Genomic DNA, 62,586 nt, shown 5'->3' with positions numbered 1-62,586 from the left:
GAACCGTGCCTGGATAATATTATATTCAGCAACGTGGTGATTGTGACGCAACTATGCGATAGCGTCTTCCAGTGTTTCAACGATGGTTCAGTTCATTGTTGACGGCTGTTTAGCCATGAGTGACCGTAGAAAACCAAAAGGCGACTGCAGACATCAAAGGGTAGGCTTATATCATCAAAGGATGTCTACATGATTGACATGGCCATGTGGGGAACTCATTATCTACTCCCCCATAAAGAATCTGAACACGAGAGGGTTAAATACGATGGCGGCGATTAGCCACTAAAAAGTGGCTGTTGTCGGGTCTGCTCCTAGTAGTCTGTGGTCTTACCCCGACACGTTGGTTCCGTTTGTGACGCGCTCGTATTTCCTTCTTTCTTTTTGTCTTTCTTTCTGTCTTTATCTATTTATTTTTTAAATTATTTATCTGTATTTCCATGAATATTTAATATTTTCTAATGTGAGTGTTTGTATGTTGGGAAGTGTGAGGGAGTCCGGGAGAGGAGGGGGGGGGGGGGGGGGGGCGCACATACGCGTGCGTACGGTTGTGGGAGTATGTGTGTCACAATAGTGTCCCAGCTTGTCAGAGCCAGCAGGAAGTTTCCGCGACGGATCCTTAATTCAATTCTCAACAATTCTTACAACACCAGGTCCTCTGAACAATTTGTTGTTTTATTTTAAAATTGTATATTTATTTTTCGACCCTTTAGTTAGTCTAATTCCTCATCTACTATACAGAATGATGATGATGATGAAGATGATCATGATGATGAAGAAGTAGAAGTTGATGATATAGAGATTTTTATTATGTCCGTTAAACACTGCGCCGAGTGAGTGGAATGTATTTCGCCTCGTGTATTATTCATAAGGCTTAGGTTTTGTCTGCCCATATGATATTACATAGAAAATGAAAGACGATATATTAGACTTTTCCATTGCACAATGACAAAACACTTGTTGTCAATTTGACCTGGTTGTTTTTGTTTTTTCTTACTTTAAACACCAAGAGATTAAGATGGTCGTCAACTTGTCTAAAAGTCTTGAATCTGAAAAAAAAATTAATTCAAAGAAGTTTGAGATTTTAGAATATCTGACAAGTTGAGTCTCACCTAAATGTTGATATCTAAAGTAAATCATCTTGGGTGAGGCCTTTCCGGCCGTGCTCTGAAAAAAAGAAAACGTTAAAAAATTTCTCCATAAAACTCTGCCTTCAAAGATTGATCGATTAGAATTACCCTTTAATACATCAATAGCTGAAAGGCGAGTTATCTGGTCAAAATTTTAAACACTTGTGTTTTTTTGTTTGTTTGTTTTTGTTTTCAGAATACAGAAATTTTGACCTCCCACGATTTGCGGAGAGGCCACTTGCTGTGTCTTCTACTTCTATTCCCAATATCTGTTTTCCATTTCCATGTTGCTCTCTGCCGTCGTTCTGGATTGAGATTGCTCTGGCGGGATCCTTAGCGGTATGGTTTGTTATTTTAATAATTTTATTGGGGTTTTGTGTGTATATATGTGTGTGTGTGTGTGTGTGTGTGTGTGTGTGTGTGCGGGGGGGGGGGGGTTAAGATGATATTTTTTTAACCCCTTGTTCATCATCTCTCCGTTACATACTATTATATTAATTAGTTTTGAATATATTATACTTTTACTCTCTCCAATGCTCTTCAACGTGTTCCTAGAGAAAATTATGAGCAAAGCTCTTGAAAATCATCAAGCCTCTGTATCAATTGGTGGACGGAAACTGTGTAAGTTGCGTTTTGCTGACGACAAAGATCTCATGGCTGAAAGCGAACAAGAACTACAAGATATAACTAACGGACTCACTGACTCGAGTCCGAATAGCCGCAGCTTTCTTTTGGTGCTTATTATTATTATTATTATTATTATTATTATTATTATATTATTATTATTATTATTATTATTATTATTATTATTATTATTATCATTATTATTATTATTATTATTATTATTATTATTATCATTATTATTATTATTATTATTATTATTATTATTATTATTATTATTATTATTATTATTATTATTATTATTATTATTATTATAACAAAATATGAATGAGGCGTCAATTATCACTATAACAAATCTATTTGATGTCAATATTGTTGTCAGAAGTGTGATATCTTGTGTTTTTGTCTTATTTGAAGATGATAATGATGCTAATACTGACAGTGTATCGCTATTCTGGATGGAATATAAAATAATGGTAATTGAAATAACTATAATCATTGTAATAATAATGATGATTACAGATAATAATGTGTGAAGGATGTCATGAGTTTAAAATTATTCTTTGTCTCTGGCCGCGAGATGTATCTCAAAGTAAACGTATGCCTCTGGCCCTTCACAAATTTGTCTTCAGTGTCAGCATTTATTTCACCCCTTAAAATCAGAAAAAAAGATAATTCTCGATTAACCTGCTCAGTTTTACATTGACAAAAATGCAATTTTACATTTTGGCCATTGGATGGAATCTTTTGACCTCCCATGGTGGGTGACGAGGTCACTTGCTATGTCTTCTACCCCCCCCCCCCCCCCCCCCTCTGTACCGTGTTTTCCATTTCCAATTTACTTTCTGTCTTTGCCTTTAAATGAGATAATTCGGTTTTGTTTTGGTCATTGCTGGAGTCCTTAGCTAAGATGGAAACAGTCAAATTATCAATTTTAAGAAATGATAAATGGTATTTCTCTTTCCCTTGTAAATCATCACTCTGTTATGTGCTGTTATGTTTTTCGTTGGTTTTTTTTTATTTTTATTTTTTATTTATTTTTGGTTGTTGTTTTTTTTTTTTTGTTTTTTTTTTTGTTTGATTGTTTTTTTTTTATGTTTTTTTTTTTTTAATTTTGATATAATGTTTTGTAAGCATTTGAGTGTATTCCTTTTAGTCGGAAATTGTGAAAAGACGGCGACTTTCAATGCTATCATCCAAAATTGGCACTAAATAACGGATAAACATGTCTTTTTTTTACTCACTTACTTACTATGGCTATTATTATTATATTATTATTTCAAACCATTCAAAATGTAAATACCTTCATGTTGACTTGTTGTGACATCAATATTCTACAAAATGCCCTATTTGTGTTAATTTTTTACCGTACATGTTGTTTTAATTGTTTGATTTTTGTAAAACTAGCGGCAAATTTTTGGCAAATTTTGTTATTTTGGTGGCAAATTTTACCATTTATTTTTATGGCAAATTTGGGCAAATTTTGGCGTTTGAAATGGCAAAAAACCGCGGGGACAGTATAGTCGGTAATTTTTTCTTAAAGCAAAGAAACAGAAAAAATAATCAAGCGGGGATTTAGAAAACAATTCTGTTATAACCGGGTCCCTGTTATATCTGGACCTGATGTCCGCGAGTTCTAATGTAATGATAGCACTTTACAGATTAAATGGTTCGCCTTGCATATAATTCCCTGTTACCGTCGAGGGAACCTCTTGTAAAGCGCATTGAACACACTTTGTGGAAATTGCGATCTGTAAACGATCGCTTTTGTTTTACGCGTACCATTTAGAAACGTCACTGGCTGCTTGGGAAAACGTAATAAGTTCAAAACTGTTGCACATCTTCGGGTGTCGTGAGGCTACTTACATCTGGACAGTATATGACACCCGTGGGGTCACTCTGACAAGACTTGCCGCCCTCATGCTGATCGATATTTATTTATTTATTTAATTATTTACATCGTTTTGTCTACAGATCCATAGTTTGAAATTTTCGCCCTGAATAAGGGAGTTAGCGAGTCGTCATTTCTGTTTTAAATGCGTCTACCGGCGTGCGCTTATCTGAAGGTCTGATTACCCAATTTATTGTGGGCTCGTTGTATGATGAAAATCTTTTAAAAATTACGCAAAGTATTGTCCATCACAGCCATGTTAAACTGGCTCCATAATTGGGTTCGGATGTCAGACACATCGGGGTTTACCCTTTCCCCTTTCACTGAAGCCAGAGTCGTATTGCTGTACCAGCTCGCTTTGTGTTAATATTTCGGTCAGCAGTTATAAACAAATAGAGGATGAAAGAAATTACCATTTAAGTTGAAAAAAACCCCCAAACAACAAAACATTCAGGCAAGCCTTTAGAATTCAAATAAATAATAATAATAATAATAATAATAATAATAATAATAATAATAATAATAATAATAATAATAATAATAATAATAATAATAAATAAATAAATAAATAAAAACGGTTCAACAGATTATATGACACCAGTGACTTATTTGAATTTGATGTGTGTCAATTAACACCATTGTTTTTTTAGTTCTCGTGTCAACGATTATCTGTGTGTCGACGTCACACAGTTGTTATGACTTACACAGGCAACCATCTTCCACACAAAGACAAAACATCAGTTCTCATTTTGGATTGAAAAGTTTCTTCAAATATTCATCTTTACGGATAGATATTTGGAGTGACAGTTCTTAAGTCAAAATTTAAAAAAAAAATGATTTGTCATTATACGGTGAATTTCCAATAACTTAGTTGCTAGAACACTCGCTTCTCAAGCAAAGGGAATTGAATTGATCTCGAGTGAAGTCGAGATTTGGTATCTGGGTCTATTAGATCTGGTGGAAAGAACTTTGTGAAAAGATTTGACGGTGAAAGGGAAGTACAAGTCTTTTTTCAAAATATTCCGGTGATAATGATTTGACATGTAAGCTGTGAAAATCATTTGGCCCGGTGGTGATAATCCCGTGTAAAACACGGGAAAACATTCTATTCATAACTAAAATACAATCCTCCCCCCCCCCCCCAAACATTAAATATTTTACCACAGATAGGATTATTCAAATGAGTTGAACGGTTAGTGCTGAAAATATTACTTCTTCTTCTTCTTCTTCTTCTTCTTCTTCTTCTTCTTCTTCTTCTTCTTCTTCTTCTTCTTCTTCTTCTTCTTCTCTTCTCTCTCAGTCATCATCATCATCATCATCATCATCATCATCTTCTTCTTCTTCTTCTTCTTCTTCTACTTCTTTGTGTGTGTGTGTGTGTGTGTGTGTGTGTGTGTGTGTGTGCGTGTGTGTGTTTTGTGATTTTTTTAAAAAAGTAAAACAATTAAGGATAATCACCGTGTAAAGGCATCGACCAAATGGTCGAGAGTATTTTTGTTTTTGCCTACTTTTAAGTTTTCTTTCTTTCCCTCTTTGTTGTTGTTTTTTTGTTGTTGTTTTATTTCAGTTGTTTTTGTTGTTTTCTTTTGTCTTTTCTTGTTTGTGTGCTGTTACATTATATCTGGCTCGTGGATGCTGTCCTTTTATTCACTAAACGCATAGCATCAATTCAATAGCAACAGGAATTTTAACACTATAAAAACCGAGATCATTCCAGATCCTTTTTCTTAATACAGTGCATCATGTTAGTGAGCTAAACCCGTGTAAGGTAAATAACTGTATTATTTGACAAAAATTGAGGCGAAAAAGAATCGTTGCCCCTGATCAAATATGCTCTTGGGGAATAAAAGATTTGTTGACCACTAATTGGACTACATGACACGTTTAAGTTAAATGTCTTGTCAACAAATGTTAACGTTTTCATCGGGATTCGAACCAGTTACCTTCCGAGCCGAAGACGGGTTACTGATCTCTATACCACTGGACAACCCAAAGTTAGATAATAAAGGTTAGAAAAGTGAGTGGAGCAGGCACTTATGTTGATAATAGCAAGAAATTATGATGAAGTGAGTAGAAAAGTGCCAGAAGACAACAGAGAATAAAAACTACGCGGCGATGGGGGCTTGAACCCACGACCTTACTCTTTCAACAACTCCGCCTGGCCGCGAGAGGGTAGCGCACAGTCGAAGATATACACCATGCTTGATACCACTTTCTTTTGGAGTGCTGGATGGCTTCGAGTGTAATTGTAGAGCTACCCTCTCACGACCAGGCGTAGTTGTCGTACCAGTAAGGTCGTGGGTTCGAGACTCATCGCCGCGAAATTTGTTTTTCTCTTTTGGCACTTTCCTACTCACTATATCTTTTTCTTTTATATTAAAGGTTATCGTATCTTTAGGTACATCACCCGCTTCAGTCACAATTCATAGACAACCTACCCCCCCCCCCCCGCGCCCTCAACCAAAATCCAAACTTCTGTGGGCGCCAGTCTCTGGCCAATGACAAAAAGTGGTTGAGGAAAATGCACCAACAACAAACAAGCAAAACCTAAATACATACATACATAAATGAATAAATAAATAAATAAATAAATAAATAAATAAATAAATAAATAAATAAATAAATAAATAAATCAATCAATCAAAAATCAAAAACAAAATGCTAAAACTTAAAAAAAACCCAACAGCAACCCCTCCTCCCCCCAAAAATACAAAAACAAAAACAAACAAAAACATAAAAAATAACAATAGTTATATAATGATTAATAGAATTACAATGGTGATTAATAACAAATTACTAGATAAACTATTAAACGTATAAAAGAATAATACGATAATTTCTAGATCTGTTGAATTATTTTTACCTCATCTATTTACACCTACTTATTTGTACAAGTTGAATTGTACGCATCTCAATCATTATTAGATACCATGCAAACCCATGCTTATGCTTCTTTTTTTTTTTTATCGGGTTAGTTATAGTTGCCGCTTCTTTACTAAACACCTAATTTAGAATGTTTTATTTATTCAAATTCAATCCTTGGTGTTAGTCAAATGAATTTATTTAAAAATTGTTTGATTAAACATGGTGGTTCATGAAAATATGTGTTAATCATACGATCTACGTAATTATACTTATCGTTTTTCATGTTATGTAAATATTACACAAATAAAAAAAACAGTCTTGTTACAAGACCTTATCATTTATATTCTCATTGGCTACGTGAATACATTTTTGTAGGTCTGATAACTGAACTTGAACGTGTTATCAGACTTGTAAATCTCCATGTACATTTAATTTCATAAAACTCTTAACCGTATGCTTAATCAAAAATTGTTGTAAAGACTTTATTTTGCATTGGTTATTTAATTGCGATAATGTAATACAATTAGGATTATTAAACTCAGATGTTTTAGATAGATGTTTTCAGACATCAAAAGGGAAGGAACCGTTTAGCGAGAACTTACCGAAATAAATAAATAAAAACTTCGGCAAATTGTGCGAAATTTATCTTGTACTTGGTCATGTGAGCAGTTAACTTCCTTTGTCGATTGTAAACATCGTCTTCGCTTAGCGTCCAATCTTGGACTAACTCAACTTCTGAATCTCTGGGAATACGATGCTCTGGGAATATGAATATGATTACATTGGCGACATAACTTTTAGCATGGACCAAACAGATCCACGAATGCATCTAGCAACAGCAGATTCAAGTTTTACAGAGTCAAACTTTATGAATTTGTGATATTGCTGTCAAACTTAAGACAGAAGGAAAATTCCACTTGGAGTTGGACTTGGACCATTCTCATTCATTTGTTTATTCTTGACAATTGATATTGATGAATCGTCCATTCATTCATGCAATGGTGACAGTGACAATAGTGTGCTTTGTCAGTGTCATTGTCCAGTCAATCTTTCAATTACATTGAAGATAGAAATATTACCCTGGCCTCGGTAGGTAACAATAACAAGTATCAAGTTTGTGTTGAAAAAGACTTAAATTTAAATATATAAGTATAAGTAGGTACTTTGGTAAAAAATTCAAATTGGATTGAGCTCAATGAAACCTATATCGTTTTTAAATGCTTTTCAACACGATTCTAATGATACAAAAATTGTGAAAATCAGATAATTAATTAAAAGAAAAGTTATGTAATTTTAAAGTTAAAATTAAAGGCTGAAAAATGGTCTTCTATTTGCCTTTGTTATTTACTGACGGACTTTGTGACCTGAGAATTGTTGCATTTCCGGTAGTAACCACCATTTGGATTTCAAAACTGGTCTAAAATGGCCGCTAAGATTTGAGTAAGGATTTTGCTGGAACGAATTTCATGGATGCGGTGGCGGTATACAACTTAACCCTGAATTTAATTTTATGGGGAAGTGTCTAGGGAGACCAAGATTTTGGTCTCCCGGCGTAAAACTGTATTTATAGAACTATTTCTTTATGTTGAAGAGGCGAGTTTTTACTTCTATTTATTTATTGCTTGCCTGTTTGTCTTTGTTGCTGTTTTTGCTTAAAAATTTTTTTTCTTTTCTTTTTTTTTTTTGGTTGGGGGGGGGGGGGGGGGGGGGGGGGGTATAATCACGCCAACAAATGTCAGAAAAGAGATGCAAGTTATCGGCCTGTCGCCCACACAATTTATTTTTTAAATATAAATTTCTATAAAAATAATAATAATTTAAAAAATCGAAATATAAAACCAGAAAATAGAAGTTGCATTGAAGGTAAAATAATGTTTTAGGTGGCTCCGTAGCGCAGTGGACAAGCTGTCAGACTCCAACCTTGAAAGTACCGGGTTCGATTCCCATTGTTGACATTTTAAAAATTTATTTACTTTGTTTTTGTTTGCTTTTTTTTTTTTTCCAAAACTTTTTATCATGTTTTTAAAAAACTTCGATTTTAATTTTCTAAAATTATTTATTTATTTGAGATCAGTATTTGTGTGCCATGTGTCTTTTTACTTTAGATTTTTTAAATTATTGTTATTATTCTTTAATTTATTATCATTGTACATCGGTAATCACTAAGCAGCGTGCTAAACTACAATCTAAAACTATTTAAACCTCATGGACGTATGCAGCAACATTTTCATTAATTTACCATCACCGCCAACGGAGGTGCATAAAAACGGTGCGTTTTGTACACCTCCAATAGAGGTGTATAAAAACGGTGCGTTTTTGTACACCTCCAACGGAGGTGTATAACAACGCCACCTATTATTTTCTCTCCGTGTCCAAAGAGGGCTCAGCATGCATTGTTATCTAATAAAAAACAAACTTACAGTAATTATCTCAAGGTTTTGTTCTTGTTTCTTGTACATATCTTTGATTTCCATTTCGTATTAAAATAGCGTCATGATTTTTTCCGTTTTTACATAATTCTCCCACCATATCTGGCCCCGCGGTTTTAAGCATTTAAAAAATGAAAGAACAACAACAAAAACATACAGGCAAGCAATGAATAATAGAAGAAAAAACTCGCCTCTTTAACATAAAGAAACAGTTCCATAAACGAAAATCTTGGTCTCCCTAGCCAAAACAGGCCATTTTTGGAGTTAAGATGTTAAGTAAACGTGTCATCATGAAATTTTGATTTACTAAGCTCTAATCTTTTAATTATCCAAAGGTAAATTATACCCTATTTTATCCACAATCAAAAGATATACTAAATTGTCATTGATAAACTACACCAAATGATAGAGTAATTTCTCCTGAAGAAAATAAGACATAAATCATTAAAATCTATCCATAAACAAAAAATCTATGGAACTTTTTCTGAGACCCATCACTCAAAAGTCCAAGATTTTGGTCTCTCTAGCCTCTAGCTCTAGCCAAAATGGCCCGTTTTCTTTTGGCTAGGGAGATCAAAATTTTATTTCCCCAGGGTAAAACCGTATTTTCGTTTACGTTTATGGAACTGTTTCTTTATGCTGAAGAGGCGAGTTTTTTTCCTTCTATTTTTTATTTATTGCTTGCCTGTCTGGGGATAATAACAACCTTTTGTTGCTGTTCTTGCTTTTTATTTTGGGTGGGTGGCGGGGTTCTTTTTTAGGTAATAATCACACTTCCCCTCCCCACCCCACGAAAAAAAAAAATGTTATTATTATGTTATATCATGTTGAGGAGGCCATTTAAAAAAAAAATTGTTTGTTTTTGTTGTTGTTGGGGCCTTTTTAGGGGCCTTGTAAAAATATCATGCCCAACCCCCCACACACAGAGAGAGAGAGACAGAGAGAGAGAGAGATATTGTAAGTTATCAGCGGCCCAACACAAAAATTATTTGAATTTTCTCATTTTCTTTTTTGTTCTTCAATTTTCTCTTATGTAGTTCCAAAAAATCCTTTTACTTTTCTTGGGGGGGGGGGGGGGGGGGGGGGGGTACCTACTGTTGAGTACAATGCAGTACAATGACGAATACAAAACCTTTGCCTTTGTTTATAAAGGGTTTTAATGCGCTTAAAACACATTTAGCTCATATAAGTGCTGGTAAAAAGGAAGAAAAGTAGGATAGTTTTAAAAAACAAACCATCCAAGTGCCCTCTGCTTTTTCTCTTTGATCTTGTCTCCCCTGTGCCCAACACCTGGTCATTTGTGGGTTCCCCACCACTACCTTCCCCCGTCATCAGTTTATAATTTTCTCTCCGTATCTAGGGGCCGCATGCACTATTATCTAATATTAAATGACACTGACCTTGCCTCACCCCTAACACATGGTAGGATGAGGACTGAGGTAGTCTCCATTCTATCGTTGTTCTCCATTTCTTGTTAGCTGACGCCGACAGCAGACCTTTGGTTTTTTTAAGTTCAACTGAATCTCTGAGTATAAAATACTGCGAATAATGATTTCCTCTATTCGCAGTAGTATTGGGAATAGTAGATAGCGTTCGTATTCATTATTCGCAGTAGTACTGCAACTTGTAGATATCATTCATTTCAAATTATAAATAAACTACATTATTATTAGTATTATTATTATTATTATTATTATTATTTTGCGTTTCGTTGACGATGTTCATGTGTCTGTTGTTGTGTAGTGATGGTGGTATTGATGTGGTGGTTGTGATTGTAGTGGTGGTGTTGATGATGTAGTAGAGGTAGTGATGATGACTAAAAGGATAATGATGATGATATAATGGTGGTGGTGGTTGCTCTAGTTTTGATAATGATGTGGTAGCTGTGGTAGTGGTAGTAATGATGAAGATGTGATGGTTTTGATTGTTGTAGTGGCGGTGGTAGCGATGATGATGAGGAGGAGGATGGTGATGTAAAGGTGGTGATGGTTGCTATTGTTTTGATAACAATGTGGAGGTTGCTGTGGTAGTAGTAGTAATGATGATGTGGTGGTGGCTGTAGTAGTAGAGGTAGTTTATTGATGGCAACTTCTATTATTTGCAGGAGCACTGAGATATGAGTCATGAGCACTGGTTAGAGTGTGTGTGTGTGCGAGAGAGAGATTGAGATTCCTGGAACTTTATAAAATATATTTAATAACTGTAAATCATACAATAAACGGGGATGGAATTATTCTCATTAAAGTAATCTGACGATAAGCTGATAGATGTCAAGATGTGAATGAATGATCAAGTTGGAGAGGTGGGGACGGGGAAATTTTCACGGATTGGATTGGGGTAACAAAAACAAAACAAAACACGATCTTGTCAAGTTTCAGACTTAAAGGAAAAGTTGAAACTTCAAAATCTTAATTCTAAGTCACACAAAATATTTTAATCATCCCTCCTTTTCTTTTTTTCTCAAACTAACACATTCTCATTCAACTTCAAGCCATTTGAGAACACGTCATTTTGAACAGAAAATACAGTGAAGGGACAAAGACTAATTTTCAGAGATGGGAGAGCGCTTCTACTAGTGCAAATAGTGATTTCACTGTGAAATCACTATTTGCAGTACTACTGCGAATAAGCACTTCGACTTCAAATATTGATTTTTACGGTAAAATTACTAGGCGTAGTAGCAGCACTCTCTTGACCTGAAAATCAGTGCTTTCTGCTCACTGAACACGACACTGTGTTTTCTGTTCACAATGCGGGGTTGTCGAATGGCTTGAAGTGTGAAGTTGAAGGAGAGTGAGAGTGTGTTAGTTTGAGCAGGAAAGAAAAGGAGGGATGATTGTAACATTTTGTGTGACTGAGAATTAAGAGTTTAAACATTTCAATTGTTCCTTCAAGTCTGAAACTTGACTAGATCATGTTTTGTTTTATTTTTGTTACTCCAATCTAATCCATGAAAATTTCCCCACTTCTCCAACGCTCATTCGTTCACATCTTGAAATCTATCAGAACTTTTCTTCTAGATTACTGTAAGGAATAGTTCTGTCCCCATTTATTGTTTTATTTACAGTTAGTTACATATATTTTATAAGGGTTCCAGAAACTCTCTCTCTCTCTCTCTCTCTCTATCTCTCTCTCTCTCTCTCTCTCTCTCTCTCTCTCTCTCTCTCTCTCTCTCTCTCTCTGCGTTGTTCATGACTCATATCTCAGTGCTCTTGCAAATAATAGAAGTTACCATCAATAAACTACAACTACTGCTATTTCACCACGACATCATCATTACTACCACTACCACAGCAACCACCACCACCACCTGTACATCGTCATCATCGCTACCACTACTACTACAACCACAACCACTATATCATCATCATTTACCACTACCACAGCTACCACCACATCATTATCAATACTATAACAACCACTACCACTGTATCATCATTATTGTTACCACCACCACAGCTACCTCCACATCGTTACCATAACTATGGTAACTACCACCACCATTACATTGTCATCATAATCCTTATCGTCATCATCAATACCACCACTACAACCACAACCATCACATCATCACCACCACTACCATTACATCCTCATTACAGCAACCTCAATCACAAATACTACAAAGACATCACCCTCATCATCATGCATCACACTCAATACATTTTTAAATTTTTTTATTATGAACACTCTAATTGAAGTACTACAGCAATTATCGATGTTGAACTATTACTATTAAATTGCAAACGATAAGACAAAGGCACAATGAACCACTACTGCAAATATGAAACAACAAACTTATCAGTTTGCAAATACTACTGCAAATATAATGAAAAGGAACAGAAACGCAAACTACTGCTACTACTACTACTACTACTACTACTACTACTACTACTACTACTACTACTACTACTACTACTGCTACTACTATGACTATTGCTACTACTACTACTACTATTACTACTTCTACTACTACTACTACTACTACTACTAAAAATAATGAAGTTTATTTATATCGCACCCAATCATCTTTACAATAAAGCTCTAGGCGTAAAATAACAAAACATTTGTTGTAGGCTACTTCTGCAAATACTGAATGAACCTGAACAGAGCATTTACAGTACTTCTGCAAATAACAGACCAGAACTTAACAATATCCACAATTGCAAGTAACAAAAACGAATGACGTCTACTATTTGCAGTACTACTGCAATTAGAGATAGCCTTGTGTTATATCACTAGTTTCGTTATCCTGCTGATGTTGGTGTCATTATCATCATTATTACAATTATATTTTAAATCATGTATATAATTAGAGTTGGAGACCTGATTTGTGATTTGTTGCCTCATTAAAATATCAAAGTCCAATTAGTCTTATATACAATTGGGCATTGTAAAATGTAATTTTAAAAATTGGTTAAATAAACTTTGACGTTTTTTAAACAACTGCCACTTTTTAATTGCAATACAAAAATTTGAAAGAGTGCTTTTCATTTCCATTCAATTCAAGGGATGATGCTTTACTGAAAGAATTCACCAATTTCCTGTTTCATCATGGCATCTGTGAAATACGATGAAGATGTATATGAGAATCCTTTCTTCACAGGAATCATGTCCACCTATCCCCAAGTTCTGGAGAAGATTGTCAAATACAAAGGCACAGTATGTTAATATTTTTAGAATTCCATTCTGTCTATCAGAATGGTCATCATTTTAATGTTTGATTATTATTTAGTGTCGCGTCTATGTAGGAGAAGTGGCAAGTCGATGGTGCCTCTTTTACCCTGTTATAATTGTGTTAAACTTCCTGACAACTCGACAGATAGTAATAAATTTAAGCTTAAAGAAATAGGTAGTAGAGTGGTGGTAGATTGTGGCACATTATATATATAGCTTAGGGATAAATTAGGTTCAGAAGATAAGTATTAATCCCTGTTAAATCAGAAATACTTTAATATAAATGAGTAGAATAGCCTCACACAATTACACTTTAACACATAATTAAACAAAAGAATGATAGGACATTTTTAATTAATTAAAGTTAGGCTATGGTGGGTAAGTTAATTTTTTCATCCCTTCGTGGTCTGTTTCTAAACTTATTATTATTTGTGCCTTATCTGTTTTATAGAGGTTGGCTGTGACGGGTGGCGACCTTTCTATGACTGGTAGCGGTGCCTGTTTAATTCATGGATAGGCCTCTTGGTCATTCTTTGGTTATCCCTGTGGGTCACTTGATAAGTAGTTTACCACGAATATCTAGCTTCAGCTCCAGGTCTAGCTTCAACTCTAGATCAATGTGTAACCAGATCTGTGTATATACAGGAGCTGATTTTAAAGCACCTTGAACTTCCATAGAGGATAATGTGATGTGTAAATGCTTTTTTAAAAAAGAACCCTTTTTTTTTTAAAGGCTAAAGATTGCTTTCCATTTTCTCCTCAGCTTTGTGTGCCAAGATTTGCAGCTGCATCAGAATTCAAGCTGTCTAAATCAGATGCCATGGACCATGTTTTACTTCCTCGTGACAGCGAAGAGGGAGAGATTGAAGAGTATATCACAGCATCTGGAAAGGTGAGTCCAATCTTTGATTTAATATAATAATATTATATAATATGTTTACAATAATGATGATGATGATAATAAATAATGAAAATAATATTTTTAATGAAAATGATATTTAATGATAATAATAATAGTAATGATGAAGATGATGATGATATTAATAATAATTATAATGAGAATAATAAAAATAGTACTAATAGTAATGATAATTAATATTATTAATAATAATAATATTAAAGCTGATTAACATAAATCGAATAATAATGATATTAATAATTTTGTTTCACATTAATGTTCTTTTTGTTATTATTATCATTAATATTATTATTATTATTATTATTATTATTATTATTATTATTATTATTATTATTATTATATTATTATTATTATTATCATTATTATTATTATTATTATTATTATTATCATCATTATTATTATTATTATTATTATTATTATTATTATTATTATCATTATTATTATTATTGTTATTAATTGTTAAAAACTAGAGCGTTATATTGGGCAATATCCACTAAATGTGCTCAAAGAGCTTTGCAAGGGTGGACAGGAGGCCACTTGCTGTGTCTTCTATCCCTCCTTAGCTTAGTTTTGTCCCAGCCCTTTCCGGAGTCCTTGACTGGGAGGGAAACAGTCAAATGTATAGCTATAGATTTGGGAGATGATCTTTTTTTCTTTGTAAATTATTTCTCTTTTATGGTCTGTTACATGTTTTGTTTGAAATATATAATGGTTTGTAAACATTTGAGTGTGTTCCTCTTAGTGAGGATCTGTGCTTGTGTCTGGATGAGACTTTTAGGTGATCTCAAACTAAGTACATTGATGGTGAGCTCTGGAATGTACAACTTTTCCCTATTTGAACCAATTCCCTGTTGTCTTACTTTTTCTTGTATGCTTTCAATTATAAATCTATAACTTTTTTGACTCTCCTATTGTCTTCTTTTTTACTGGCACTGAAATGACATAAATAGTCGCAAGTGCCATGAAACCTTAAAAACAAACACAAACAAACAAGGGCTCCCTAGCCAACAGCAACACTTAACGTGTTGGACGAAACATGATGCCTGTATGGCAATATTACAATTTTTTTTCGGGCAGAGACAATGCTGTTAACTCTCCTTACCGTATCAGTCAGCCATTTTCAGGATTTTCCCCAAAAACTTCACATCCAACTAACACAAAAATAGATTTGTTATCATTCAAACACAACATCAGTAAGTTCTTACGATACATAATTCCCTTAGAAAAACAAGATCAACTATAGTGTTCATTTTCTTTAAAATTTGTGATGTACAAAAGAAATCTGAATGAGATATATATTGTCTGTATCGTAACAAATGTGATGATTTTCCTATACTTGGTAAGGAGGGGGTTAATGGCCAGGTACTCATTTACACCTGAGTATGGTGAGAGAAGGTGAGTTAAGAGCTTTTTCTAAGGACTATTATTATTATTCTTCTTCTTCTTTTTCTTCTTCTTCTTCTTCTTCTTCTTCTTCTTCTTCTTCTTCTTCTTCTTCTTCTTCTTCTTCTTCTTCTTCTTCTTCATTTCTTATTGTTGTTGTTATCATCATCATCATCATCATCTTTATTATTATTATTGTTATTATTATTATTATTATTATTATTATTATTATTATTATTATTATTATTATTATTATTATTATTATTACTATCATTATTAGTATGTGCGGCTATGTGGTCTAGCGGTATGACACTCGCTTTCGGATCGGAAGGTCCTGGGTTCGAGCCTCGCTCGGCGCATAGTTGAGTCCTTGGAAAAGGCTCTTTACTCACATTCTCTCACCGTACTCAGGTGTAAAATGAGTACCTGGCCGTTAACAGCGTTGTCTTTGTCCGAAAAATTGTAATATCGCCTAACAGGCGTCATGTCTCGTCCTACATGTTAAATGTTGCTGTTGACCAGGGACCCCTTGTAAAGCGCATTGAGCACGTTAAGTGGATATTGCGCTATATAAATGCTCAATTTAATTTAATTATTATTCATATTATTATTTGAAGTTCTCATTCTAAGTTTTGTTCTTGGCAAAGGCAGTCATCTTTATGTTCCTTGTGAGATTATCCAAACTAACTATTTATCACCTTGCTCTTGTGCAGATGGCTCAAATTCATGGGGGAAAGATATCAACAGGAAACGGATTTGAATTTCTGTTGGAGGTGAGATTCAGTTGTGTTTCGAAATTATTGTTTCTAGTGAAGACTATCATTTAAAGGACAGAAACATTTTAATTGTAGAATTTTGAATCATTATTGTCATCACTATCATCCTCATCATCATCTTTATGGTGCAATCACAATCTTTACTCTGAGTGAATTACCATTTAGGTTTAAGGTAGAATATAAGAGTTTCTAATAAAAATATAAATTACAAATTAAGCATTTTTGTGATTCAAACATTTACTTAGCAGACAGTAAAAGTCAGAAACAAGTTCAACTAATTTTACAATAAGATAGAAATATATAATCAGTTATATGGCGCATTGAGATGAGTATTCCGTTTTCTGTAACTTTAAATGAATCAATTGCTTTTTACCTAGTAAAGAAATGCTTCTTAATTGTTGAGTAATTTCCAAATCTGATAATTGACCTCGTTATCCGGTCACTAATGCTTTATGGGTGGACAGGGAGAATCCAAAGCTGTCAGGAGCAATTACTGACACGATGCAGAGATCAACTAGGTGTAATGTGTGTGCTTATCCTGAGGAATCCAGCCTGTAACACAACCAGGCAGACACTGAAATAGTAATAGTACCCCCAAGGAAAACGCAAAAGAGGGAGACCAAGAAATACCTGGAGACTGAACCTTGATACAGATTCAAAGAAGACAGTAACGACAACCACCTCGAAAGACAGTCCAGGATAGAGGACATTGGCGTGCTGTGGTCGATGTCCTATGCTCTATGGAGAGTAATGGTCACAAGTAAAAAGAAATTGTGTATGTTTGTGTGTGTGTGTGTGTGTGTGTGCCAATTCTCTGCTTCATTTTGTCTCATAGGGAAATTAGTCTTTTAGTGTACAATTCAAGGGAAGACTTCAATGACTTGGGTGTTAGTGTTAGTGATTGTGCATTTCCAGAAAGAGAGCTATAACTAGGGATAGCACAGCAGTCGATGTAGAACCTATTTCATCCAGGTTGTGAAAAATAAAAGTAGTCCTTCTGAGCAATTTTTCTCCAGATCTAACAGACCCAGCTACCCAATCCCTGCAGGGTGGGCAAAGGGGTCTGAGAAAAATCTCAACTTCACCCTAGATCGATCTCTATCCCTTTGCAGGTGCTCTACCTACTGAGCTTTTGGGACTGAAGTCCTGGCAGTGAAGTGAGGGTTAAACCACTTGTCTTCATGAATTTGAAACACCATTTGTAAATGGTGATTGGACAATGAGGGAATTTGGTTCTCATCATATTTTTATTGCTTACCTCCAGGTTGCCATCTTATTTTCTGAGACATTTCATACGGATGCTGGTGGGAGTTACAAAGTTTTGTGTCTGGATGGATATCTGAACAAAGAGAGAGGTAGGTCATTAGCTAAGTGTTTTTTAAAAATGTTTGTAATGTGGTCTCGTGGTATGACACTTGCCTTTGGATTGGAAGGTTCTGGGTTTGAGTCCTGCTCTGAGCAGCGTATAGTTAAGTCCTTGGAAAAGCCTCTTTACTCACATCCTCTCACTGTACTCAGGTGTCAAATTAGTACCTGACCTTTAACAGTGTTGTCTCTGTAACCTAACAGGTGTCATGTCTCGTCCTACATGTTAAGTGTTGCTGTTGGCTAGGGACTCCATGTAAAGCCTTTTGAACACGTTAAGTATATAAAAAAGCTCAAGTTTTAAAAACATTCAAACTGGAAGCTCTATATATTTTTGGCAAAGTTTACTGAAATGATACGAGGACTTTAAAATCAAAAGTCATTCTCTCTTTTTACCTCAGTCTATCTGCATTTATTGTATAATGTCAACCTTCATTGTGAATAAGACCTCGTTTTTGGACACACTAGAACAAAAATGTGTTTGAAAAGGAGCTGAAAAGATGTCTTTGCTGAATGAAGTCATTAACTAAAGTGGGAAAGTTAAGGTTTCTGAGTTTGGAGCTGATGCTATGATGTCTTCAGGAAATTTGTTCCAGTCTGCATTATTTTGTAGGAAAGAAAGAGAATTTCCAGTATAATGCACTGCTAGATGGTGCTATGAAACTCTTTTCATGAATTGTTCTAGTGAGACGTGTTGGTGGTTTAAGGTCTGTTTAGCATTGATTGGATGACTGGGTCTATTAGATCTGACAGAGAGTGCTGTAATTTACAATAGAGTAGCGCCCTGTCCATAGGGTATTAAGCAATTATAAATGCCCATTCGGTGCTACAGGAAGCAGGATAAACACCGGCACCAAAGGTCTTGTGGGTTCTGAAGGACTACTTACATAGCTTTTCCTTACATTATCTATACCAATTCTCTCCCATTTCCTTTCTATCTCTCTTCATCTGCTACCTTCAACATCTACATCATTGGTGTTACTTTTGTGACTGGTTGACTTTGTTAAGACCATTTCTCCAAGAGCATGTGTGTATGTGTTCATTTGGGAGGAGTATGTGTAGATAGTGTGTTTTTTTCATGAGTGAGAGAGAGAGAGAGAGTGAGAGAGAGAGAGAGAGAGAGAGAGAGAGAGAGAGAGAGAGAGAGAGAGAGAGAGAGAGAGAGAGAGAGAGAGAGTATTATGTTGGAAGTATCGTTGTACCACTTGAAGAGACAAAATTATTGGAGCGTGACTCACTCATGTTCTACACTTCTTTTCTTTTTATCTTTTAGTATCTTTTCACGTTACCATTTTTGCATAATTGACATTCCCCAGTTTTTGGTATTTTTATGTGTGGTTAATGTATGCTATTAGACTTTGGTGTTTGGTTGTACATTAGTGATGCTTTTCGTTTGTATTTATCTTTCTGATACCTGTGTCTTACAAGAGTTTCTGATTCCTTTTGAATTTCATGTTCGACAATGTGCTTCGATTTAAAAATTATAATCACTTCTCATTTGGATAATAGGAAAAATAAACAAACATGTACGATGTCTCTTTTTCTTCTTCTTCCTCTTTGTTTTTTTGTTTTTTTTTCTTCTTCTTCTTTTTTTAAATTTATTTTTTCTTCTTCTTCTTCTTCTTCTTCTTCTTCTTCTTCTTCTTCTTCTTCTTCTTCTTCTTCTTCTTCTTCTTCTTCTTCTTCTTCTTCTTCTTCTTCTTCTTCTTCTTCTTCTTCTTCTTCTTCTTGTTAATGTAGATATGTTAGTTACTGCTAGTGTTTTTTTTTTTGAAAGATAGTGTAAATAAATCTATCTCGCTATCTATCTATCTATCTGTCTATCTATCTATCTATCTATCTATCTATCTATCTATCTATCTATCTATCTATCTATCTATCTATCTATCTATCTATCTATCTATCTATCTATCTATCTATCAATAATTCTATCTATCTATCTGTTTATCTATCTTACTTATTTATCCTCTTGGTGCTTGATCAGCGCATAGGGCCGATATCCCCCTGCCTGTCCACCCCTTCTCTCAATTATTGATTTCAATTATTGATTGTTATTTTTTGTTTCCTTAGCCAAGACAGTGGACATCACCTCAAATAAAACATCATCTCCCACAAGTTACCAGCAATGCATGGATCTGTTGTGGTCTCATTCTGGTATGGGTTTGGATCAATATAATGATTTCGTTCATGATAATGATATTAATTAGGATGACAATAATAATAATAATAAAAATAATAATAATAATAATAAAAATAATAATAATAATAATAATTATAACAATAATGATAATAATAGTAACAGTAATGATAACAATATTAACAATAATGAGAACAATATTAACAGTAATAATAATTCTATCACGACAACCAATTGGGTGTGTGGTTGAACCGTTCATCATTCTAGAATTTACCTGTGTCCCTTGTCAGTGTTATCGACTGCAATTGCCATGTTCATGATCATAGGTCAATGACCACAATTCTAGGTTCGCTGGTAAACTGGGCAATGATGCGACAGTAATTTGGTAATGAGTGATGGCTTTGTTTGTTCAATGAGATGACTGGGTAGACAATGCATTCTTAATTCGTTGCTTACTTATGTAACCGTTACGAGTTGCATATTTGTTAATTGTTTTGTGCTGTTAGATTTGTCTCTCATTGTTAGAGGTAGATTAAGGTGTCGTTTGTTTTTCATTAAGACGTGAAATGTCACTGATAAACATTGTTGTAATAAATGCAGAGTGGACTATGGTAAGTCTGAAAAATTGCTCAATTTCAGGGTCGCTGCTTAATTGTGGTGATTTTTCGGGAACCAGGCTGTCCCAATAAACCGTCTTGGACTGTAATAATGATAATAATTATAGTAGTAATAATATTAAAATATTAATAATATTGAAAATGATAATGGTAGTAATAATAATAATAATAATAATAATAATAATAATAATAATAATAATAATAATAATAATAATAATAATAATAATAATAATAATAATAATAATAATGATGATACTGATAATGATAGTAACAATAATAATAAAATGTTCTCAGGTGGTCAGAAGACAAGGGACACACTGGACAGGCTTCTCCAGACTTACTCCAAGGTGTATGAAAGGCTAGAAGGAGAAAACCTCCGGAGTATTGTGGTGAGTTTACCTTGTATTTCATATCTATTACAGTTACTGTCATTAGGGAATTTGCATGTTGTTTCATATCGATTACAGTTACTGTCAATAGGGAATTTGCATGGTGTTTCATATCTATTACAGTTACTGTCAATAGGGAATTTGCATGGTGTTTCATATCTATTACAGTTACTGTCAATAGGGAATTTGCATGGTGTTTCATATCTATTACAGTTACTATCAATAGGGAATTTGCATGGTGTTTCATATCTATTACAGTTACTGTCAATAGGGAATTTGCATGGTGTTTCATATCTATTACAGTTACTGTCAATAGGGAATTTGCATGGTGTTTCATATCGATTACAGTTACTGTCAATAGGGAATTTGCATGGTGTTTTATATCTATTACAGTTACTGTCAATAGGGAATTTGCATGGTGTTTCATATCTATTACAGTTACTGTCAATAGGGAATTTGCATGGTGTTTCATATCGATTACAGTTACTGTCAATAGGGAATTTGCATGGTGTTTCATATCTATTACAGTTACTGTCAATAGGGAATTTGCATGGTGTTTCATATATATTACAGTAACTATCAATAGGGAATTTGCATGGTGTTTCATATCTATTACAGTTACTGTCAATAGGGAATTTGCATGGTGTTTCATATCTATTACAGTAACTATCAATAGGGAATTTGCATGGTGTTTCATATCTATTACAGTTACTGTCAATAGGGAATTTGCATGGTGTTTCATATCGATTACAGTTACTGTCAATAGGGAATTTGCATGGTGTTTCATATCTATTACAGTTACTGTCAATAGGGAATTTGCATGGTGTTTCATATCTATTACAGTTACTGTCAATAGGGAATTTGCATGGTGTTTCATATCTATTATAGTTACTGTCAATAGGGAATTTGCATGGTGTTTCATATCTATTACAGTTACTGTCAATAGGGAATTTGCATGGTGTTTCATATCTATTACAGTTACTGTCAATAGGGAATTTGCATGGTGGTGCTGATTTAGAAAGCCATAAGAAGCTGCCTGAAGTCTAGAATTGAAAAAACAAAATACTAACAAAAGGTGAAAGCCTTTGAATTTGAACTATTTAAGTTGTTTTGTTTTATTCTGAATACTTTCCATTTTTATCTTTTCTCGAATATTTTGGTGATTTTCCATTTTTTATATCGACGTCTTGGGGAACAATTACCCTATTATTATTTAGACTACTGCAATTCTCTTCTTCTGCATCAACAGACTCTATCTAATGCATAATAAATATAGTTGCAAATTAAATAAAAACTTGTATTTCTATTTATAACCCCCAAAACATGCTTTAATCCTATATTGAATTTTATATAAAGTTTAATCCATTCTCATTCCTAACCTCTCCAATTTTCAGGATGCAGCAAGTGCACATTTTGCCAAGGCAATGCAGCTTCTCCTGAAAGACTCTGTTGTGGTAAGACACTGTTACTGGTTTAAGTTTCTTAAAATTATAAATCAGGGTAAAAAGGGGGTGAAAAGTGAGATTATGTAGTTCTGATATTAAACGGAAAAATCAAAAGTCACGGATTGAAAAGTTGTTTTTATACTAATATACTGAAATAGTTTTATGATGCAAATGCTGCTACTTCAAACAATGAATATATAATATAGAAGCTCCCTTTTAGGTCACAAATAATACCGATTCAGGTTTCCTATTTGTCAACTAAACACACTGAATAAGACACTAAAGATAACTGAGACAAGAGAGTGACGTTGATAATTCTATTTTTCAATGCTATTATTTATAGCACATTTTTATAACTCATTTTAATGTTTTTAATACAAGGCTTTTTTAACAGGTTAAAATAACTGATTAGCCATCTTGACTGTTATTATGCCATTTTATCATGTAAATATAATTCGTAAATATCTATGCTTTCTGTGACTAGATGTTCTGATTAGGTGACAATGTTTGTTCTCATAAAAGTTTCGCAGAATACCATACAATTTTTGACATGTTTCTGAGGAATCATTTATTCTTGATGTTCTTTATCCTCCTCCTCATCCTTAACATCATCATCATCTGTATCTCATCATATTTTCCAGAGGAAATCAGCCCGTCACAATCCAAACTACATGGATAGTCTCAAGCTTGCTGTAGAGGTTATTGTTATTATTATTATTTTTATTATTATTATTTTTATTATTATTATTATTATTATTATTATTATTATTATTATTATTATTATTATTATTATTATTATTTATTATTATTATTATTATTATTATTGTTATTATTATTATTATTGTTGTTATTTAATTTACAATTAATATGGAGTCATCTGTCTTCCTTAATTAAAGTTAAGCTTCCATTCCATTGACTATTGCTATATACTTCAGAATATAAGCAACAATAGGAAAACCGTGAAATTAGAATTGACATTCATGATATCACCATGCATACGGTCTGACATGGAATTCATCAACTGCTATGATAGATTTTGTTACCGAAATTACAGACCAGAGCTGCCAACCTACTGCAAAAAATACGGAATTGTACGCATTTTCAGTGATTGTACGCTTGTACACATTTCCCCCAACATTGTACCCATTTTCAGTGTGCAGAGTCACTTCAGTTTTCTTTAGTTGTAATTCATATTATTACTAGCCTATTGAGAAACCTTGGTGACCAAGTGGATATTCATATATTTTTTGACCAATTATGATCTTCATGCTGGGAGGTAGAATTCTGAAAGGATTTGATTATAGTCTTGGGAACCTCATTGTTGCTGCAATTGAGCTTGTGCGGTGTGACTTTATGTAATTATACCTTCCTCTTACTTTCACAATGGTTAGTTTCCATCGATTTCAGGATTGTACCCATTTTTATGAAATCTCCCCCATTTTGAGGTCCCATTGTACACATTCTCATCAGATGGGGTTGGCAGCTCTGACAGACATTCATAAACAATTTGACAACTCATATTTCAGTAAAAAAAACAACTATCTGGCATCTTCCATAAAAAAGGGATGAATTTCTGCAGGTATTAATGCAAGCTTGCCAAAGAAGTGAATTAAAGTCGTCTTTTAGAGCCTTAAGGAATTTATCCTGATTTCTGGCTACCATTTTGATAGGATGGTAGTCCATCAAACAGCATTTTAACGAGATATAATAGACCCAGCTATCCAATTACTGATGGTGGATTAGGGTTGAGGAAGCATCCACTCTACTTGGTTTCACAATTAGCCTTGAGTCAAGCAGACGTATTGGGATATTTGGACCTTGCACCCTGCCACGCTAAAAGATTAAAAAAATAAATTAAATTGAATAAATTGTTTATTGTTGGGATTAAAAAACAAACAAACATTAATTAATTTTTTTTTCCATAAAAACAATAATTTGAACAGAAGGAATAGGGGCTGGGGTAATGGATTTAATAGGATGGTCATGTTGTGTTTCTTTCAAGTTTTTATTGTCAGTCAAGTCGATGACTGCTAACACAGACTGCAGGTGCTTGGATTGTTTTTATTTTTGTCTGTAGCCGATGTGAGCAGTGATTTGCCTTTGTTCCACTTTCAGAAATTAAGGAGCAGGCACCAGTGTAAGATAAAGATCTGAACAAGTGTGTATGAAAGCTGCCAGAGGTAGAGGTAGACTGATTTTTTGAGATGTTTTTTTTCTTCCATTTTTCTTTCTTACTTTGTCTGGCACCTTTCATACAAACTTGTTCAGATCTTTGTTCCTATTTGAATGTATTCTATTATACAGAACCTGTTTGTATTTCCACCATCCAGACCTACCTGATGAATGCAGTTCACAAACGTTTGTTCCGTGTCATCACAGCGGCCATGTCATCTCAAGACTCAGAAATCAACAAAATCACCCGAAACGTTATAGATCTACAATTGTCCGACTTGGGGATCAGGAAAATTTTTATGTAAGTTGAATCCCAATGTGGGTGGTGCTAAGATTCTCTGGAATTGTCTCGCTACTCATAATTCTCAGCATACTCAAGTGTAAAATGAGTACCTGGCTGGTATTTGCAATGTCTGTATCTGTATGGTTGGCGCTGAAGAAACCAATGGTCTGGTTATATTTCAGCGGCGTCCTCATTGGACGAGGGCCCATGTCAGTCGGGCCTTGAAATGGTTTAGGTGTGGTGCCATGATGACCAGTTCATCCAGCCCATTCCACTACAAGATAGTTCTAATGAAGAAAGAATTTCTGTAGTTTTGTGTTCTTGTCTGTGGGATTTTGAAGCAGTTCGAATTGTTTGTGGCGTATCTCTCAATGGGGTTTTCGGTTATGTGGTTGGCAAAAGTGAGTGCTCTGATTTTTCTTTTGTTTGGTTGTGGCGTGAAAAGGAGTCTGCCTTTATTGATGGTATTTGATCTGTTATAATCTTGAACATGAATGACAGACGGGTTTCTTTTCTTCTTTGTTGGAGGCTGATGAGATTTCTTTCTTCTAACATTTTTGTCATGCATCCTGGGGTTCTGCTCTTATAGTTCCCCGTTATGAACCGGGCGCCTTGTCTCTGGACTCTCTCAAGTTTTTGAATATCCTCTTTCAGGTAGGGGTCCCAAGCAACTGCTCCGTATTCCAATTGTGATCTCACAAGTGCGAGGTAGGCGCTTTGTTTGCATGACGTTGGGGCGTGGCTAAGATTTCGGCGGAGAAACGCGAGGGTGCAGTTTGCCTTTTGGGTTATTTTGTTAATGTGTTTCCCCCATTTCAAGTCTTTTGAGAAGATGATGCCAAGGTATGGGTTATCGTCGACTTGTTTCAGGACGGTGTTATTTAACTTGTAGGTCTCATTGTACTTTTTAGCTGTGCTGAGGATGTAGCATTTGTTTGCATTAAATTTCATTCCCCAATCATTAGCCCACTGTTCGAGACTATTCAAGTCCTCTTGTAGCAATTTTTGATCATTTGCAGATTTTATTGGTCGGTATATTAGACAGTCATCGATCATTGATGAAACAAAGAAATAGTATGGGTCCTAGCACCGTTCCCTGTGGTACTCCTGATATGACTGGACATTCATCCAATGACGTGCCGTCTAGGACTACTTTCATGGTACGTTTTGTGAGGAAATTACAAAGCCATGTGTGTACAGAGCCACAAATTCCGTAATTTTCTAGTTTCTGCAGGAGTTTTTGGTGGGGCACAGTATCAAATGCTTTGGAAAAGTCGAGGATGCCGATGTCTGCCTGAGTGTTGGCATTCTGGAGTCTCAACAGGTTGTTTACAGTTATTAGGAGTTGGCTTTCACATGAGTATCCTTTGCGAAACCCTCGGTTCAGGTCAGTTTGGATGTCATTGCTCTCAAAGTGGTTCATCATGTTTACAGATTATATGCTCTAATAGTTTGGATATTACAGACGTCAGTGAGATTGGACGGTAGTTCTCTGCTTTATTTTTGTTGCCTTTTTTAAATACAGGTGCGATGTTTGCCTTCAGCCAGTCATTAGGGAGCATCCCGGTGTCAACTGATTTTTGGAAAATTATGCATAATGAGGGGGCCAAACTCTCAGCACACTCCTTTAGTACTGTGTTGGGGATGTTATCTGGACCTGACGCTTTAGATGGGTCGACGTTTTTCAGCAACTTTTCAACTCCTGAGATGTTTATGTTGATATTAGTAAGAGATTGGTCACACCTTTGTGATGTCAGTGGGGTGGTTGTATCGTGTGGATCATGGGGGGTAAAGACAGATTAAAATTGATCCAAGAGGATCGATGCTTTATCCTTCCCCTCAATGTACAGGGTTTCATTTTCTTTCAATGGGGCTACACTAATGGAATCGTTTTTCTTGCTTTTTATGTAGTTCCAAAATGGCTTAGTATTGTTTGTTTCAAGTCCTTTTTCTATAACATTGTTAATGTGCGTCCATTCTGCTTGCCTTATTTCACGCCTACTTTGATGCTGCAACGATTTGTATGTTTCCCAGGTTCCGCTCAGTTTAGCCCGCTTGAATGCTTTTGCTTTGCGTCTTAGTAGTGCTCGTATTTTCCTGTTCATCCACGGCGGCGTTCTTGTATTTTTATGTACTTTTTGGGGAATTGACTCCTTGATTGCACTGAGTAGGCAGGAGTGAAAATGGCTCCACATTTCATTTACATCCATACTGCTTTTGTGTTGTTCTGTGGTCTCTGATGACAGTCCCTTGATTCGTTTTCGTAGTGCGGCCCAGTTGGCCTTTTTGAAAAGGTATCGTGTTTTGGGGGGTTGGTTCATATAATTGGGGTTTAGTGTAGTTTCAGTAACAACGCAGGCATGATCTGATATTTCTGGTTGTGATGTTGTTGAATGGATCAGTGATGGATTGGATACGAAAACAAGATCTAAAATATTGTCACTGCGTGTGCATTCTTCGTGAATTTGTGTGAGGTACGCTCCTGCTGTAATGTCGATGAGGCTTTGTTGTATTGCACGTTGTGGGCAGACAGATAACGTTTTTGAACCGTCCCAGTTTATATCAGGACAGTTAAAGTCTCCTGTTAGAATCATTTGATTTGGAGTTTTTCTGAGTTGATTATTTCAAGCGATTTTTGCAGTTCTACGATGTCAGTTTCGTTTCGATGGGGCATGTAGAACGATCCAACAAGGATGTTTTTATGGCCTTGGATTTTAACGCTTACCCAAATCATCTCACAGTCAGTTTTGAACTTTGTTTGCTCACAGCCTGTGAGATTTCTATCAACGAGTATGAATACTCCACCTCCCGGTCGCCTGGTCTCATCATCTTCATTTTCACTTCCTTCATCTTCTGCTTCTTCTCTAGGTAGTTTTCTGTCATTTCGGAATACCTCGTATTCTTTGGGGAAGATTTCACATGACTTAATATTGTCATTTAGCCACGACTCTTGTCCACAGACAATGTCTGGTTCGTGTTTGTCAATGAGTGCACAGAATTCAGCTCTTTTGTGTACAATGCTGCGACAGTTCACTGTTAGAATTTTTAGATTGTTATTAGTAGAATTTAAATTATTGCATTTTAATTTGACTGAGTTGTTTTTGATGTTTTCTTTGGCTTCTATTTGTTTTTGTTTTTGTTTCATTCCACCTTTATTTCCTCTTTTTGTTATTTTTCTGTATGCCTTGTATAATTTAATAGATCTCAAAAGGTTCACTATTTCTAAATTCGGTGTATTATTAATTGTGTGTCGTATTGTACATAGGTGTTGGGGTGAATAGTTATAACAATAATTAGGTGTTGTCATTTTCGGTGTTCATCGTCGACCGTTGTAATAAGATTAAAATAGCTCACTGTTTATTTTCCTTAAAATCGTAAAACGTAAACAAAAATGGTCTTAATAGATGATAAAATCCTTGCAAAAATTTGATAAAACTTTAAAGTATTGCTAAATTAATTGTTTAAAATCCACGAATTTTCGTCAAAAGCAGCACAAAGTCATACGAAATCCTCTGAATATGAAATAAAATTCGTCCTGTATAGAAATAACACTTAAAACAGCCGTAAAATGAAATAATTTTAAGAGCTCTGTGAAAAGCAGCCCTCCAGCGCTGAACACATTACACACTTTTGTTTGAAAAGAAATTTTAATGGCACCTTAGAGGAAGCATGTTTTGTCCCACAGTTCAGTGTAGCTTTTAGCTCGGGACCTCCTGAGAAGCACATAACTCTCCTCTTACTGGCCACTTTCAGGAGTTTTTCCAAAAACTAAGTTCATGCTATATCTACATTATTTTTTATCAGTAAAATGAGCTCTACAACGCAGTGTTGAATTGTTCATAACTATAACAAACATTAAAAAAGAAAAGGCTTGTGATATACAACACAAATCAAAATGAGAATAATGTTGGGTGTATTGTAATGAATGTGATGATTTTCCTGTGGTTGGCAAGGAAAGGGTTAAAGTGCTATTAGTGGATATTGCACTATACAAAAATTCATTAAGACGAAAAAATGGTTTTCATTTATTGAGCCACTTGTACTTATTTGCCGTAGATAATAATTCCACTTGTAAAAGACTTGCCAATCCCTTTCATGTCAAAAATCAAATCCTTTGAAAATGGGAATCTGAGGCAATCTGTCAAAATTTGAGCTGATACAAACATTCCAGATCTGATACAATGAATGCAATTCAGTTATTTCCCTTTCCCTTTCATTATATTTTGCATTTTGTTTTTGACCCAAATTATCCCCTCCTCCCCTCCCCATCCCCAGTCAAAACATTCCTCCTGCCAAGAAAGAGCTCAGTGTTCTGAACCGGTACAGCACTCCAATGGGAAGGTTGTTTTGTATCAAGAGAATAGTCACCGTTCTCTCCAAACCACCAAGAAGAACTTCTATGGAGGAAAATGGTAACTAGTTATAAATAATGAACAAAAATGAATATAACAGCATCATAAAAGAAAACACTTCCAAACATGGAACATTTCAGGCAACAAAAAAGACAATAAAAACATAATACACCACTTAATCATCATCATCCATCATTATCATCGTCATCATCATCGCCACCACCACTATCATCATCATCATCATCATCATCACCACCACCACTATCATCAATATCGCCATCTTCATCATCATCATCATCATCATCATCATCATCATCATCATCATCATCACCACCACCACCACCATCATCATCACCACCACCATTATCATCATCACCACCATCATTACAGACTGTGGTTCCACCATGATGTCCTCTGACGACCTCCTCCCTATCCTCATCTTCCTCGTCATCAAATCAGACATTCCAAACTGGTAAGTTGTCGTTGATGATTTCACTTCAGACCTGCCAAATAGTTTTAAATTTCCTTCAATTACCCATTTTAATCATCAACGATTTAGTCCAGAATTTACAAAGATTTACAAAGTTTCTAAGACTGTACTAAAACTTATCAATACTTATCAATGAATGACAATGACACATACATGAATAGGAACCCTTTCAAGCACATCTTTTCTTTTCACCTGAGTACGGTGAGAGAATGTGTGTAAAGAGCCTTTTCCAAGGGCTAAACTATGAGCCAACTGAGGCTCAAACTCAGGACCCTCCGATCTGAAAGCGAGTGTCATACCACACAGAGAATGGTTTTTATAGAGTTTGTGAGATAAATAGTATGAATTTAAAAAGTCCTACAAAGTCATGTGTCATGAGGTCTGTGAAATAGGACTTTATCTCCATTGACTGAGACTTAGAATTGTTTGCCACCCTTTGGATAGGGTGACAGGCTTTACCATATCTAATTGACCCAGTTACCCAATCACTCCTGGGTGGACAGAGAGGATATGTAACAACGATCGTAATACTTTGACTGTCATTTTGTATGGAGAAAAGGAAGAAGAGAGTCAGAAAAATAACACAACTCTATTAGATCTGTCCCATATAAGGATCTAATTGGTGGATACGGATCAAGTGATAGTTCATCCAAATAACAATAACATTTTTTTTTTTGGATAAATGTTGATATTTATTTTCATCACATTTGGAAACAAATTTTTAAAATTTTTTTATGGACTTTGGCAGCTCTGATCTACCCACGTATCAAATCACAGACTGGCTCATTGCCACATTAGACTCATTGCCACAATAACACCTACTGCTTTGATTAGGATTTAACAGATGTTATTCCATATTTATTTGTGGCACCTTGATTTCGTTGTTTATTTATTTTTATTATAACCATGCATTTTTTCCCCTCTGTTTTTCAGGTATGCCAATTTGGTTTACATGCGACATTTCCACTTTGCCAAGTCATCTGACGATGATGAATTTGGGTAATTAGATATTGTTTGTGTTCTATGCATGGAATATTAGGATAGTCAGCACCAATTAAGTTTCATTTAAGAACAGAGATTATTTTGCATTTCGCAAAATAAGATATTTCTTTCAACTAAAGAAGTGTTTTCACTTGTTTTTTGTTTGTTTGTTTTTTAAAAACTGAAGCTGTCATTATTCATTCTTTGGTTTTATTGTCATGGTTTCAGTTGAACAAAAAATGAATTAGGTGTTGTTTATATTTTATTGTTTTTTTTTTCTTCTTCTTTTGATGCTGTTGTCATATTTTTAAATAGTCATCTTTTAAAGTGCATTTTAAAATCAAAGCCTGTTTTGAAATTCTTATGATTTGAGTTTATCTAACTGGAAACCACTGACAATTCATCACAGGTTCTACCTGGCAACAGTGGAGGCTGCCCTAGAACATATTAGGACTGGCAATATCCAGGATGAAATACAGCCATTTTCCAATAAGGTGAAGCATTTATCTCTTCTTCTGTGTGGGGTCCTAAACCTCCCATAGTGATGTCACCAATGCTCTGTCTTCTATCCCCCTATATTTGTTTTTCAACTTGATTTCTGTCATTGTCTTGGAGTGAAATTACTTAGTTTTGTCCTGACCTTGGCCGGAGTTCTTGGCTGGGAGGGAAACAGTCAAATGTATAGATATAGTTTTGGGAGATGATATCTTTATCCTTGTAAACATCTCTCTGTTGTTATGTACTGTTATATTTTTTTTCGAATATATAATCATCTGTTAGTGTAAGCATTGGAGTCTATTAATGGGATCCTGGACTTATGTCTTGATGAGAGTTTTAGGTGATCTTAAACTAAATACAATGATAGTTGCTTTTGGAATCTACAGCTGTTCCCTTTTTGAACCATTCCCATTTGTCTTACTTTTTCTCGTCTGTTTTTAAACCTAAATAATTTTTTTTGACTATTTATTTTACTTCTTTTTACTGGCGCTGAAATGACCTAAATGTGTTGCTGCAAGTGCCGTAAAACCCTTCTTTGAACATTATTTTTGATAAGAAGTTTTTCACACTCAGGTATGAATGATATGCAACTGCTATTAATAGTGACGGATTTTGTGTGATTGTTAGTACAAGAAGCTTGTACTGTAAGATATGGAAATTTGATTCTGTATGGCCCTCTATGGAGTGACAAATAAAGCATTTGAAAGCAGATTGAGCATGGTGAATCTGTGGGAATGCTCTATATAAATGTTCAAGTTTATTTATTTATATTTACATTGTTATTTTTTTTTAATGGTGAATTTGTTGAGTATATTGTATAGTTTTGGATTTAAATCTAGTTATATATTTTTTTTATCAGAGAGAGAGGTGGAATAGTTTTACACTGAGTGATTCAAATGACCTCTCACCTACAACCTCAAGACAGTCATCAAGTAGTGAACCTTCTGTCATTGAAGAATTCTTTAAGGTAAGTGAGTTTTCTCTCTTGATGAATGATGATAATGTGATGATGATATTAATGATGACGATGATGATTTACTTATGTTATGAAACAGAAATTTGATTCCATATGACTTGCTGAGGGAATGAATCACAATTGTGACTCACATTGAAAACTCATTGTGTTTCCATGGTAAATGTTCATATTTATTTACCTAAATTAAGTCTTGTTGTTAAAGAGTTAAAGATGTAACAGCAAGTATTAGAAAGTACAGACCTGATAGCTCAGTTGGTAGAGCACTTGCTTCACAGTCGAAGGGCCCAAGAACAATCTCAGGTGTAATCCAGATTTTTTTTTCTAAACTCTCTGTCCACCCAGCAATCGTTGAGTAGCTGGGTCTGTTAGATCTGGTGGAAAGTACGCTGCGATAGACTAGCATCCTATCCAAAGGGGGTTGCAGGTGGTTGGATGGGAGCATCACCCTTGAATCATATACCTATGATGTTCGCATGGGTGTACGATCTGATAGTGATGTCGTTTCTTCTTCTCTTTACTAGCCTATCCTGCTTCTTTGGTTTGTGATTGTATTTTTGACAGGGGATATTTTTTTTCTGTAAATCTTCTGCCTGTTTGTTCTTGGTTATTTATAATTTAGCTTATGATATCTTTAGGTTATGATTTTGATTTACATTTGTACTATTTTTGTTAGATTGCTTGTTTTTTTTGTTTCAGCGGTCTCTCATATAACCTCAATTGTGTTGGAAGAGACCTAAAGCAACAAACAAACAAATATCCAAAGGGTAGCAAGCAATTGCTATTGTCAGTTTCACGCTATAGAAATATGAACATTTATACAAGGATTTCAACAGATTAGCCATGCTCAATGCCCTTCGCAATGTTTCATTTATTCCCTCAGCTGGCCATATGCAACCATCTTTAGTTGAATGAAATATTTTTGTTTAGGAGAGTGAATGCACTTTGTAGAACAGCTAAAATAAAAATTTCAATTTTTAAATTCTAACAGCTCTGATTATTTAATCTTTATTTTGACATCTAGTTTATCTCAACCTAATACCTGCTCGACAAAGAGGGTTACATATGAAATTTTTTATTTTGCCCTCTTCCCCCCCCCCCCCCCCAGTTTGTACAAGAAGGGAATGAGAAAGCCGTCCAGGCATTGCTAGAGAAGCCTTACAAAGCCTCAGAAGAAATCCAACTCATGCTATGTCACCCACTGTGTTCATGTGACCGCTGTGACAAGATGTTGTCTGTGCTTAGAACCAAGTCTGATTTGGTGACAGCCTACACACGAGACAACAGGGGATATACAGGTAGGTAGGAATGGAGTCACATGAGTTGATCAGGCCTTTTTCTTCCTCTTTTTCAACAGAATGCAGTAACAGCACGAGTCGAATGAGGAGCCTTCGTGTGTCATGATAATCCATCACAGTTGTACATATTGAGAAGACAGCTGCATTATGACATGTTTCAATGACAAAATGTTCATCATATTAGTTATGATAGTTGTAGCAAGATTTCATTTTGTCAGTAATTTGTTTTAATCCCTTCACTCTAAAGCAACTGAAAATACTTTTTTTTCTCCTTTTTTTAATGATTTGAGTATTTCAAAACAACTAGCAATGTCACATCTCAGCAATGCTTTGAGATCCAATTTATCAATGGAAATTACAGTGCATTAATATCAAACATGCTTCCCTTCTCATCTCTCCCCTAGCCCATTACTATGGCCAGGGTATATTCTAAAAAAAAAAGAAGAGCTTTTATATAGTGCAATATCCACTAAACGTGCTCAAAGCGCTTTGCAAGGGGTTCCTGACCAACAGCAACATTTAACGTGTAGGACGGGACATGACGCCTGTTAGGCGATATTACAGTTTTTTTTTTGGACAGAGACAACGCTGTTAATGGGCAGGTACTCATTTTATACCTGAGTATGGTGAGAGAATGTGAGTAAAGAGCCTTTTCCAAGGACTCAACTATGTGCTGAGCGAGGCTTGAACCCAGGACCCTCCGATCCGAAAGCGGGTGTCATACCACTAGACCGCATAGCTGCACATTGATAGACTTACCGGTGAAGAACAATTACATTGCATTAGTAACAAACATTGTTACCTTCCCATCCCTCCCTTAGCCCTCCACATGGCAGCATACTATGGCCAGGGTATATTGATAGACTTACCGGTGAAGAACAATTACATTGCATTAGTAACAAACATTGTTACCTTCCCATCCCTCCCTTAGCCCTCCACATGGCAGCATACTATGGCCAGGGTATATTGATAGACTTACCGGTGAAGAACAATTACATTGCATTAGTAACAAACATTGTTACCTTCCCATCCCTCCCTTAGCCCTCCACATGGCAGCATACTATGGCCAGGGTATATTGATAGACTTACCGGTGAAGAACAATTACATTGCATTAGTAACAAACATTGTTACCTTCCCATCCCTCCCTTAGCCCTCCACATGGCAGCATACTATGGCCAGGGTATATTGATAGACTTGCTTGTGAAGAGCAACGCCGTGGTTGATGCCACGGATTATCTGGGATTGACACCACTTCATCTGGCCTGTCAGAGGGGCTACCAGAATGTCATGGTAGGTTCTGATCTGTCATTGTTTCCTGATTTTTGTCTGTATTTAATTAGATTTGAAAAAAAAACAAACTTTTTCTTAAAATTCTCAAGTCACCTATGCTTTGTAAACAACAAGATATGAAGTGAATAGAAAAGTGCCAGAAGACAATAGAGAATAAAAATTTTTCGCGGCGGTGGTGGGGTTCGAACCTGCGACCTTATTGGTACGACAACTCCGCCTGGCAGGTGAGAGCGTGGCTCTACCGTGTGAGCTATCAACGAACACAAAAATATTCGTTTCAAACTCAAAGTCATTACTAGATCCCTCTCTCACCCACTTCTTGAGACCGCCGATTCGTTCGTACACCACCATCGCGAATAATTTTGACCAGCAGTTAAGCTTAATAGCCAATATTCTCAACACAAACATATAACATAGAAACGATTGAGACATTGAGTATGCTCCGGTGTATGGGGTGAATTTTTAATTCAGAAAAGTGAGTGGAGCAGGCACTTATGTTGGTAACAACAAGATATGAAGTGAATAGAAAAGTGCCAGAAGACAATAGAGAATAAAAATTTTTCGCGGCGGTGGTGGGGTTCGAACCTGCGACCTTATTGGTACGACAACTCCGCCTGGCAGGTGAGAGCGTGGCTCTACCGTGTGAGCTATCAACGAACACAAAAATATTCGTTTCAAACTCAAAGTCATTACTAGATCCCTCTCTCACCACTTCTTGAGACCGCCGATTCGTTCGTACACCACCATCGCGAATAATTTTGACCAGCAGTTAAGCTTAATAGCCAATATTCTCAACACAAACATATAACATAGAAACGATTGAGACATTGAGTATGCTCCGGTGTATGGGGTGAATTTTTAATTCAGAAAAGTGAGTGGAGCAGGCACTTATGTTGGTAACAACAAGATATGAAGTGAATAGAAAAGTGCCAGAAGACAATAGAGAATAAAAATTTTTCGCGGCGGTGGTGGGGTTCGAACCTGCGACCTTATTGGTACGACAACTCCGCCTGGCAGGTGAGAGCGTGGCTCTACCGTGTGAGCTATCAACGAACACAAAAATATTCGTTTCAAACTCAAAGTCATTACTAGATCCCTCTCTCACCCACTTCTTGAGACCGCCGATTCGTTCGTACACCACCATCGCGAATAATTTTGACCAGCAGTTAAGCTTAATAGCCAATATTCTCAACACAAACATATAACATAGAAACGATTGAGACATTGAGTATGCTCCGGTGTATGGGGTGAATTTTTAATTCAGAAAAGTGAGTGGAGCAGGCACTTATGTTGGTAACAACAAGATATGAAGTGAATAGAAAAGTGCCAGAAGACAATAGAGAATAAAAATTTTTTCGCGGCGGTGGTGGGGTTCGAACCTGCGACCTTATTGGTACGACAACTCCGCCTGGCAGGTGAGAGCGTGGCTCTACCGTGTGAGCTATCAACGAACACAAAAATATTCGTTTCAAACTCAAAGTCATTACTAGATCCCTCTTCACCCACTTCTTGAGACCGCCGATTCGTTCGTACACCACCATCGCGAATAATTTTGACCAGCAGTTAAGCTTAATAGCCAATATTCTCAACACAAACATATAACATAGAAACGATTGAGACATTGAGTATGCTCCGGTGTATGGGGTGAATTTTTAATTCAGAAAAGTGAGTGGAGCAGGCACTTATGTTGGTAACAACAAGATATGAAGTGAATAGAAAAGTGCCAGAAGACAATAGAGAATAAAAATTTTTCGCGGCGGTGGTGGGGTTCGAACCTGCGACCTTATTGGTACGACAACTCCGCCTGGCAGGTGAGAGCGTGGCTCTACCGTGTGAGCTATCAACGAACACAAAAATATTCGTTTCAAACTCAAAGTCATTACTAGATCCCTCTCTCACCCACTTCTTGAGACCGCCGATTCGTTCGTACACCACCATCGCGAATAATTTTGACCAGCAGTTAAGCTTAATAGCCAATATTCTCAACACAAACATATAACATAGAAACGATTGAGACATTGAGTATGCTCCGGTGTATGGGGTGAATTTTTAATTCAGAAAAGTGAGTGGAGCAGGCACTTATGTTGGTAACAACAAGATATGAAGTGAATAGAAAAGTGCCAGAAGACAATAGAGAATAAAAATTTTTCGCGGCGGTGGTGGGGTTCGAACCTGCGACCTTATTGGTACGACAACTCCGCCTGGCAGGTGAGAGCGTGGCTCTACCGTGTGAGCTATCAACGAACACAAAAATATTCGTTTCAAACTCAAAGTCATTACTAGATCCCTCTCTCACCCACTTCTTGAGACCGCCGATTCGTTCGTACACCACCATCGCGAATAATTTTGACCAGCAGTTAAGCTTAATAGCCAATATTCTCAACACAAACATATAACATAGAAACGATTGAGACATTGAGTATGCTCCGGTGTATGGGGTGAATTTTTAATTCAGAAAAGTGAGTGGAGCAGGCACTTATGTTGGTAACAACAAGATATGAAGTGAATAGAAAAGTGCCAGAAGACAATAGAGAATAAAAATTTTTCGCGGCGGTGGTGGGGTTCGAACCTGCGACCTTATTGGTACGACAACTCCGCCTGGCAGGTGAGAGCGTGGCTCTACCGTGTGAGCTATCAACGAACACAAAAATATTCGTTTCAAACTCAAAGTCATTACTAGATCCCTCTCTCACCCACTTCTTGAGACCGCCGATTCGTTCGTACACCACCATCGCGAATAATTTTGACAGCAGTTAAGCTTAATAGCCAATATTCTCAACACAAACATATAACATAGAAACGATTGAGACATTGAGTATGCTCCGGTGTATGGGGTGAATTTTTAATTCAGAAAAGTGAGTGGAGCAGGCACTTATGTTGGTAACAACAAGATATGAAGTGAATAGAAAAGTGCCAGAAGACAATAGAGAATAAAAATTTTTCGCGGCGGTGGGGGGTTCGAACCTGCGACCTTATTGGTACGACAACTCCGCCTGGCAGGTGAGAGCGTGGCTCTACCGTGTGAGCTATCAACGAACACAAAAATATTCGTTTCAAACTCAAAGTCATTACTAGATCCCTCTCTCACCCACTTCTTGAGACCGCCGATTCGTTCGTACACCACCATCGCGAATAATTTTGACCAGCAGTTAAGCTTAATAGCCAATATTCTCAACACAAACATATAACATAGAAACGATTGAGACATTGAGTATGCTCCGGTGTATGGGGTGAATTTTTAATTCAGAAAAGTGAGTGGAGCAGGCACTTATGTTGGTAACAACAAGATATGAAGTGAATAGAAAAGTGCCAGAAGACAATAGAGAATAAAAATTTTTCGCGGCGGTGGTGGGGTTCGAACCTGCGACCTTATTGGTACGACAACTCCGCCTGGCAGGTGAGAGCGTGGCTCTACCGTGTGAGCTATCAACGAACACAAAAATATTCGTTTCAAACTCAAAGTCATTACTAGATCCCTCTCTCACCCACTTCTTGAGACCGCCGATTCGTTCGTACACCACCATCGCGAATAATTTTGACCAGCAGTTAAGCTTAATAGCCAATATTCTCAACACAAACATATAACATAGAAACGATTGAGACATTGAGTATGCTCCGGTGTATGGGGTGAATTTTTAATTCAGAAAAGTGAGTGGAGCAGGCACTTATGTTGGTAACAACAAGATATGAAGTGAATAGAAAAGTGCCAGAAGACAATAGAGAATAAAAATTTTTCGCGGCGGTGGTGGGGTTCGAACCTGCGACCTTATTGGTACGACAACTCCGCCTGGCAGGTGAGAGCGTGGCTCTACCGTGTGAGCTATCAACGAACACAAAAATATTCGTTTCAAACTCAAAGTCATTACTAGATCCCTCTCTCACCCACTTCTTGAGACCGCCGATTCGTTCGTACACCACCATCGCGAATAATTTTGACCAGCAGTTAAGCTTAATAGCCAATATTCTCAACACAAACATATAACATAGAAACGATTGAGACATTGAGTATGCTCCGGTGTATGGGGTGAATTTTTAATTCAGAAAAGTGAGTGGAGCAGGCACTTATGTTGGTAACAACAAGATATGAAGTGAATAGAAAAGTGCCAGAAGACAATAGAGAATAAAAATTTTTCGCGGCGGTGGTGGGGTTCGAACCTGCGACCTGCTTTGTAAAGCACCATACGTTGGGTGGAGATTGGCGCTCTATAAACTTTTTATTATTATTAAAGCATCATCACCATCAACATCAACCTTTGTTGTCATCACCATAATCATTACCATATAGACATTTATTTACTTGCCATTTGATTGATATTTGTTTTATGTGTATTTATAATTACTGGAATTTTTTAAAGACCAAATCCATGATCTTTTTCCTTCAATAAAAATAAAATTCACAGCCATGGCTAGCTTGTGTGTCTAAGAGATTGGGTGCCATTCTAGAGTAAATGTTTGCACACTTGTCTTTGGTTTGATTCCTAATTTTTCTGTTGCTACGAGTCTGCTTATTATGCATCAATCATACACATTTCTGTTCACTGCATTTTCTAATGATTGCTTGTAATACAAACTATACATTCTGAAAGCCGAATGTTGTGCTTATGCGATGAAAACAAAAAAAGCTGATAAGATCAATGTTTGAATTTTAAAAAAATGTTTTGAAGTTACGATTTTTGTAATCATTTTGTAAAAAGAGAGGAGAAAAACTGTGAGTGATTTAGCTATTAAAGTTTATATTTATTTAAGGCACCTTAGGTATAAAACTCGTGTTGAAGTTTTGTTTTAATTTAACAAAATAAATTAGTTGAAGTCGGAGGTAATAAAAAAAACAACTGTCTAATTGTTGGACTTGCAATCGAAATATGAGTTGTAAACCAGTGCTTTGTTCATCAACACACCATGTCAACCTCTTTGTCTTTGTGTAGCAAAACGGGTCATCACAGCCAGTGAAAATTCACGAGGTGACAGAAAAATAAGATGAGATTTTCAACCAATCAAAATTGAAAATCTTTTTAACCTCATTGCCCTGTAATGATTGTGGAAAATTCCATTCATGTAAAGGAAGATGCTGGTGATGTTTGACACCAAATGCCCATTATTAATGCATTAGTCCGTAATGTCCTAATCTCACTTCTTTAGATTGGTCCATTCAGAGCTGCCAACCTACTGCAAAAAATGCGGAATTGTACGCATTTTCAGCGATTGTACGCTTGTACGCATTTCCCCCAAGATTGTACCCATTTTCAGTGTACAGAGTCACTTCAGTTTTCTTAGGTTGTAATTCATATTATTACTAGCTTATTGAGAAACCTTGGTGACCAAGTGGATGTTCATATATTTTTTAGCAAATTATGATCTTCATGCTGGGAGGTAGAATTCTGAAATGATTGGATTATAGTCTTGGGAACATCATTGTTGCTGCAATTGAGCTTGTGCTGTGTGACTTTATGTAAGTATACCCTCCTCTTACTTTCACAATGGTTAGTTTCCGTCGATTTCAGGATTGTACCCATTTTTATGAAATCTCCCCCATTTTGAGGTCCCATTGTACACTTTCTAATCAGATGGGGTTGGCAGCTCTGGTCCATTGACTCCTGGTCACCTACTTTCATTTATGCTAAATTTAGTGTGATTGACGATGAGACTTCACTATTTTTACATCTCGGTGTCGGTGTGAAAAGGGGTAAGATAAGATGCTAGTTTTGAAGAATTAGGGTAAAATCAAACTCCATCTGTGAAGAGTTAAATAAAATCTTTGCCCTGTGATTTCTTTTCCAGTTACTTCTTCTCCACTTCAATGCTGATGTGATGGCCACGGACAATGAAGGAAATACCCCGCTACACCTGGCCTGTGCTAATGGTCATGATGACGTAAGTCTAGCTGGGCTATGACATAGTGGTTAAGTGGTCCGAGACAATGATATAATGTATCATTTATGAAAGAAGGAAACACTCAAAGGTGTCAACCATGGAGGCTTTTTTTTTCTAACTTTAAAAAATGTGAATATATATATATGCATATATGCATGTAAATAAAGTTTTGAATAATGTGCTCAGGTCCTTTTTCCGTCTGCTTCACAACAATGAAGGTCACACAATACAAAATATTTACTTCTATTGAAATATTTGGGATTATATCCTCTGCTAAAATGAAAGTCTGATTCCAGGTTGTGTACACACCACGTCTGCAATATAATCTTTGTTGTAGCATTTTAAAGTGAAAGCAGAAAAACTGGGATTTTTTTTTTAAATTATTGTGACCATAGAATTTCAAGGGTTGTTTTCCTTTACCTTCTATTGCATGTGAATTTCAACAATAAAATTCTCATTTCTTTCACCCACATGCGCGTGCACACACAAACACACACACACACACACACACACACACACACACACACACACACACACACACACACACACAAGCATGCATGCATGCGCACATAATAATTCGCGGGTGGTTGGATGGGAGCATCACCCTTGAATCATATACCTATGATGTTCGCATGGGTGTACGATCCGATAGTGATGTCGTTTCTTCTTCTCTTTACTAGCCTATCCTGCTTCTTTGGTTTGTGATTGTATTTGTGACAGGGGATATTTTTCTTTCTGTAAATCTTCTGCCTGTTTGTTCTTGGTTATTTATAATTTAGCTTATATCTTTAGGTTATGATTTTGATTTACATTTGTACTATTTTTGTTAGATTGCTTGTTTTTTTGTTTCAGCGGTCTCTCATATAACCTCAATTGTGTTGAAAGAGACCTAAAGCAACAAACAAAAAAAACATAATAATTCTATGGAAAGGACAAAATATGAAAAAAATAATTGTCAGATTACATTTTAAAACAATGTTTTTTTTTGTTGAGTTTTTTTTTTCTTTTCTCTCTTAATAATTAATTTTTAAACTTTCCCCAAGCCAGTGTGTGAAGGCCTTGGTTTTCTATGACGGCAATGTGAAAAAACTACAAGTAAACGCTGCCAATGAAATAAAAGACACAGCCCTACACTTGGCAGCTAAATGGGGATTTGGTAAGTATGGCATTCCACTCGAATATCCACCTCAAGTGCTTTCCTGCAGTTTTAGAGGAATTATTTTTTAAATATTTTTTTGAAGTCACTCAAACCTACCACTTCTAATCATGTTGTTTTTTAAAATTAGTCAAATGAGATTAAATTGAATATTGACATCAACCACTTTATAGACGTTAACAGCGGAAATCATTTTCAGAGCCAGTCTTGTATTGATGTGATGATCAGAAGATGTCAAGAAGAGCTTTATTTTTTATTCAATTCGTCGTTGAATAATCAATAATCAATCAATCGATCTATAATAATCTAATCAATGTTAGAAGAAGATATTTTACATGAACACATGTTTAATTTACTTACAAGTGGTTTCCAAGTTAAAATGCATTTCCTTGATTTTAAGGATCATAATTCATAATATCTTGCTTTAAATTTTTGAAAAGAAATTGTGGAAACATGGTTCTCATATTTGTAGTATGATTGTTTTTTATTTGTTTGTCAAGCCCTTTGTTATGCATTAAAGGCAAATTTTTGTTTTGGTAATGATTTGATATCGCCTAGATTGATATTTGTTTTGATGGGGTAAAAAGGACTACTCATTCAATAGTGGTAAAACGGATGCTCGTATGAAATAGTTGGTATGGTCACCAGTCATGAAGTAATGGCTAGGAATATAATAACAACTCTGTTCAAAGGATCAAATGGTCGTATAGTTTATAGAGATATCAGTGGGTTGGTACTAAATGAAATCAAGTGAAATACAAACTAGACAATCGAATTATCAAACTTATAATAACATTTCTCCTAATGTTGACAGGCATCTCCACTCATTTACATTCTTCTTTGGAACAACCTTCCTGCTTGTGCAATATTGAAAACATTTTAAGATGCACCACAAACTATTAAGAAATTACCATTGTTTTTTGCTGTGGTCTGTTGTACTATTTACAATCTGAATCTGAATCTTCCTTTAATGTCCACCTTCACTCATGAAGATTTTGACATGAACAATTACATTAAGGTGAAAATTCAGCAATGATCTAGAAGCTCTGTAAATAAATCTAAAGTGGGTGCAGATGTAACTTCCAGCGGTAACTTGTTCCAATCTGTGATGGTTCTGGAGTAAAATGATAATTCATCGTTATTTTAAAAAGATATTCTATTAATTCTAGCTAAGAGATACGATTCATTCTTTATCAAAACATTTTGTTATATCTTTGATTTAATGATCATTTTGAAATATTGAAAATAGAATTTGAACACTTGCAAGTTTAAAAAAAAAATGTTTACCTGTTTTTTAAAAATTGATAAAAGATATGTGTGTACTGTATATAGAAGCTTGATAACCCTAATTTTAATTGTCTTGTTATTGTGATAGAAATACTCTCAAAACAGCCTAGATTTACTAAATACAAGAAGGATAAAACAAACCCATAATTCCGTTCAGTTTTCAGACTTGTATATTTGTAGATGTAGCTCGTTCCCATTCTTTAAATTATTTCATATGATTCCTATGTCTATAATTTTATTTGAATCCAGACCAATATCATTCAGATACTTATGTAATCTAAAAATACTTCGTTCACTTTACACAGAGGAGATTGTGAAAACTTTATTGGAGAATGGAGCTGATGCATCCCTGTCTAATAGGAAAGGTCAAACACCCGTGTCCTTGGCACAGAATGTAAAAGTTCAAAGGTTGCTTCAAATAGCAGCGACAGGGCAAATGATAAAAATTGTCAACCAGGTATGTAAGTTGTATGATTAATTGACTTACTTGACTTATTGCTGCCGTCTGTCTGCTAATCAATTGATTAGGATGCCTCTAAGGCTTCTCTGACAAATTTCTGCCATTGGTCTCAATCATCTGCAAGTGCAAGGGATTGTAGGTCTGTAAAATCTTAACTCTTGATGGTCCCCGAGGCACTTGAGATCTCTGTTTATTACTGTGGGGATGTTTGTTGTTCATCTGCCTTGATATTTGTCTTTTGTAAAAAATGACATTATGCTTTTGTTTGATGGAATATTGTTGTCCCTCTAAGTATGTTATGTCTGAATAGTCTCCATTTTCTGTCTAATATTTGGGTTGAAATTGTTGTCATTGCATTGTAGGATATATAGTCCGTTCCAAGTCCTGTGCACACAAAATATCGCAAATTTCTCCAAAGTGATGTGATTTTTTGCATGCAGGCTTATATTTTTAAGTGACGTCACAGATTTTGAATAGCGATAGTGATAGACCAAACAGTTTTCTCACAATGCCGAATTCCTTTGATCTTTTCAACTTTTGCAATAAAATATGACTCAGATTTAAAATGTTTACAGTAACAGTGTGTTTATTCTCTTTCCCGTGCAAAGAATGATCATAACAAAGTTGCATTCAGTAGCGTAGCTTAGCAAATATTTTTGGGTTGTTTCAAATAGTATAAGAATAGAGAGCATTTATATTGTAATTCACAGCATTGAAAACAGGCCCACAACGCTTTATGATTTATCTCCTCCCTGGTGGAAAATGCACATATAATATATTGGACAACACAAGCAGCCCGTTAGGTGCTTATAAATTTTTTAGGACAAAGTAATTGATGCCAAAAACCAAAGGGATCCTCCGAATTTTTTAATGCCCATCTTCGATAGGACGAGGAGAAACCCCGATGAACTGTTGAGCAAGACAAATCATAAAGGTTGCACAAGATATGTCATGAAAATCCACTGGTTACACATTGAGTAGGGTTCATGTCTACTATTGGAGTCTTAACGAACTTGTTCAGACAGACGAGATACAAGAAAAAAAGCCTGGATCTAGCCTCTTATGTCACATCTCGTCATCATGAATGAGATCTCGGTAGTACCGATGCTGCATATTGTTTGAGAGCCTTCACTTTTTGTGTATGCTATGTACAGCCATACCCATCATCAAGGCAGTGTATGTTGTGTAACCTCAAAGAACATGGTTGACCGAAAGTGATGAGTGGTTGTGTAACACCAAAAGCCCTGTGGCCTGGACCACAAGGTTTTGTATGTAATCGTTGCATCACTGTCTCAACACTCATGAATTAATTAGTAAGGCTGGACTTCAATCAAAAAACGAAATTTGTGTTTTTTGAATCAAACAAGTACATCAGGGTGTTCGTATCATTGAAAAATGATATAAAAATCAAGAAAATCAGCCGATAAATAAAAAAGTTGCTAAAAAAAGTTAAACTAAACAAATGCAATTTTTAAAATCAAATTTATTCGTAAAACAGTTGGTTTTCAATCGGTTTTTCTGAAATAAAGACCAATGTTCTTTCTTTCAAGCTGATTTCAGCAATGTGACTTTCAAATTCCTCACAATTATATTTTTTTACTTTTAGATTTTAGCTATTAGGCCTACTCAAAAAGGTGTTACATTTTTTGCATAACAGAAGCGTAATACCTTGACTGTCGACCAAGTAGAGAGCCTGTGATTGGTCAATGACTCACAATTCTACATGAATAGACAGTAGCGGTAGATCAAAGAGGTTAACATTTTTATATACCAAACATTTTTCTTGGTGCTACATAATACAAAGTAATTATTTCGCATCAGGAAAAATAACTCTGAAGTTCCTATATCTCTATTACAATAAAATTGATACCACGATTGACAACATCGGCCCACAAATAAGGGAGTTATAAATTATTCATAATAATTTTTAAAGTTTACAATAATTGTCATCAAAGTAATTTTTCATCACCAAGGTCGTAATTTTTGTCCAATTTTTACCAGTAAGAAAGTGCAATGTCAACGATTTACACCCGCGAATAAAAAAAGATCAAATCGCAATTTCTACAACATATTTTATTTTTGTCGCAAATTGATAAAAGTCAAAGCACAATTATTCCTAACCGTTTACATCTTCTAATGTTAAAGGCAGACACCATCATTGTTCTGAATTGTTGTGACGAGAGAACGGGAAAGAGATTTGATCACGTGATCAAAAATTCTCGTTCATCTCACCTGACGAGTGAAAATCGCTAACTTGGTATTCTTGAATTTTGTTCACTGAGGGGTGCCTAGAATATAATAATGTGAAATATCACTTATCACTGAATCTAAACTTCTTTAACATCAAGCAGATACCATTTATGTTTTGTACAGTATGACTTATCAAAGGAACCACAGTTTTTAAATACAAAAATTGCATAGTTAAAAAAACATAATTATTAAGTTGACCTTTCCACATGTTTGCCATTTTTTAATTATGTTCACTGTGGGCGCTGTGAATGGAATAAAATAAAAAAATCACTGAAACTAAACTTCTTTAAGGTTACACGTTGTTTTGTGTGTTGGCACATCATATCCGGCTGGCGGATCGCCGTCATCATCCATTGTGGCTAACACTCTTGAGCACATTGCCGGTCATCTGTCTCTACAAATGACGATCCTCTGCAGTGCGCATGAAATCTGCGTTGTTTTTTAAATCACTTTAGGCCATTCTTAGGTTATTTAGATATGCCATTCTTTGTCTTCCTCTAGCTCTCTTTCCTTCGATCATCCCAGATGTTACCAACTTATCAATTCCATCTCTTCTCCACACATGTCCCAGAAACCGTAACTGCCTCTTTCTGATGGTATTGATCAACATACTAAATGCATAGCAATTTTTATCAGTTTATATGAATGTAGAAATCACAACAGGAAGCTGCACCTCTGGCTTTTAACTATCAATTATAACAATTGTTTTTGTCAAGTGTGTACAAAATGTACAATTTGCTGTGTCATTTTGAACCCAGGATGCCAATGTTAATGAACAGTACACATGAATCTCGTGAAAAGTAAACCCCTGGCCAGGCCTGTAGGGAGTTCAGTGATCATAGTCACAACAGAATTCACTGTGTATAATATTGTTATTGTAAACCATCCAACTGTTCACCCATCCCAGACCCTTCGTTTTTTCTATACCGTAAAGAAGAAAAATCCCAAAGTATGGTGCTGTAACCGATGTAAAAAAATCAGCTTAACGTCACTAACAATTCTAGTGTTTGAGCCAATTATCATTAAAATCCATCAGAAGGTTGTAAAGATGTCAATGTCAACTTGTGCACAATGGTTGTGGAATGGACTATAGGATGCACGATTCTTAGCTGTTTTCTATGGAATGATATCAAAGTTTTTCTTCTTTATTTTGAGTGAGTGCCCATGTTCCGCTGCTAATAGAGACTTGTAGAGCTTGATCTCTGTGGCTATTTTGGTGTTTTCCTTTCTTATCTATATTTGTTTTAATTTGTTTTGGGCATTTGTGGAGAGTTGTTTTCTTCTCTGTATATCTATCTTATCTCCAAGTAATGTTCTCCCATATTTTCCCTTTATTTCCAGCTATTTTCCTCCTTCGATAGAAGTATTATGTTTGTTATCTTGACATTGACATGGAGTTTGCACTTTACTTCATCAATGTTAGTTTGGTAGAGGCTGATAAAGTCAATGGTTTCCTTGATGAACAAGAATTCAACAAATAAAATAACTGATGAGAAAGTTTTTTTCTTTAATTTCCATATCTACTCCCCACTTCAATTGCAATGGAACAACAACAAAAAAGAAGGTAAAAAAAAATAAAGAAACATCAGTCATCAAGTGCAAAAAAAAAAAAAGGGGGAACATTCTTTATGACCAATTAACTGTTTTTCAGGATTACCGCAAATCATAGCACGTATGTCATAATCTTCATGAGGGTTAGCTTAAAGGCATAAAACTCAATAATTGGAAAACCAGCTGGTCATACATTAATTTAAAACAACCAACCTTTTTAAGGCCATTAAGAACGTTTTAAATTATTTTCAAAAATTAAAATTTGATTTGCATAGAATCCCTCATTATCCCCAACCCCTCATCCCCACCGTTATACCAATATCTTCATCTCCTAATTCACAGAGTTTCACATCCAATACCATTCCACAAACACAGCCGTCGTGTCTGGCCTCCCCTGCCTCCTCACATTCCTCCTCCTCCTCCACTCCCTCCAAATATTCCCCTGGCCTGCTGAATTCCTCAAATTTCTCTGGCATAGATGGAGAATCCAATTGGTCCTTTGTTGAGACAGCCTCTCTTGAGGCAGAGAACGAGCCAGAAAGAAGAAAAAAGAAAGAGAAATTATTTAAGGCAATTATGGAGGGAGACATCCAATTGGTAAGTCTTAAGAGATAAATAAATTAACGACTGAGCTTAAAAGTATGAAACAAAAATGAATATTACAGCCCCCCAAAAAAAAAAGAAAAAGAAAACCAAACACTTAACAAGGAACGTGTCAGGTTCAAAACCATCAACAAAAGCATAAAAATGGTGATATAGTATCTAGAATTCAAGAAAGATGAAAGAACTTGGATCCAGTAAATCCAATAAGCCTATTCTCCCATCTTTCTGGATTCAGTGTATTGGACTTAAATTATTTTTTGTTGTTGTTGGCTGAAAAAGGATTTTATGTCCGAAAATGTTCTTGTTAATTATTTTGTTCTTTTTCGTTATATTCATGTTTGTCCCTTCGCAGCAAAATATCAACTTTGACATGCATTCAAGAATTAATGAAATACAAAAAATAAGCAATAGATAAATAAGTTCAAAGTGGTCCTTTAGACCCATTAGCCCCATAGGGCCAGAGTTTATCCCAGTTTCCATAGCATGGAATGGATGATAACAATTGCACGCTATCCTTTGGATAGGATGCTAGTCTATCACAAAGTACTTTCCACCAGATTCAACAGACCCAGCTATCCAATCACTGCTCGGTGGGCAGGGGGTAGGAAAAAAATCTTGACTTCACTCGGCATTGATCTTGGTCCCTTTATGTATAGAGCAGGTGCTCTACCAACTGAGCTATTGCAAATGAAAACAATGACAAACAAATAACCTTAGCAACATTTCATAAAGAATTCAAACTGTTTTATACTTACTGAAGGTATCTTATCCTAACTGTGCAAGTGCCATGTGTGTTGTAAAATCATTTTTTAAAAAGTTTATAGCAAAGCTCAACTCCTCCCCTACCTTTATGACCAAAACACAGACTAACCACAATTCCGTTATTTGTCGGGAATGGTCACGTGATCTAGACACACAAGACAAGTGTTATTGCAGAAGCCACATTGTTTTTAAATAAAACATTTTCTCAAAATCCCCACTCTCACACTTACATGGTTGGAGTCAGACACATGGTTGGAGTCAGACACATGGTTGGAGTCAGACACATGGTTGGAGTCAGACACATGGTTGGAGTCAGACACATGGTTGGAGTCAGACGTCCTTGTAATACTTTTCCTACAGAGCCGTATGGTCTATAGAGCTGGAATTTATCATAGTTTGTTTTGTGTTAAATGAACTGTAACAATTGCTCGTTACTTTATGGATAGGATGCTAGTCTATATCAATGTTCTTTCCATCATATTTATTAGACCTAGTGACCCAGTCAGTAATGGTTGGACATGGAAATCACAAAAATCCCATACTAAACCTAGATTTGAACCATTTGCACTTGAGTTGAGTGGTTCAGTCAACTGAGCAACCAGGGATTTACCCTCCTCTAACTCTTTTACTGATATATTTAATTTCTCATTCTGCTTTCTCAGGTCAAATATTATTTTGGCGTCGCAGATTCTATGACAGATGACGACTATGGAGAAGACTTTGACCCCTTCCTGCCAACGCCTCCAAGCAGTAATGGTGTCGTCACTGACATATGTCACCCGTTATGTCAGTGTCACAAGTGTGTCACCATACACAGGGTATGGGGCCTGTTAGATAGGAATTAACATGTTCACTTGTGTGATCTGATAATTCTGAAAATGCTACAAAATTATATTGGAATCTGGAATCAGGTTTTTTGTTCATATAATTTTAATTTATGGAAGGATGTGATTTAATCAGAAACATTCATTTAACGAAAATTAAACATTTTATGGGGGTCAAATTTGAAATCTTGTAATTATATCAAACGTATATATATGCTTATCCCTGGTGTAAAACAAATCTTAAAATACCCTCTGAAAGTCTTTTTTTGTGTGTCACATTTGAGAGGAAAAAAAAAGCAAACTAGATTATGTCCAAAATTCCATTTTCAAGGTCATCGTGTCAGGGTTTCCAATCCTCAGTTTGAACTCTGGGACATAATTCTGGTTGTGTTATGAATCCAAGTATTTATCATTTACAAGTCATTTCATGGGGAAAATGTTTATTTTTTTCATTTTGATTTGTTTTCCTACTTTATGAATTGAAATATTTGAAATGAAAATTTTTTGCCATTGCTTCATATGCGTGACCTATTAACTCAAACTGGAATTTAGGGTAGGAAATTGAATCTTATTTCAGGAATATACAACTTGGATCAGATCTGTTTACTGTGTGTTGAGGAGAATGTATATTCTTTTTGCTTTTAAGATGCAAAATGTTATCATATTTTTGATCATGTTGATCTTAAATACACTAGTCAGCATCTGCATCGCCCTGACATGATATAGAATTGTATTTGAGGGAATGGACACCTATATAAAAAACCCCCAAAAACTTGAGCATTTATATAGTGCAATATCCTGTAAACATGCTCAATACACTTTACAAGGGGTCCTTAGCCAGTAGCAACATTAAACATGTAAGATGAGACATGACCCTGCTAGGCGATATTACAAATTTCTCGGACAGAGACAATGCTATTAATGGCTAGTTACTCATTTTACACCTAACTACGATGAGAGAATGTGAGTAAAATGCCTTTTCCAAGGGCTCAACTATGCAATCATAGCCTGACTCGAACCCTGGACCTTCCAATCTGAAGGCAAGTGTCACATCACAAGATCACATAGCCACACAAATCTGAAATGTGGAATCAAGATGCTTGACCTTTTGACCTACCATCACATCTTGTTCTTTTCTCCATTGATCAGACCAGCAGAGTGTTGGGTGAGAAGGTGGGTGTCAACATCCGTACGACAACAGGTTCCAGTCCCCTGCACACAGCCGTCATACACAACCACAGTGACATTGTGGAACTCCTCATCTCACTCCATGCTGACATCAGTGCCCAGAATCATAAATCTCTCACTCCTCTACATCTGGCTTGTTGTATGAGGAATAGTCTGGTATGGAACTGGTTTTATCTCGCTCTTTTGTCTGGCTTTCTCTATCTACATGCTCTCTCTTCTACGTTTATTCTCTCTCTCTCTCTCTCTCTCTCTCTCTCTCTCTCTCTCTCTCTCTCTCTCTCTCTCTCTCTCTCTCTCTCTCTTCATCCACTTATCCATCCACCCATTCAATCTGTCACATCTATTTCTCCATCCATCCCTCTGATCCTTACATCTATCCCATCCATCCTTAGCCTTGCCCTTCATTCTTCTCATCCCATCCACCCATCCATCTCTCTGATTCATCCATATATACAATCTCTTCCCTCCTCCCTTGGTCTATCCTTATCATGTCACAAGTACGTCCTTTTTTCCCCCACAAATAACCCCTTAGGTGACAGACATGTTGGTTCGTGCAAACGCCAAGTTAGACATCCATGACATGAATGGTGACACTCCTCTACTCATTGCCTCCAGCAATGGTTTCATCAATGGAGTCCACTCTCTAATCAAGGTAACCAATGACTTCCTTAATTGTCTCAAGTTTTACAAATTAGGGGGCATCATGTGGTCTTGATAACTCAGTATGTCCAAATTTATGAACTGCTGATAGAAATAACTAACATGCAATGAAAATAATGGATAGATGGATGGACAGACATATGGACATTATTATCATGATTTATTATTTTATTATTATTATTTTAAAAAAAATAAAATTTTATAACACTTGTTAAAAAAAAGTATATATAATTGAAATTCAAGTTAAAATAAAATTATCACAAAAACTTTTTTGATTTTTGAAAGTCTTGTTTGAAATTTTAAAATCTTAGGCAGGAGCAGATATCAATGCTGTGAATCATGCAGGGAATACGGCACTGCATGAAGCTGCTAAAAGAAACTTGACAGACACAATGGGCTTACTGGTGCATTCTGGGATTGATGTCTCCATCACTAACAAAGAAGGCAAAACTGCCACGCATGTCACACAGGTAGGGGGCATAACTCCTATTGCCTGAAGTTTTGTCATCTTTCCATTTTTGTCATAAATAACCCACAGGTGTCAGACGTGTAGGCTGGTGCAGATGCCAGAATAGATATTCTTAATATGAATGAAGGCACGATTCCCTTCCACGGTGGGCAGGAGGTTACGCTGTGTCTTCTATCCTACCATATCTGTTTTCCGAGTTGCTTTCTGTCTTTGTTTTGGAATGGGATTACTTGGTTTTGTCCTAGCCATTGCTGGAGTCCTTGAATGGGAGGGAAATAATCAAATGTTTAGTGATAGTTTTGGGAGATTATATTTTTTCCTTTTAAATCATCTCTCTGTTATGTATTGTTAGTTATATATTATTATCTAATAGTTATTCTGTAAACATTTGAGTGTGTTCCTCTTGGTGGGATCCTGTACTGTTGTCTGAATGAGACTATAAGGTGACTCAAACTAAGTACATAGATGGCATGCTCATGGAATCTACATCTGTACCCTATTTGAACCAATTCCCCCTTGTCTTACTTTTTCTTGGGAAATCCTTAAAACAAACAAAAATACAAAGACACGATTCTACTTATTGTCACCAAAAAAACAAACAAACAAAACAAAATAAGAAAAAAAGACAAAAAAAAAAACAAAACAAAACAAAACAATTTTACCTTACATCAATTGTTCATTTTTGTACAATTCCAGTTTATGTTGGTTTAAGTACAATTAGTCAAAACATATATATTTAATAAAGAAGAGAAATGAATAGCAAAAGAAAAATGACTTGTGTGCAGAACTTAATGTTATTGAGTAACGTTCACACAAATAAGTTCACTTTTTCATTGTTGTCATTACCATCAATCAACACCATCATCTTAACTCATTTGGGCTTCACACCAGACTTTCCTAACGTAGCACCTTCTTCATTATTTTTACCATTATCGTCGTCATTTTTATCATCATCTCTATCATCTATATCTTCATCAACAGCCATTAAAAAAATCATCATCAGTAGTTTTAATGATGATAGGTACATATTACGGTTACAGGATTCCAAAGCTCAAACATTGATACAGGAGGCTGAGGCTAGAGGAGAGACCAAGTACAATAGAGAACCTTGTCCTCCTGAAATAACATCTCATCCAAATAAAGGTTTGCTGTCTTATCTATTTCTCAGGAATTTTATCAAATTTTATTGAACACAATAAGATAAACTGTAGACATTGGTATATTATGTGTATGCGTGATGGTCTGAGAAAAGGTGAGGGATGTCGTGCCAGCTGATTTTGTGAAAATGGCGAAATAAATGAAAAAAATCTTCACACAGAGATTAATTTTAATCAGAAAGCTTTTATTTCAAAAGGTTTAAGGAGTTTTGACAAATTGAGGGTCATTAATTGACATTTATAAATCTAGCCAAAACAGAAGACAATATTTTGTCAGTGTATAGTAATGTGAGTGATGGAAGTCCTTCAACTGGGTAAGCGAATAGTGTCCTTTGACTCTCAAAAAGGTAATGTGAACATTCCATTGTCTCTCCATGGGCTAATGTGAATAGTGTCCTTGTCTGTCCATGGGGTAATGTGAATAATGTCCTTGTCTGTCCATGGGGTAATGTGAATAGTGTCCTCTCTCTATGGGGTAATATGAGTTGTGTCCTTGACCCTTCATGGGGTAAAGTGAGTAGTATCCTTGACTCTCTGTTGGGAGGGAGGGGGGTTGGAAGGTCACTTCTCTCTCCTCTTTTTATTTTGTTCTATCCTTCAATATGGCACCCTTGTTTTGGAATGAGATGAGGTTTGTATTTTTTGGGCCTACCTCTATTCTTTTAGACAGACAGAAGGCTGTATCTCTCTTTATAAGAGATGGGTTTTTTTTTCTTGTATGTCATACCGGAAGTATACAAAACTGAAAATGTGTGTATAAACAATGCCAGACGAAGCAGAAAGAAAATCACAAGAAAAAAATCCCCATTCCCCCAAAAAATGAACCTCCCTCGAGCAGGATGTTTTTTTGGGAATTATTTTTCTGGTATTTTCACTCACATAACCTTTTTTAAAAAAATAAAAAATATATGTTTGCCAAAATTTTGTTTTACTTCAATAACCTGGAATTAAGACGATCCTCAATTTGACTAAAAATCTATAACTGGACTCTTTGAAGTGTCCAATTAAAGAATTATTGATCAGTTATAGCCAAGTGAGAAACATCATTTTGTGTGTGTGTGTGTGTGTATGAGATGGTGTGTGAATAAGATATCTGTGTATGCCTGTGTGAATAGATGGTGTAGTGCGTAAGCCATGTGTATAAAGCACAATGTAATTTCTTACCTTTTAGCAGCTAATTAAGCTGATTTTCTCGTATGAACATGTTATAGTTGATTTATTGTTTTATAAAAGAGTAATTTGAAACAGTCCTTATTACACCCTAATTACTAATTAAGTGGTTACTATATAAATATTTGACTATTCTTGAATTAACATTTTTATAAAAAATAAAATTTATCATTTTAATATTATGTGTAGTTTCAGGATCTTACGAAAGAGGCAGGCTGAGCATGAAGGAGCTTTTTGCTGCCTTTGAAGAATCTGACTTGCACACCCTACAAGCCCTGACAGAATCCATAAGATCTTTTGACAAAGAGGGAAGTTTGAAACGAGCCAAGACTCGCGATGCCAGTGGATCTTTCCTTTCCAAAATGTCTCAAACTCATTCCATTTTAAATTTCAACAAGGGGAATCTTCGCAAAGTGAAACTTTTGGATAAGAGTGATCCACTGTATATTTACTCATTATCGTGCGATGAAATTGACGAAGATTTGTTGACTCCCATGGGAGATAATCTGGGTAAAACTTTCAATGATTTTCCAACAAATTTAGGACCAACTTGTTCTAATGTGACTAATATTTATGTTTCAAGTGAGGAGAGCAATATGGATGGTGATCATTGTAAAAGTGAACATACTGATTCATCGGAAGGTTCTTCATGTGTAAAGGAAATGGATTTTTGATTTGAGGAGTCATTTTGGTGGTAACATTGCTGTTATGCTTGATTAAAAAGAACTCTACAATCATCTGTTGAATGAAAATATCTAGCAGGCAGTTTCATCAAAATTTCCTCTTGATTTTAAGAGAAAATTTCTAATGCAGACCTGCGCTTATTTGCAGGTCTGATAACCCAATTTATTATGGGCTTACTGTTGTAATAAAATTGTCCCAAAAAAAAAAAAAAAAAAAAATGTTGCAAAGATTGTCCATTACAACAATGTTAAATTAGGCCCATAATTGCATTCAGATGTCATACCTGCATATACATACGCATTGTCTAATGCCATTTCAAGAGACCTGAAATATGTCTCTGATGTTCACTGACAAAACGCTTTTTTCTCCAGAATTGCTTTTTATTTCAATTTTTTGATAAATTGATATTACCCAAATATAATTTTTTTAAAACCTGACACTTTTACTTCTTTGAAGTCTTTAGGAATTTTTGATAAGTTTAGGGTCAACTTAATTCATCAATATTTGTTTTCCAAATAAAACATGGCCTTTTGTCAGTGTACTGTATGGATCAGGGGTGAATGGGCTTGAGGTTGATTCTTGATTTATAAGTGCTCTTACTACATATAGATGAGTAAAGAAAAGAAATGTTCATTGTAAAAATTACTGTATACATGGCTGTTAAATTGGAGTTCCAATGTAATTGTTTTGTTTTTTTTCACAGTATTGTCAATACCCGAAATCAAAGCAAGGCAGAGCATTTAAAATTACTCTCAACTGTTTCTTTGATATGTTCTATGGACACAAGCAAGCCATGGGCAAATTCCACCAAAGTGTGTAACCCTAACAAAATTGTGGGAAAAAAATTAAATTAAATTGCAAGTTCAGGAGTTTATTATAGGCCTCAGGCCAATTGCCATAACACCTCTCTGAACAAGTTATTCTAATGATAATAAAAAATTGATAATAGTTATTGGTAACACCGCCTAGCAAATATGATAACAATGATGATAGGAAGACATAATGATAATAACAATAGTAATAATGATGATAATAATAATAATAATAATAATAATAATAATAATAATAATAATAATAATAATAATAATAATAATAATAATAATAATAATAATAATATCATAATACTTACAATAATGATAATAATAATAAGAACAATAATAATGGTAATAATAATAATAGATTCCGAGTCTTGAAGTGCTACGTGTGGCCAATCTTGTTATACGGATGCGAAAGCTGGACTACAAATGCAGAAACACAAAAGAACATTGAAGCTTTTGAAATGTGGTGCTTGAGAAGGATGCAGAGAATATCGTATACTGCACACAAAACGAACGAAGAAGTGCTAAAACAAACATACCAACAAAGGAAACTAATGCCCTTAATAGTGGATCGACAACTATCCTTTTTCGGACACATAGTAAGGAAAGATAAGAATGAATACCTGGCAAGTTGTGGAAAAATACCTGGTAAACGCGCCCGGGGGAGAAAAACACTCATAGACCAACTGAAGGGCTTCACCAACCTAACAATCCAAGAGCTGTTTGAAAAAGCAAGAGACAGGGAGGAATGGAGAGAGATAATTCATGCAGTATCCGAAGCCTGGACCAGGCATGGAACCTAGAATAATAATAATAATAATAATAATAATAATAATAATAATAATAATAATAATAATAATAATAATACTTACAATAGTAATATTAGACCTAATAATAATAATAATAATAGTAATATAATAATAATAATAATAATAATAATAATAATAATAATAATAATAATAATAATAATAATAATAATAATAATAACAATAACAATAATAATAATGACAATAATTTAAAAAAAATAATGATAATAATAATAAAAATAACAATTTTGAAAAAATGTTAAGAACAACAACAACGTTACATTTACATTACATATCTCAGCATACTTCCTCTTACCACCCCAACATTTCATCATCTACTGCTCACTACACTTCATAATGCTTCATTGTAAATAGACAGTCATGAGTCATAATATTGGTATGGCGTTTTACTCAGGGAATCCTTTAGGCTAGATATTACTGTAATTCATCATCATCCTCAGTTATTTCACATTGTACACTGTTGCTGATTTTGTGTAAATTACAGATTTCCACAAATTCTTGAAGCTCGTTAAAATCTACCGGATGCAAATTCTGTCATTCTACCCAGCTGTATTGTTATATAATTGATGTGCAATGATTACATTATGCCATCTAATTATTTACATCTTATCCCAGAAATGAACATTCAGCTGCAAATTTGTTGTTGTACCCACTGACACAAAGGTTCAATGCAAAAAAAAATGTTTCTGAATCAGCAATTCAATTCAATTCAACTTCAATTTATTTTTGGCATAATGAATAAATATAAATAACTAAATTAAATTTAGATGGTGCCAATAACGTGCTTAAAACAAGACATAGGTGGTATGAGAATTTTAAGAAAATTAAATTAAAAATGTTGAAATATTAAGTGGAAGTTAAACTAAAACATTCTGTCATCAGACTAGACTTGAAGCACTCAATAGTATGAGCGCTTCTGGTAAAGATCGAGAGAGAATTCCAGATTGATGGTGCTGCCAAGTAAAATACACGTTCCGAGAATTTTGTTTTGGACATTTTGCTCTCTAAAGTGGTGTGTTGTGTGTTGTGAGGAGCGGAGAGCCCGGGTGAACTGTATTCTGATATCAATGACATTAGATATGGTTTCGCTAAGCCATGAATACATTTGAACATTTACAGGCCATCTTGAACTCAACTCTCCTCTCGACAGGAAACCAGTGTAGCTGTTTCAAAACCAGGGTCATATTTTCTCTAAAATTGTCCCAGTTATGATTGTTTTGAAGTTTTTGAATTTTTGTCAAAGTTGACTTGGGGAGACCAAAAAGCAGAGAATTACACTAATTAATTCTACTAGTGCGTTCACTACCAGTCTCATACAGTTTTCATCCATGAGGTTTCTAATTCTAATAATACATTTAATATAATAGTTAATGACTTTGGCATAATTTTGAAACATGATCGTTCATCGTAAGGTGTTTGTTGATGAAGAATCCTAGATTTCTCACAGTTTTTGAATTGTGAATAAAGTTGACAACAATTTCACATAAGATGATATAAAAATAAGTAAAATAAGTTTTCCAATAAAGCTTAAGTTAGCTCGTGACTGAAAAAACATCAACAATGAATAATCTTCCTTAAAACATTTGACAAAGTTAAGAGCGTCATCTCTGGTTGGGGTCTTTGACCTCCCATGGTGGGCAGGCGGTTACGCTGTCTTCTATCCCCTTATACCTGTTTTCCAAGTTGCTTTCTGTCTTTGTCTTGGAATGGGATTACTTAGTTTTGTCCTAGCCCTGGCTGGAGTCCTTGACTAGGAGGGAAACAGTCAAATGTATAGTTACTTTTGGGAGATGATATATTTTGTCTTGTAAATCTTCTCTGTTATGCACTGTATTGCTTTTTGTTCTACATATATATGATTTGTAAACATTTGAGTCTATTCCTCTTAGTGGGGACCTGTACTTGTGTCAGGATGAGACATTTAGGTGATCTCAAACCAAGTACAATGATAGTGTGCTCTTGGAATCTACACCTGCTTCCTTTTTGAACCAATTCCCCTTTGTCTTACTTTTTTTGGGGTGCTTTAACTTTAATTATAATTCTAGAACTTTTTACTATCCCATCTTCTTCCTTTTTACTGGCGCTGATATGACCTAAATGTGTCGCAAACGCCGTAAAACCCTTAAAAACAAACAATAGAAATTTTTTTAAAAATGACTCGGGTCTAAGTCTATGATGATTATTACACAGCCATAACACTTTTATTTATTCTCAACTTGGATGAGTGCGGAATGATTTGGTGATAATTGTTTGATTTGCATATGAGAAGTTTCATCATATTTTCATATTTACTTTATCTCTACTGCTCTTATAAAATTCTACTGTTATACATAAATCATTGCATACTTGATCTCAAACGTATCACCAGACAGCTCAGAACAAGTCCAATTTTGGCTAATATGGATGTAAAGACTTCTAGTTCTGAGGAGGGGAAAGATTAAGAAATGTTCCCTATTTCAAATTCATACTATAATCTTTAATAATATCATAAATTCCCTTGTAATTTGCCTACAATCACTTCTCTATTATTTATATAAAAGAGATTGCATTTAGACTATACAAAATGATCTGCATTAAAACTGATAAAGGACTAGTGTAAATCTGGCATGGCAGTTTTTTGCATTGCTTATGGCCGCAAAAAATCACTGATTTACATTGCGGTGCAAAATCTCCAATTTTTTTTTGCAAAATTTTGCAACAAAAAAATTCCCGCAACCCAAAAAAAAAAAAAAAACCCCAACCAAAAAGAACAAAATAACAAAACAAAACAAATAATAATAATAATTTTTAAAAGGCTAAAGACAATAAGACGCATTTTTTTCTTTTGATTTGATTGCTCGTGTAGATAAAGAGTAGTTTCTTTTTTACTATCCCATTTTATTCCTTTTTACTGGCACTTATATAACCTTACATTTGTTGCAAGCGCCGTGAAACCCTTAAAAACAAATACCGTACCGATCTCTTTCATTTATTAATTAATTATGGGTTTTTAGGAAAAATTAATTGTAAATTTTGCTGTTTTTGCTTGCAAAACTTTGGGGTTTTTTTGGTGCAAAAACCGCCATGTCAGGTAAATATAACATATGTAAAACATGATCTGCCACCTTTTAGATGCTAATGCAATTTTCAGACAATAAAATGGGGCTTTACGCAGGGGGAATTGGAATCTCAAATAAAAGGAGATAATGTGAGCAAAAGGTCTTTTCTTGATTGTCAGAGCATCCACTAGAGATGCCCAATCTCGTAGCCTCTGATAATTTAGGTCTTGTTTAGAATCCAAGATTGTACTTCTACATCGAAATCCCCCCAAAATATTACCATCCAAAAAAACCCAACAAAAACAATACATAACAAGACACGAAAGTAAAAATCCACACCACACAGTGTCAATATCCCATTTCTGCATGTGATAACAACACAACAACGTTCATAAGAGTCCTTCATGTCATAATATTATTACTAGCCCCTAGCCCATTTATTTATAGATAATAGAATCACATCCTGCTTGTATATATCTTACTGTACTATGGGTTAAAAGGAATTTTATGATATCTGTTATTCCGTCTTATATCATGACATATTTTTGACTGTAGAATGTTGATTATATTAATGTTTTTTTTCCATAAATTATAGACTCAAGTCAGTAGTTTTTCGTCTTTGATATTGTATTTTGTACCTGGGGAGGGGGCGGGTAGCTCAGTCAGAGGATAGATGAATCATCTCACCTGTAAATCTGGTCCTTGTTTGATTCATGATGTACCTGATTTATTCAAATGATCTCTAAAACAAAACATTAACAGTGGTTTCTTGATTTGATATTAACTCGATTCAATGAAAACACTCAAAGATACATGATCTAAATATTCAACAGAAACGAATACAACTGCTGCCAGAATTTAAAAAAATATGCCTGGTCAAAAATCAAAACCCCATTTAAATGCTCTTTTTAACATTCAGGAATCGATAACATTTATCAAAGTTTATACAGCCGATTTTGGTTATGACGAGAACCACTGTTCTAATCCTTAATTCTCATTATTCCAGAACTCTCGTTATAACTGAATTCCAATCAAGGGAAAAAACTTCGTAAACTTATCTTATAAAATAAATAATAAATAAATTACTTTTATTCAACCCCAATGGGAAATTTGTCTTTAGGGTCTATTCCAAGGGAAGACGGAATAACCCAGGCGTCAGCCGCAGTGCATCGCGCAAAGTGAGCTAAGGCGAGGTGACTTGCTCAAGGCCACACAGCGCGACGGGTAGTCAAACTCAGTACTTTCGGGTATGAAGCAAAGACCATAAAGCTGAGCCACGCTGTCCCATCTTGAAATACATCGTTAATCCTTCAAAATAGTGTATGTGGTCTACAAATTATAAACAATTTTAGAAGGGCTATTGAATTGATATAGCATTGTGAAGATAATGCCTATTCCTTACCTCCCATAGTGGGCAGGGAGGCACTTACTGTGTCTTCTATCCCCCTATATCTGTTTTCTAACATGCTTTCTGTCTTTGTCTTGGAATGAGATTACTTGGTTTTATCCAGGCCTTGGCTGAATACCCTAGCTTTGAGGAAAACAGTCAAATGTATAGTTTTGGGAGATGATATTTTTTTCCTTGTAAATCATCTCTCTGTTATGTACTGCATTGTTTTGTTTACATATTACAGTAGACTCCGGATAGGACGATGCCCAGGGGAACCGTGAAAAAAATCGACTTAACCGAAAATCAACTTAACCGGAGTGTAACCAAATGAGCAAAAATGCATGTGAACAAAGCAAGCCAATCTAGAATATGTCCCTTCATGTCGCGCTTTTCGCTGACGTTGCTTGGTTGCGTTGAATTGACCTGAGAAGTAGAGGTCCTGCAGTGGTCATCAGAGGCTCCTACCCCTAATAGCCCCAAAGAGGAATCAGATTACATAAAAAAGCAGAATTTGAGATCAAAAAGCGGAATTAACTTACTGGTATTGACTATGACATGCTTTGCAACAGAAAATGTAATAGACAATCCAAAAGTACTCAAATGATAAATTGTAAAATGTGTAAAGATGTGCAGATTATGTAAAGACTAAAAAGGGGATCAAATAATAATAGAGGACACACAGGTCCTGGCAGTCTCAGAGCAAAGCATTGAATGGATGGATTTAACCTTGTCAGGACCCTCCTACCCCCTCCCCTCAAAACACACCTAATTAAACAAACGCGCGTGCCGGCACACAAATACATAGGGCTAATATTAAATAGGGAAATAATCTGACCGTACTCAATAATATTACCGATGGAGCCGACATATCATATTACCTAGGTCATTGACCTCATACAATGGAGTCAACGCAATAATAATACGTCGGTCAACCCCCCTTCCAAAGATATAATATTATCTGACATCAGCTGCACACACTTTGAATGGACTAATCAGACTCAGACACACAAAATGTGTGTTGATTGACCATAGGAGATACTGATGAAATAAGCCATAGCTCACTTTTTTTTACTAGAGATTTAAAGAAAATAATTTTCGTCGATTGGAAAGCTGAAAATCGGAATCTTTGCCTTGAATGCGGAATGTAGACCAATTAAGTTGAATTATTCCGCGAAAATCGGAAGGGTAGGCGAGACAGAAATAGCTGGTATGCCAATTTCTTCTGCGATGATTTTCTGTCTCATGCAGACTTTTCAAATGCATCGATCAGCTGGATCTTTCTTTTCAGCGATAGGTTTGCCATTGTAGTTGTAAACTTGACTTGAATTCTTGATAAAATTGATACTAATTAAGAGGACCATGACATAGGATGGCCTGGGATTAGAACTAAAAAAAATAAAATAATAAAAAATCTTGAACTTGATGTTGCGACGATGTAAAAA

The 62,586-nt window shown here is 35.4% G+C and overlaps 1 protein-coding gene across 2 annotated transcripts; it reads left to right on the top strand.

The window, feature by feature from the left end:
* The first annotated feature begins 7,148 nt into the window (after positions 1-7,148).
* Positions 7,149-55,902, top strand: LOC144977258 (ankyrin repeat domain-containing protein 27-like). 2 transcript variants are annotated; one of them, XM_078922290.1, is made up of 27 exons: positions 7,149-7,593; positions 13,444-13,595; positions 14,374-14,502; positions 16,626-16,685; positions 17,953-18,043; positions 20,124-20,207; positions 21,102-21,196; positions 22,591-22,650; positions 23,283-23,339; positions 24,972-25,114; positions 29,372-29,508; positions 29,839-29,920; positions 30,872-30,937; positions 31,329-31,413; positions 32,277-32,384; positions 33,499-33,688; positions 34,840-34,979; positions 40,758-40,850; positions 41,898-42,006; positions 43,599-43,750; positions 47,897-48,151; positions 49,582-49,737; positions 50,893-51,087; positions 51,464-51,583; positions 51,903-52,061; positions 53,101-53,203; positions 54,577-55,902. In XM_078922290.1, the coding sequence occupies exons 2-27, from the start codon at positions 13,488-13,490 to the stop codon at positions 55,059-55,061; spliced, it is 3,462 nt and encodes a 1,153-aa protein (XP_078778416.1). In that variant the 5' UTR covers positions 7,149-7,593; positions 13,444-13,487; the 3' UTR covers positions 55,062-55,902. The 2 variants fall into 2 exon arrangements, 1 of the variants encoding a protein (XP_078778416.1); XR_013646285.1 differs by having other exon boundaries at positions 7,179-7,593; positions 53,042-53,203; positions 54,577-54,714.
* Positions 55,903-62,586: the final 6,684 nt, after the last annotated feature.

This window comes from Berghia stephanieae, chromosome 7 (genome assembly GCF_034508935.2).
Source record: "Berghia stephanieae isolate SIO BIC M18660-M18661 chromosome 7, UCSD_Bste_1.3, whole genome shotgun sequence".
NCBI classification, from domain to species: domain Eukaryota; kingdom Metazoa; phylum Mollusca; class Gastropoda; order Nudibranchia; family Aeolidiidae; genus Berghia; species Berghia stephanieae.
This window is presented reverse-complemented; position numbering and strand designations above follow the sequence as displayed.

Excerpts from the sequence above, each read along its gene's own strand:
- LOC144977258 (XM_078922290.1), top strand. The coding sequence starts at position 13,488 with ATGGCATCTGTGAAATACGATGAAGATGTATATGAGAATCCTTTCTTC. Across the intron at positions 16,686-17,952 it reads GATTTGAATTTCTGTTGGAG|GTTGCCATCTTATTTTCTGA; the intron begins GTGAGATTCAGT and ends GCTTACCTCCAG. Across the intron at positions 49,738-50,892 it reads AGTGTGTCACCATACACAGG|ACCAGCAGAGTGTTGGGTGA; the intron begins GTATGGGGCCTG and ends TCCATTGATCAG.